This window comes from Nycticebus coucang, chromosome 3, assembly GCF_027406575.1.
Source record: "Nycticebus coucang isolate mNycCou1 chromosome 3, mNycCou1.pri, whole genome shotgun sequence".
NCBI lineage: Eukaryota > Metazoa > Chordata > Mammalia > Primates > Lorisidae > Nycticebus > Nycticebus coucang.
The window spans coordinates 58,276,016-58,348,104 of NC_069782.1; the positions used below are offsets into that span (position 1 = coordinate 58,276,016).

At 39.9% G+C, this 72,089-nt stretch overlaps 2 protein-coding genes and 2 pseudogenes across 2 annotated transcripts; all 4 read left to right on the forward strand.

Annotated features, from left to right (window-relative positions):
• Nucleotides 1–27,284: 27,284 nt before the first annotated feature.
• On the forward strand, nt 27,285–28,223 carry LOC128582084 (olfactory receptor 7G2-like). The gene has a single exon (XM_053585623.1). It carries the CDS (start codon nt 27,285–27,287, stop codon nt 28,221–28,223), a length of 939 nt encoding a protein of 312 aa, XP_053441598.1.
• Nucleotides 28,224–37,471: 9,248 nt separating this feature from the next.
• LOC128580953 (olfactory receptor 7G2-like) lies at nt 37,472–38,414 on the forward strand (annotated as a pseudogene).
• Nucleotides 38,415–46,117: 7,703 nt separating this feature from the next.
• Nucleotides 46,118–47,053, forward strand: LOC128580954 (olfactory receptor 7G2-like). Its single transcript, XM_053583424.1, has one exon. The coding sequence runs from the start codon at nt 46,118–46,120 to the stop codon at nt 47,051–47,053; it is 936 nt and encodes a 311-aa protein (XP_053439399.1).
• A 68-nt stretch (nt 47,054–47,121) lies between these two features.
• Nucleotides 47,122–59,801, forward strand: LOC128580955 (biogenesis of lysosome-related organelles complex 1 subunit 4-like; annotated as a pseudogene).
• The last annotated feature ends 12,288 nt before the right edge of the window (nt 59,802–72,089 follow it).

The following is a 72,089-nucleotide window of genomic DNA, read 5'->3' on the forward strand; positions in this document are numbered from 1 at the left end:
TGTTAGGGTGTGATTTTTGGTCTTCTGGGTATATGCCCAGTAGAGGGATTGCAGGATTGAATGGCAGATCTATTTTTAGATCTCTAAGTATTCTCCATATCTCTTTCCAAAAGGAATGCATTAATTTACATTCCCACCAGCAGTGCAAAAGTGGTCCCTTTTCTCCACATCCACGCCAACATCTCTGGTCTTGGGATTTTGTGATATAGGCTAGTCTCACTGGAGTTAGATGATATCTCAGAGTAGTTTTGATTTGCATTTCTCTGATGATTCAAGATGATGAGCATTTTTTCATATGTCTGAAGGCCGTGCGCCTGTCTTCTTCAGAGAAGTTTCTCTTCAAGTCCCTTGCCCAGCCCGTGATGGGATCCCTTGTTCTTTTCTTGCTAATGCGTTTGAGTTCTCTGTAGATTCTGGTTATTAAACCTTTGTCAGAGACATAACCTGCAAATATCTTCGTGCATTCTGAGGGCTGTTTGCTTGCTTTACTTACTGTGTTCTTGGCTGTGCAGAAGCTTTTTAGTTTGATCAAGTCTCAATAGCGTATTTTTGAAGCAGCTTCAATTGCCCGGGGGGTCCTTCTCATAAAAGACTCGCCCAACGCAATTTCTTCAAGGGTTTTCCCTGCAATCTCTTCTAGTATTTTTATAGTTTCATGTCTTAGGTTTAAATCTTTAATCCAGTGAGAGTTCTATCTTGGTTAATGATGAGAGATGTGGGTCCAGTTTCAGTCTTCTACAGGTTGCCAACCAGTTCACCCAGCACCATCTGTTAAATAGGGAATCTTTTCCCCACTGAATGTTTTTAATTGGCTTGTCAAAGATTAAATAACGGTAATTAGCTGGATTCATCTTTTGGTTGTCTATTCTGTCCCACACATCTACTTCTCTATTTTTGTGCCAGTACCATGCGGTTCTGATCACTATCGATTTGTAGTATAATATGAGGTCTGGTAGCGTGATTCCTCCTGCTTTGTTTTTATTTTTGAGTAATGTCTTGGATATTCGAGGTTTTTTCTGATTCCATATAAAATGAAGTATTATTTTTTTCAAGTTCTTTAAAGTATGACAGTGGAGCTTTAATGGGTATTGCATTGAAATTATATTTTGCTTTGGGTAGTATGGACATTTTAACAATGTTGATTCTTCCCAACCATGAGCATGGTATATTTTTCCATTTGTTAACATTCTCAGCTATTTCTTTTCTTAGAGTTTCATAGTTCTCTTTATATAGATCTTTCACGTCCTTTGTTAGATAAACTCCCAAGTATTTCCTCTTCTTTGGCTACTGTGAATGGGATAGAGTCCTTAATTGTTTTTTCAACTTGACTATTTTTGGTATATATAAAGGCTACCGATTTATGAATGTTGATTTTGTAACCTGAGACACTGCTGTGTTCCTTGATCACTTCTAAGAGTTTTGTAGTAGAGTCCCTAGTATTTTCCAGATATACAATCATATCATCTGCGAAGAGCGAAAGTTTGATCTCTTCTGACCCTATATGGATACCGTTGATCACCTTTTCTTCCCTAATTGCGGTGGCTAAAACTTCCATTACAATGATAAAGAGCAATGGAGACAATGGGCAGCCTTGTCTGGTTCCTGATCTGAGTGGAAATGATTCCAATTTAACTTCATTCAATATGATATTGGCTGTGGGTTTGCTGTAGATGGTCTCTATCAGTTTAAGAAATGTCCCTTCTATACCAATTTTCTTAAGTGTTCTGATCATGAAGGGATGTTGGATGTTATCAAAAGCTTTTTCTGCATCGATTGAGAGAATTATATGGTCTTTGTTTTTTAATTTGTTTATGTGGTGAATTACATTTATAGATTTACGTATATTGAACCAGCCTTGAGACCCTGAGATAAAACCAACTTGGTCATGATGTATGATTTGTTTGATATGTTGCTGGATTCTGTTTGTTAGGATCTTGTTGAATATTTTTGCATCTATATTCATTAGTGATATTGGTCTATAATTTTCTTTTCTTGTTGGGTCTTTTCCTGGTTTGGGGATCAGGGTGATGTTTGCTTCATAGAACGTGTTGGGTAGTCTTCCTTCTATTTCTACCTTTTGGAACAGGTTGAGTAATACAGGTACCAATTCCTCTTTAAAGGTTTGGTAGAATTCTGATGTAAAACCATCTGGTCCCGGGCTTTTCTTTTTGGGGAGTATGGTTGATGTTATTTCCGAACTTGATATGGGCCTGTTCAACATTTCCACTTGATTTTGGTTAAGTCTTGGAAGGTGACGTGCTTCCAAGTAATGGTCAATATCCTTCAGTTTTGGATTTCTGATGAGTCTGTTGTTATTTTGTCTGTTATTTCTGATTGATGAGATTAGAGATTTTACTCTTTTTTTCCTGATCAGGTTGGCCAAAGGTTTATCTATTTTGTTGACCTTTTCAAAAAAACCAGCATTTTGATTTATTGATCTGTTGTATTATTCTTTTGTTTTCAATTTCATTTAGTTCTGCTCTGATTTTGGATATTTCTTTTCTTCTACTGGATTTGGGGTTGGAGTGTTCTTTCATTTCCAGTCCCTTGAGTTGTCCCATTAAGTTGCTTACTTCCTCTCTTTCCATTCTCCTGAGGAAGGCTTGCAGTGCTATAAATTTCCCTGTTAGAACTGCCTTTGCGGTGTCCCAGAGGTTCTGATAGTTCGTGTCTTCATTATCATTTTGTTCCAGAAATTTGGCAATTTCCTTCTTGATCTCATCTCTGACCCAGCTATCATTCAGCATAAGGTTATTTAACTTCCATGTTTTTGTATGAGTATGCAGATTCCTGTTGTTACTCATCTCAAGTTTTATTCCATGATGGTCCGAGAAGATGCATGGAATAATTTCTATTCCTTTAAATTTACTGAGGTTAGACTTGTGGCCTAAGATATGATCGATTTTGGAGTAAGTTCCGTGGGCTGATGAGAAGTATGTGTATTCAGTTTTGTTGGGATGAAATGTTCTGTAGATGTCTGCTAAATCTAAATACTGGATGGTTAGATTTAAATCTAGAATTTCTTTACTCAGCTTTTTGTTTGAGGATTGATCCATCACTGCCAAAGGAGTGTTAAAATCTCTAACTATTATAGAGTTGGAGGAAATCAAGTTGCTCATGTCTATTAGAGTTTCTCTTATAAAGTGAGGTGCATTCTGGTTGGGTGCATAGATATTAATAATTGAAATCTCATCATATTGAGTCTTACCCTTAACAAATATGAAGTGACCATTTTTGTCCTTCCTTACTTTTGTTGGTTTAAAGCCTATTGTATCTGCAAATAAAATTGCAACTCCTGTTTTTTTCTGGTTACCATTTGCCTGAAATATGGATGACCATCCTTTCATCCTGAGTCTGTATTTGTCTTTTAAGTTAAGATGTGACTCTTGTATGCAACAAATGTTTGGCCTGAGTTTTTGTATCCAGTCAGCTAACCTATGTCTCTTTAGAGGGCAGTTTAAGCCATTCACATTAATGGAGAGTATTGATAAGTTTGGTGAAATTTGGGGTATTGAGTTTTTCGAAAGTCCATTGGGCATTTTTAATCCTTTTGCCATTGTGGAAATTGGAGTTTGATCAGAAGTTTCTGAGTGAGTTTACTTTTGTAGTAGAGGATTGGGTTGGTTATTATGGAGGATAGGTCTGAGAATATCCTGAAGAGCTGGTTTGGTTATGGCAAATTTCTTTAGCATATGTATGTCATTAAAGTATTTAATTTCTCCGTCATAAATGAAACTCAGTTTAGCTGGGTACAAGATCCGGGATTGAAAGTTATTTTGCTTGAGGAGATTAAATGTTGATGACCACCCTCCTCTGGCTTGAAAAGTTTCAGCAGAGAGATCTGCAGTCATTCTAATGTTCTTCCCTTTAAAGGTAATAGATTTCCTTCGCCTGGTCACTTTGAGAATTTTCTCCTTCATATTAACTTTAGTGAAGATAATTATGATATGCCTGGGGGATGTCTTATTGGGGTTGAGTCCTGCTGGGGTTCTGAAGCTATCTGCTATCTGAATTTCATGTTCTCTAGGCATGTCTGGAAAATTCTCTTTCATAATTTCATGCAGAAGGGCCTCTGTGCCCAGTGAGGCCACTTCATCTGTTTCGGGAATTCCTATGAGTCGGATATTTGCCTTCTTCAAGTTGTCCCAGAGCTCTCTGAGTGACTGATCCATTTTTGCTCTCAATTTCTCTTCCTCTTTGAGAGTTTGGGAGCGTTCAAAGGCTTTATCTTTGATGTCAGAGATCCTTTCTTCTGCTTGGTCCATTCTGTTGCTAAGGAATTCTACTGTATTTTTCATATCTTTGAGGGCTGCAAATTCTTGTTTCAGTGTGTCTAAGTCTTTGGTGGTTTTGTCTTTAAATTCATTAAATTCTTGAGACAGCTTTTGAATTTCTCCACGAATTCCTAATTCCATTTTGTTAATCTTGCTTGCCATCCAAATTCTGAATTCGATTTCTGACATCTCAGCCAGTTGTTTGTTAATGGGATCTTCAATTACATCTGCCATATCTTTCCTTGGGGGGGCTGATCTATTCTGGTTATTCATGTTACCAGAGTTTTTCCGCTGATTGCGCCCCATGATTGTTTTACTCCCTTTGATTTTCCTCTGGTGTTTTTTCAAGGACCCGTACAGTGCTGTGGCCTGAGAAACTGGGGCCCTGTTTGGTGTAGAGGGGCTAAGTGGTTCTGTCTTATTTTCAGCTGGTTTCTATGTGACCCTAGTGAAACAGTTATTCTGGGTTGAAGTCTCAGCTGTGGAGAAATACCAGCAATTAAGTCACCCCACCCACCACAGGCAACAAATGGAAAAGGAAAATCAAACCTTCCTACAACCACACACCCAGGGCACCACCTGGATAGTCCCCAGGTGAGTGGCTCAGTTCAGAAGGTCCAAATCAATTGTCTCAGTCAGCAGCTGCCTTGGGTGGGAGAGTTCAAGAGGTCCCTGGGGACTGGATCACAGGGGTCTGGTGACTCCTCTAAAATGGCTTGTTCTAGTGCTGCGTGGAGTCAGGAAGAGCCACCAGTAAATAGATCAGTCTGGGAAGATTGATGCCTCCTTCCCCACCTTGCAGCTCTGTCACACCCAGTCACTGCTAGCCCCACAGGGCTGTGACCCAGTCAGTTGTCTGCAGCAAGCAGATACTCCAGGGATTTGCACCTGCCTAAGTCACAGGGTAGTCTGTGTCTGCTCGACTAGGTCGCTGTTCTCTGTCTTCATCCAGCAGGGGGTGGTGTGTCCTGTCAACCTTGGGCACTTGATGGAGGCTGGTGGTGTTCACTCAGTTCCAGCCCCACCCTTAGTTTACGTTACTGGGTGAACAGAACAACCCTGTGGGAGTTTGTTTCTGACCTTGCCAGATTCCTCTGTGGAGGAGAGGCTGATTTGAGTTCCCAGAACCTGTGCCTCAGGCCCTGTCTTTAGTCCTGTGGGTTTGTATTTGCAGCACGATCAGTTGTTGGCAGTGGCCTCTTGGCCTCCTTTGTCTATAGGCTGGTGATCCCCTAAGGGCCAGGTGCGTCTTAGGCTCAGTAGAGAGGTCCTCTGGATCAGCCCCACCCTGGGAGTTTCCCGGCTCTGTGGGTGTGTTTTCTAGTCCCCGTGTTCCACCCAGGTTGGTACCGTCTCAGGAAAACCCTTTACTCACGGGGCCTGTGTTTCCGTCCCAGGTCTGTTCCATGGTGGTTGGAATCTGAGAAGATGCTTGGCCTCATCTGGTTGCCCAGGAAGACAGGAGGAGAGGCTATGGGATATCTGGGCGTGGGCCTTGTTATTGCTGAAGATGGCTGTTGCTTTGCACCTCGGGGCACCACCGCTCCAGTGTAATTCTCTCTCAGCCGACCGTGGTCTTTTCGCTCCTTTGCTACAGAGTCAGCATTGGCCAGCTGCAGTCCAGGTCCTGTCTACACCTCTCGAGAGTTCACCCAAGAATCTGGACTCCTGGGGGGGCAGGTCTCCTGATCACGGAGAGTGGAGGGGAGTGTTAGGAGCTCAGAGTTGCAGGTCGTAACACCAAGCTCCTGGTGGCTTGGGAGAGGTGGGCTACATGTCTGTCCTGTCTGCCATCATGCTCCGCCTCTGAAAGAGTTTTGAAAGAAGTGCACACCTGAGTTCTCACTGGCAATTAAAGGTTCCTTCCTCTGTGTTTTGGTGTAAGTGTCTGTCGGTTTTAATTTGCCATTTTTCTGCAATACTCATTTTCTTTTGAGTATTTTCAAAGAGCTTTCTTTTTTTTTTTTAAGTGATGGAACCAGTTTACATACATATTAAAATTCCTGGTGATTTATATCATAACCCATACATTTCTGTTTATACTGACAATATATTGGGTTTAAGATTATTTCATTAATTAACATATAAATCACTATTACATGATTGAGCATATTTTCACATATTTTGAGCCTTTTATTTTCCCTCTCTTAAGTATAAGTTTGTGGTATTTCCATTGAGCCGTTTATCTTTTTATTGAGGTATAATTATTTATACATTTATTTTTTTCTTCTGATTTATACATTCAAACATTTATGAGATACATGTGATATTTTAACACATGCATATGATGATCAAATCAGAGTAATTGGGGGATTATTCACTCAGATACATTCTTTACAAAATCAAGATATTAGTCTTCTTGTTAAACCAGGGAGCCCATCCACCTGTCACCCAAGCCAAGCAATGGAAAAGCAAATGAGAGATCAAAAGTTGCACTTTTGGAGGGAGACAAGATGGTGGACTGAAGCCAGCTTTCAACAGAGGCTCCTGTCCAGAAGGAGAGTTACGGACAGGAATTTAGTAAGTATCCTGGTGGACTTGAGCCACACCAAGATAGAAGGTTGAAGCATGCACATCAACACCGCTGAGGCAAGCTGTGATCACAAGGACGCAAACAAAAGCTGAGACTTCAAGCCAGAGTAGAAGTTGCAATAGGATTGAAGAGAAACCAGCTGAAAACAAGACAGAACCACTTAGCTCCACCACACAAGACAGGGCCCCAGGTTCTCAGGCCACAACACTGTACGGGCCCTTGATAAAGCCCCAGGGGAAAAATCAAAGGGAGTAAAATAAACATGGGGTGGACTCAGTGGAAAAACTCTGGTAACATGAATAACCAGAATAGATCAACCCTCCCAAGAAAAGATATGGCAGATGTGATTGAAGATCCCATTCATAAACAACTGGCTGAGATTTCAGAAATCGAATTCAGAATTTGGATTGCAGACAAGATTAATAAAATGGAATTAGGAATTCGAGGAGAAATTCAAAAGTTGTCTGAAGAATTTAACGAATTTAAAGACAAAACCACCAAAGACTTAGACACACTGAAGCAAGAATTTACAGCCCTCAAAGATACGAAAAATACAGTAGAATCCCTCAGCAACAGAATGGAGCAAGCAGAAGAAAGGATTTCTGACATTGAAGATAAAGTCTTCGAATGCTCCCAATCTCTCAAAGAGGAAGAGAAATGGAGAGCAAAAACGGATCACTCACTCAGAGACCTCTCAGATAATTTGGAAAAAAGCAATATATGAATTATTGGGATTTCTGAGAATGATGAAGTGGCCTCGAAGGGCACAGAGGCCCTTCTGCATGAAATTATGAAAGAAAATTTTCCAGACATGCCTAGAGAATCTGAAATTCAGATAGCAGACAGCTTCAGAACCCCAGCACGATTCAACCCCAATAAGTCATCCCCCAGACATATCATAATTAGCTTCACTAAAGTTAACATGAAAGAGAAGATTCTCAAAGCAGCCCGGCGAAAGAAAACTATAACGTACAAAGGTAAGAATATTAGAACAACTGCAGATCTCTCTGCTGAAACTTTTCAAGCCAGAAGAGGCTGGTCATCAACTTTTAATCTCCTAAAGCAAAAAAACTTTCAACCCAGGATCTTGTATCCAGCTAAACTGAGTTTCATCTATGATGGAGAAATTAAATACTTCAATGACATTCATATGTTGAAAAAATTTGCCATAAGTAAACCAGCTCTTCAGGATATTCTCAGACCTATCCTCCACAATGACCAACCCAATCCTATACTACAAAAGTAAACTCACTCAGAAACTTCTGATCAAACTCCAACTTCCACACTGGTGAAAGGATTAAAAATGTCCACTGGACCTTTGAAAAACTCGATACCCAAAATTCCACCAGACTTATCAATACTCTCCATCAATGTGAATGGCTTAAACTGTCCTCTAAAGAGGCATAGGTTAGCTGACTGGATACAAAAACTCAAGCCAGATATTTGTTGCATACAAGAGTCACGTCTTAACTTAAAAGACAAATACAGACTCAGGGTGAAAGGATGGTCATCCATATTTCAGGCAAATGGTAATCAGAAAAAAGCAGGTGTTGCGATTTTATTTGCAGATACAGTAGGCTTTAAACCATCAAAAGTAAGGAAGGACAAGAATGGTCACTTCATATTTGTTAAGGGTAATACTCAACATGATGAGATCTCAATTATTAATATCTATGCACCCAACCAGAATGCACCTCAATTTATAAGAGAAATTCTAACAGACATGAGTAACTTGATTTCCTCCAGCTCCATAATCGTCGGAGATTTCAACACTCCTTTGGCAGTGTTGGATCGATCCTCCAACAAGAAGCTGATCAAAGAAATCTTAGATTTAAACCTAACCATCCAATATTTAGATTTAGCAGACATCTACAGAACATTTCATCCCAACAAAACTGAATACACATACTTCTCATCAGCCCACGGAACTTACTCCAAAATTGACCACATTTTAGGTCACAAGTCTAACCTCAGTAAATTTAAAGGAATAGAAATTATTCCATGCATCTTCTTGGACCATCATGGAATAAAACTTGAATTGAGTAACAACAGGAATCTGCATACTCATACAAAAACATGGAAGTTAAATAACCTTATGCTGAATGATAGCTGGGTCAGAGATGAGATTAAGAAAGAAGTCGCCAATTTTTTGGAACAAAACGACAATGAAGACACAAACTCTCAGAACCTCTGGGACACTGCAAAGGCAATTCTAAGAAGGAAATTTATAGCAGTGCAAGCCTTCCTCAAGAGAACAGAAGGACAGGAAGTTAACAACTTAATGGGACATCTCAAGCAACTGGAAAAGGAAGAACATTCCAACCCCAAACCCAGTAGAAGAAAAGAAATAACCAAAATTAGAGCAGAATTAAATGAAATTGAAAACTAAAGAATAATACAACAGATCAATAAATCAAAAAGCTGGTTTTTTGAAAAGGTCAATAAAATAGATAAACCTCTGGCCAACCTAATCAGGAAAAAAAGAGTAAAATCTCTAATCTCATCAATCAGAAACAACAAAGATGAAATAACAACAGACTCATTAGAAATCCAAATAATCCTTAATGAATATTACAAGAAACTTTATTCTCAGAAATATGAAAATCTGAAGGAAATTGACTGATACTTGGAAGCACGCCACCTTCCAAGACTTAACCAGAATCAAGTGGAAATGTTGAACAGACCCATATCAAGTTCAGAAATAGCATCAACTATACAAAACCTCCCTAAAAAGAAAAGCCCGGGACCAGATGGTTTCACGTCAGAATTCTACCAAACCTTTAAAGAGGAATTAGTACCTATATTACTCAACCTGTTCCAAAATGTAGAAAAAGAAGGAAGACTACCCAACACATTCTATGAAGCAAACATCACCCTGATCCCTAAACCAGGAAAAGACCCAACAAGAAAAGAAAATTATACGCCAATATCACTAATGAATATAGATGCAAAAATATTCAACAAAATCCTAACAAACAGAATTCAGCAACACATCAAACAAATTATACATCATGACCAAGTCAGTTTTATCCCAGGGTCTCAAGGCTGGTTTAATATATGTAAATCTATAAATGTAATTCAGCACATAAACAAATTAAAAAACAAAGACCATATGATTCTCTCAATTGATGCAGAAAAAGCTTTTGATAATATCCAGCATCCCTTCATGATCAGAACACTCACGAAAATTGGTCTAGAAGGGACTTTTCTTAAACTGATAGAGGCCATCTACAGCAAACCCACAGCCAGTATCATATTGAATGGAGTTAAATTGGAATCATTTCCACTCAGATCAGGAACCAGACAAGGCTGCCCATTGTCTCCATTGCTTTTCAACATTGTAATGGAAGTTTTAGCCACTGCAATTAGGGAAGAAAAGGCGATCAACGGTATCCATATAGCGTCAGAAAAGATCAAACATTCGCTCTTCGCAGATGATATGATTGTGTATCTGGAAAACACTAGGGACTCTACTACAAAACTCCTAGAAGTGATCAAGGAATACAGCAGCGTCTCAGGTTACAAAATCAACATCCATAAATCGGTAGCCTTTATATACATCAACAACAGTCAAGTTGAAAAAGCTGTTAAGGACTCTATCCCATTCACAGTAGTGCCAAAGAAGATGAAAGATTTGGGAATTTACCTAACAAAAGACGTGAAAGATCTCTATAAAGAGAACTATGAAAATCTAAGAAAAGAAATAGCTGAAAATGTTAACAAATGGAAAAACATACCATGCTCATGGCTGGGAAGAATCAACATTATCAAAATGTCCATACTACCCAAAGCAATATATAATTTCAACGCACTCCCTATTAAAGTTCCACTGTCATATTTTAAAGATCTTGAAAAAACAATACTTCATTTTATATGGAATCAAAAAAAACCTCAAATAGCCAAGACATTACTCAGAAATAAAAACAAAACAGGAGGAATCACACTACCAGACCTCAGACTTTACTACAAATCGATAGTGATCAAAACAGCATGGTATTGGCACAAAAACAGAGAAGTAGATATCTGGAACAGAATAGAGAACCAAGAGATGAATCCAGCTACTTACCGCTATTTGAGCTTTGACAAGCCAATTAAAAACATTCAGTGGGGAAAAGATTCCCTATTTAACAAATGGTGCTTGGTGAACTGGCTGGCAACCTGCAGAAGACTGAAATTGGACCCACACCTTTCACCATTAACTAAGATAGACTCTCATTGGATTAAAGATTTAAACTTAAGACATGAAACTATAAAAATACTAGAGGAGAATGCAGGGAAAACCCTTGAAGAAATTGGTCTGGGTGAGTATTTCAAGGGGAGAACCCCCCGGGCAATTGAAGCAGCTTCAAAAATACACTACTGGGACTTGATCAAACTAAAAAGCTTCTGCACAGCTAAGAACACTGTAAGTAAAGCAAACAAACAGCCCTCAGAATGGGAGAAGATATTTGCAGGTATATCTCTGACAAAGGTTTAATAACCAGAATCCACAGAGAACTCAAACGCATCAGCAAGAAAAAAACAAGGGATCCCATCTCAGGCTGGGCAAGCGATTTGAAGAGAAACTTCTCTGAAGAAGACAGGTGCACGGCCTTCAGACACATGAAAAAATGCTCATCATCTTTAATCATCAGAGAAATGCAAATCAAAACTACTTTGAGATATCATCTAACTCCAGTGAGACTAGCCTATATCACAAAATCCCAAGACCAGAGATGTTGGCGTGGATGCGGAGAAAAGGGAACACTTCTGCACTGCTGGTGGGAATGCAAATTAATACATTCCTTTTGGAAAGATATATGGAGAACACTCAGAGATCTAAAAATAGATCTGCCATTCAATCCTCTAATCCCTCTGCTGGGCATATACCCAGAAGACCAAAAATCACAACATAACAAAGATATTTGTACCAGAATGTTTATTGCAGCCCAATTCATAATTGCTAAGTCATGGAAAAAGTCCAAGTGCCCATCGATCCACGAATGGATTAATAAATTGTCGTATATGTACACCATGGAATACTATGCAGTCTTAAAGAAAGATGGAGACTTTACCTCTTTCATATTTACATGGATGGAGCTGGAACATATTCTTCTTAGTAAAGTATCTCAAGAATGGAAGAAAAAGTACCCAATGTACTCAGCCCTACTATGAAACTAATTTGGGGCTCTCACATGAAAGCTATAACCCAGTTACAACCTAACAATAGGGGGAAGTGGGAAAGGAAGGGGGGTGGGTAGAGGGAGGGGGATCGGTGGGATCACACCTGTGGTGCATCTTACAGGGGTATTTGCGAAACTTGGTAAATGTAGAATGTAAATGTTTTGGCACAGTAACTGAGATAATGCCGGAAAGGCTATGTTAACCATTGTGATAAAAATGTGTCAAATGGTCTATGAAGCGAGTGTATGATGCCCCATGATCATATCAATGTATACAGTTATGATTTAATAAAAAAAAAAAAAAGTTGCACTTTTATTTACAGAAAAGCCAGGAGTCCTGGCCAGCGCCTGTTGCTCAGTGGTAGGGTGCCAGCCACATACACCAAGGCTGGCAGGTTCGAACCCAGCCCAGGACAGCTAAAACAATGACAATTACAAAAAAATAATACCCAGGCATTGTGGCAGGTGCCTCCCAGTTACTTGGGAGGCTGAGGCAAGAGAATCCCTTGAGCTCAAGAGTTAACGGCACTCTACCAAGGATGACATAGTGAGACTCTGTCTAGTTTTTAAAAAAAAGAAAGAAAAAGAAAAAAAAGAAAGCCAGCAGTTCTGCGGAGCAGTAAGCTTATCTCTTCAAAGAGCTGTTCTGCTCTCCTGTTTCTCTTTGTTGCTTTTATACTCTCACAGTGAAAGGATCAGCAGTGTTATTAGTAATCATAGTATACATTAAACAGATTCTCTCATAGGTTCCAAGGTTGCACAATATCTGCCTATCTTAAAGTGGTTATAGCTTTAAAGCATTTCTTCTTTAGATCAAATTTATAGTTAGTCACTACTTTACTAGTGCATCACTAAGTGCAGTTTGCACCCTGGGTCCTTGACTGGCACCATGGGTCCTTGGAGCATCCAGTCTCTTAACTTTACCCATGATAGAAGGCTTTGGACATGAGTAAACAATTCCAGATGGCAGCACATGGGCTCATGGGGCCCTCAGGGCCTGTCCAGCAGCAGACTGTGTGTGAGGGTTATTTAGGATAATAGTGGCCATCATCAGTCTCAGAAATGTGCATTGAAAATATATTCTTTAGTGTGACTTTTTTTGGATATCCTTTATAATTTTTTTTTCATGAACACATGTGCTTGGTTTTTATGTAATTTAATTTGTCAATGTTACATGTATTTTAAAGCCCTGCTGTTTGGTGCATGTATGTTTGTAATTGTTTTGTCATCTTGATAAATTGATTTTTTATCAATATACATGCCTTTCTTTGTCTATTTCAGTGATGTTGAACTAATGTCTATTTTATGACATCAGTATAATCACCACACCAGTCTTTCAGTTACTGTTGACATGAAATATCTCTTTTTATGCTCTCACTTTCAATTTTTTTCTCTTACAACAGCTTTATTGAGATATAATCCACACACTATAAATTTCATCTATTTAAACTGTACAGTTTAGTGCATTTTAGTATATTCCAAGGTGTGCAGCAATCTCCACTACCTAATTCCAGAATATTTTTCTCCCACGAAAAGCAACCCCATGCCTGTTAGCAGTCACTCCCATTTTCTTCTTTTATCCCCTAACAAGCACTAATTTACTTTCTAACTCCCTGTTTTTGCTGATTCTGATCATTTCTTTTTTTAAATTTTATTTTTTAATTAAGTCTTTTGTACATAGATCATAAATACATTTATGCCCCTTTTAAGAACACAAATGTCCTAATGCTATAAATGGGTAAATGAGATGAAAACTATGCTGATTAGTATGATTTAAGCACTCCAATCTGTACAAATAATCTCACTTTCAATTTATTTTGTTTGAATTTAAAATGAGTCTCTTATAGATAAATATAGTTGGATTTTTATTAAATGCTGCCATTCCCTTCATTTTGATTGGAGAGTGTAATCCATTATTCTTTAAATAACTTACTGATAAGAAGAGACTTCTGAAAATTTTTCTCTTTTTTTTGTATGTTTTACAACTTCCCCCCCATTTTCTTCACTACTGCCTTATTTTGTGTCTAGCTGATTTTTTATAGTAAACTATTTTGATTTGCTTCTCCTTTCTTTTATTGTATATGTTAGAATATTTTCTTTGTGGGCACCTTATGAAATACATTTAACATTCTCAATTTATAATGGTGTAAATCAAATTGATACCACAACTTCAATTGAATGAAATAAATCTGCTCTAAAACAATTTGCTCTAATGAAACCTGCTCTCATGAAATTTCCTCTCCCTATATGTTAACCCAAATAAATATTTATGTATTGTTATCTAATAAAATAGATTTGTAATGTTTTTATGTGTCTTTTAAATCTCGTAGAACATAAAAAAGTTAGAGTTATAACTTAAAAATACCATGACACTGCCTTTTATATTGTTCATGTATTTATTTTGTCAGAAATAATAATTTTAGATACAGCAGTGACTTATTGTCTGATACCCTTTCTTTTTAATTTTATTATTATTTTTTAATTTCAGAATATTATGGGATACAAACATTTTGGTTACATGAATTGCTTTCATACAGCGAGTCAAAGTTGTAAGTGTGACCGTCACCCAGGTAGTTTGCATTTACCCTTCCTCTCCTTCCCAGGCACACCTGCTTGAATTCCATCGCGTTTTGCCAACATATGTGCACATGGATGCTGATTAATTAGTTCCAATATAATAGTGAGTACATGTGGTATTTTTTTTTTCTGTTCCTGCTATACTTCACTTAGAAGAATGGTCTCCAATTATATCTATATTGTTACAAAAGGTATTAGTTCACTATTTTTTATGGCTGGGTAATACTCTGTTGAATGCATACACCACAGTTTATTAATCTAGCATGTATTGATGGGTACTTGGATTGGTTCTGCAACTTTGTTATTGTGAATTGTGGTGCTACTGTCTTTTTTTTTTTTTTTTGAGACAGAGTCTCATTCTGTCTCCCTGAGTACAGTGCCATGGCACCATCAGGGTTCACAGCAGTCTCAAACTCCTGGGCTAAGGGATCCTCTTGCCTCAGTCTCCCATGCAGCTGGGACTACAGGAACCTGCCACAGTGCCCATCTATTTTTAGAGAAGGGTCTTTCTCTTACTTAGGCTGATCTCAAAATGCTTGGCTCAAGCAATCCTCCCGCCTCAGTATCCCAGAGTGCTGGTATTACAGGCATGAGCCATTGAGCCTGGCCTCAAGTGTCTTTTTTTATTATTAAATCATAAAGAGGTAGATCATGTATACATTAATACATTTATGAGGTACAATGTGCTGATTTCATATACAATTTGAAATGCTTACATCATACCGATTAATAGATCCCTCACCTCATTTACTTAATTATTGTGTTAAGACATTTATGCTCTATACTTAATAGATACAACATGTACCCTTGCAATATGCACCATAGGTGTGATCTCACCATTCACCTTCCATCCATCTTACCTCCCCCCTCCTCTCTCATGCCCCCCTTCATCCTGGACCATAGTTGTGATCTATTCTTCATATGACAGTGTGAGTGATTGTAAATTAGTTTCATAATAGTACTGCATACATTGGATACTATTTCCTCCATTCTTGAGATACTTTACTAAGTAGGATATGTTCCAGCTCCATCCATATAAACATAAAAGAGGTAAAGTCTCCATCTTTTTAAAGGCTGCATTATATTCCATGGTGTACATATACCACAATTTATTAATCCATTCATGGGTCATGGGCACTTGGGCTTCTTCCATAACTTGGCTATTATGAGTTGAGCTGTAATGAACAATTTGGTGCAAATATCTTTGTTATAAAGTGATTTTTGGGCTTTTGGATATACTCCTAGTAAACCAATTACAGGATCAAACAGCAGGTCTACTTTTAGATCCCTGAGTTTTCTCCATATTTCTTTTTAAAAGGGACTTATTAGCTTGTATTCCCACCAGCAGTACAGAAGTGTTCCCTTTTCTCCATATCCACACCAACATCTGTACTTTGGGGATTTTGTGAGCCACTCTTACTGGAGTTAAATGATGTCTTAAAGTGGTTTTGATTTGAGTTTCTCTGATGATTAAAAATGATGAGCATTTTTTCATGTGTCTGTAGGCCATGCACCTATCTTCTTCAGAGAAGCTTCTGTTTAAATCCCTTGCCCACAATGAAATGGGATTACTTGTTCTTTTCTTATTAATAAGTTTGAATTTTCTGTGGATTCTGGTTATCAAATCATTGTCAGAAAAGTAACCTGAAAATATCCTCTCTTATTCTGCGGGCTGTCTGCTTGCTTTACTTACTGTGTTCTTGGCTGTGCAGAAGCTTTTGAGTTTGATCAGATCCCAGTAATGTATTTTTGGTGTTGCTTCAATTCCCCAGGAGTCTGTTAACAAATGGAAAAACATACCATGCTCACGGCTGGGAAAAATCAACATTGTTAAAATGTCCATATTATCCAAAGCAATTTACAAATTTAATGCAATCCCTATCAAAGCACCACTGTCATACTTTAAAGATCTGGAAAAAATAGTACTTCGTTTTATCTGGAACTAGAAAAAAACCTCGAATAGACAAGACATTACTCAGAAATAAAAACAAAGGAGGAATCACGCTACCAGACTTCAATCTATACTATAAATCTATAGTGATCAAAACAGCATGGTACTCTACCCTCAAAAATAGAGAGGTAGATGTATGGAATACAATTGAGAACCAAGAGATGAACCCAGACACTTATCCTCATTTGATTTTTGATAAGCCCATCAAAAATATAAATTGGGGGAAAGATTCCCTATTTAACAAATAGTGGTGGGTGAACTGGCTGGTGACTTGTAGAAGACTCAAACTGGACCCACACCTTTCACCATTAACAAAAATTGACTCTCACTGGATAAAAGATTTAAACTTAAGACACGAAACTATACAGATTCTTTGAGAGATTGCAGGGAAAACACTTGAAGAAATTGGCCTGGGAGAATACTTTATAAGTGTCTTATTTTTTAATGTTTTTTTTCCTTTAGTAAATACCCAATAGTGTAATTGCTGGATTAATGGTAGATCTATATTTAGTTATTTGAGGTATCTCTATACTACTTTTCATAGAGGTTGTACAAGTTTTTAGTCCCATCTGGAGTACTCCCTTTACCACTTCTTGTAGATAAGGTATAGTGATAAAAAAAAATTCCCTCAACTTATGTTTATCTTGGAAATTTTTATTTAACTCTTAGGTATGCTTTTTGCTTTTTTGAGACACAGTCTCACTCCATTGCCCAGGCTAGACTCCCATGGTGTCAGCCTAGTTCACAGCAACTTCAAACTCCTGGGTTCAAGCAATCTTCCTGCCTCAGCCTCCTGAGTAGCAAGGACTTCAAGCACCCACCAGCTGGCTCGTTTTTTCTATTTTTAGTAAAGACAGGGTCTAATTCCTGCTCAGGCTGGTCTGGAACTCCTGAGCGCAAAGTCTCCTCCCACCTAGGCCTCCCAGAGGGCTAGAACTGCAGGTATAAGCCAATGCACCTAGCCAACCTTCAGTTTGTCTGAAGGACAATTTTGGCAAATATGAATTTCCTGGTTGAGAATTTTTTCTTTCAGTGCTTTAAATTTGGCATCACACCAACTTTTGACCTCTGTGATGCTGATAAGAATTAGGCTGTTGGTTTCACTGATGATCCCTTGTAGGGATAAGTCCCTTCTCTCTTGGAGCTTTCAAGATTCTCTTTGTCTTTAGCATTTTGATGATAATTTATCTTGGCGTCCCACTGAGTTTATTCTACTTGAACTTCTTTTAGCTCTTGGTTTTGTATTTATGTATTTAATTCTATTTGGAAAGTCTTAGGCATTATTTCTTCATATATTCTCTTTTATCATTTTGTATTATGTTTTCTTGCTAGAACTATTGTTCCACTTGGTGTCTTGCAGGTTTCTTGTGTTTTGCTTATTGTTCTTCATTTTTTTCCTGCTCTGCAAAGTCAATGATATACTGTAATAAATCTGTAAGTCAGTTACTGAACGTTTCCTGGGTTTTGTTTTATAAATTTTTGAACATGATAATAGTCTACTTGTTTAGGGACTTTCCCAAATTGTATTTGTAAAGACTGTATTTCTTATGATGGGGCTCAGAAAATAGTACCCAGAGCAAAGCCTCAGAAGCAAAAGTTTTCCTCTAACCTTCTCCTGCCCTCCTGCCTCTCAGTCCCAGTCTCCTCTGAGGCTAGCCATAGAAACTAGAATCCCTTCTCTCAAAGTGGGTCATGAAAGCTAGAACTCATTTTCCCAAAAGCCAGCCATGAAACCTATAACGGTTCTATGTAAAAACTGGCCATAGACTTACCTTGTTTGACTGTAGGTCATCAGACCTGCATTCCAGAGGGGGCCCGACCCCTAACCCAGGAGGAAGGATGCTTCTCAGAGTGGTCAAAGAGAATGGCGACCCAGCCTTGCTGGGTTTCCTAACTCAGTCTATAACCATCAGGTCATACCATTTTTGTCTGATCATATTTCTACATTGTTGTCCATACTTTGTTGAAACCAAGCATAAAAATGGACAATTTCTTTGGTGTCTTTGGGTTTTCATTCTGAAGGCTTCCCTGTATACTCAGTAAAAAATAATTGTATACTTTTTCTCCTTTTAATCAATCTACCTCACTTTGATGATTTTTTTTTAATTTCACTGTTCAACACAATTTATTTCAGATGAAAATGTGTTTCAGCAGAGCTGGGAGCATTCAATTAAAGAGATTAAAGGCAGAAAAGTTGTTCCAGCAAAAGTAGTTAAATGTTTGTTTCTTCTGCAGCTGTGCTTTCTCTGCTTCACCACAATCAGAATTTCCTCACCATCTGTTCTTTCTAGCTGTGGTAACTGGATAGAAGCTATTTTCTTTCCTACAGAATTTTTAATTCCAAAATATTAAGAGGACACAAAGGTTTTTGTCACATAGATAGCTTCTATGATGCTTAATTCAGGGTTACTAGTGTGCCCATCGCCAGAAATATTCATTGTACCTGCTAGGTCAGTTTTTACCCCTCTCGTGCCCCCTCCCCCTTTTTGATTTCCAGTGGCTTTTACTTCTGTCTATGCTCATGTGTATCCATCGATTAGTTTCACATATTAGAGAGTACATATGGTGTTTATTTATCTGCTCCTAAGAAATCCGACTTAGGATAACGGTCTCCAGTTCCATCCAAATTGTTGCAAAAGACATTAATTCATTCCTTCTTGTGGCTAAGTAGTACCTGTGGTATACATATCTCACATTTTGTTAATCCACTTATGAATTGATGGGCACTTAGGTCAATTCCACATCTTTGCGATTGTGAGATATAATTACTTATTTTCCTTTGCATAGATAACCAGTGGTGGGATTGCTGGATTGAATGTAAATCTACACTGAGTTCATTGAGGAATCTTCATACTGTTTTCCACAGAGGTTGTACTAATTTGCAGTCCCACCAACAGGGTTTAAGCATTCCTTTCTCTCTACATTCATGGCAGAATCTATTGTTTCTTAACTTTTTAATAGCCATTCTGACAGGTTTTCACTTACATTTCTCTGATGATTAGTGACATTCGGCATTTTTTTGTTTCTTGGCCATTTCTCTGTCTTCTTTTGAAAAGCTTTAGAAGTTCATGTCTTTTGCTCACTTTTTAATGGGGTTGTTTGTTTTTTTCCTGCTGATTTGTGTGAGTTTTTTGTAGAGTCTGGCTGTTCATTAACCCTTTACTGTTGTATAGTGAATGTTCCCTCCCACTCCATAGGTTATCTATTTGCTCTGTTGATTATTTCTGTTCTGTGCAGATACTTTTAAATTTAATCAAGTCCTATTTATTTATGTTTGTCATTGTAGTAATTGCCTTTGGAGTCTTAGTCATAAATTCTTTGCCTAAGCCAATGTCTAGAAGAGTCTGTCCAACATTTTTCTATAGATTTTTTTATACTTGTTTCCAACATTTTTTCTAGAATATTTATGGTTTCGTGCCCCACATTTAAGTCCTTTATCCATCTTGAATCTATTTATTTATTTATTTATCTATTTATATATTTTTGAGACAGGTCTCAAGCTATCGCCCTGGCATCACAGCTCACAGCAACCTCCAACTCTTGGGCTTAAGTGATTCTCTTGTTTCAGCCTCCCAAGTAGTTGGGATTACAGGCACCCACCACAACACCTGGCTATTTTTTGGTTGTAATTGTCATTGTTTGGCAGGCCTTGGCTGGATTTGAACCTGCCTGCTCTGGTGGCTGGTGCCTTAGCTGCTGAGCTACAGGTGCTGAGCCTTGAATTTATTTTTATAAGTGGTAAGAGACAGGGGTCGTGTTTCATTCTTTTGCATGTGGCTGTCCAATCTTCCCAGCACCATTTATTGAATAGGGATTTTCCCCCCAATGCATGCTGTTGTCTGCTTTGTCAAATATCGATTCTGTTGTAGGTAGATGGTTTGATATCTGAGTTCTCCGTTTTGTTCTATTGGTGTGTGTCTCTATTTTTGTGACAATATCATGCTATTCTGGTTACTATAGCCTGGAAGTATAGTTTGAAGTCTGGTAATGTGATGCCTCCAGATTTGTTCCTTTTTCTTAGGATTGTTTTGGCTTATTGAGGCTCTTATTTGGTTCCAAACAAAGCACAGTATTATCCTTTCTAGGTCTGTGAAATAAGATATTGATTTTTCTATGGAGATTATATTGAATATGTGAATCACTTTGGGCAATATGGACATTTTAACAGTTTTAATTCTAGTGATCTGTGAACGTGATATGTTTGTGAGCTCTGCAATTTCTTTCCTCAGTGATTTGTAGTTCTCCTTTTGCAGATGTTTCACCTCCTTAGCTAGAGACATTTGTAAGTATTTTTCACTTTCTTTGTAGCTGTTGTGAATGATATCGCATCTTTGACTTTCAGCTTCACTGTTACTGGTATATAGAAATGGTACTGATTTATGTACATTCATTTTATAACTTTAGACTTTGCTGAATTTATTCATCAATTCCAGGAGTCTTTTAGTATAGTCTTTGGAATTTTCTGCATAGAATATCATATTGACAGAGAAAAGCAATAGTTTAAACTCCTCTTTCCTAATTTTTTTTGAGACGGAATCTTGCTCTATCACCCAGGCAGAGTGCAATGCCATGATCTTACCTCACTGAAATCTCAAACTCCTGGGCTCTAGTGATCCTTCTGCCTCAGCCTCCTGAGTGGCTGGGTCTGCAGGCATTTGCCACCACACCTGGCTATTTTTTTCTATTTTTGGTTGAGACAGAGTCTCACTCTTGTTCAGGGTGGCCTCAAACTCCTGAGTTCAAGTGACTCTCCTACCTCAGCCTCCCAGAGTGCTAGGATTACAGGTGTGAGCTACTGCACCTGACTGTGAATTAACACCCTAATTAAAAATAATGAACTATAATTTCAGTTCACATCTCCTAATGTGAAGAAAAATGTATATTGAAACTATTGTGAAAAAATTGGGAAAGGTGTTTATTAAACTCTAAACATGGAATAATGGTCCTGTCTATATTTTTGGCAGTCAGCATTGATCAAAGATAATATATTAGAATCTTCCCTGGAAAATATAAAGACCAAAAATTATGGTTCATCAAACATTCAATGACTCTTAAGAAGAGACACCCCAAATGTCTGACATTTTATAATACCTTAGCTAATGTTTATAATTACAGTTAACTTTTGGACAATGGAGGGTTTAGGGGTGCTAACCTCCTGCACAATTGAAAATCTTTATTGAACTTTTGACTCTCCAGAAACTTAACTGCTAATACCATCAGCATCCAGACACTTCTGAATAAGGCAAACTACTGCTTGAGCAAAAGTAATATAGAGATTACATCTCTTAAAATGTGTATACATTGCTCTATCCAGCTTTGGTATGTCCAGTATATATTATTTCAGACCTCATATAGGAATCGGCTTCCTGATACCATCAGATAGAGAAGCTTTTGTGTGTAACTAAAAGGGACACTGGTGTTTATGAGATAAGTGGTCTGTGAGCAAGATCCACAAAGTGGAGACCAGCAGGAACAAGGGAGAAAATTAAATGATGTATTCCTGGTCTCTGGGGGCAGAGAATCAGCCACCCTGAATTCCTCCCTTATATATAGTACTGGTCTTTAAGGATGTGCACCCCTGGGAGAAGAATGATGGCAAATAGCTGGCTTAATGAGGAGCTTTGTATATAGAGCCCTGAGGGATATAAAGGCTGCCATGAGTCAGCCTGTGACTACCTCCCTCAAAAGCCCTTGCCCACTCAGTGAGCCACAGCAGAGCCTTCTGCCAGGGATGATCCCCCTTGACCAGAACTGCATTGATTCATTTAGCCTGTGTGTGAATAATCACCCCCCAAATAATCTCATTCTGCTGGATTCATACTCCCTACTTCCTGAGGAGAGACTGTTCATCTTCAATACCCAGGTGAGATGTTGAGCATCATCCCTCTTGAAGCCAACTCACTAACCTGGTTCTTTAGCTAATGCTTTGGAAATGAGGGCAGGTGTTTTACTAGAATTTTATCCTGGGGAAGCAGGGAAGAGAATACATGCATAGGATGATTACAAACAAGTCTCCCATGAGCCTCCTGCCTATCTCTTTTTCTTTCTTTTTTTTTTTTTTTGTTTTCTTTTCTTTTCTTTTATTTTCTTTTTTAGAGACAGGTTTCACTCTGTCACCCAGGCTGGAGTGCAGCAGCAGCATCATGGCTGACTACAGCATTGATCTCTTGGGCTCCTGCCTCACCTTCTGAGTGGGACCACAGGTGTATGGTGTCACCACATCTGGATAATTCTTTAGATTTTTTTTTTTTTTTGAGATGGGATCTTGCTATGTTTCTCAGGCTGGTCTCTAACTCCCTCTCAAAGTGCTGGGATGACAGGCAGTGGGAACCACTGTATATGTCTCGTATATTTGAACGAATAATCACCCCCAAATAAACTCATTCTGCTGGATTCATACTCCCTACAATGACAGTGTCCATTTTCTGCTAAGCAGAAATCTGCCCCTTCTCAAACATGGTGACAGTTTTAAAATATTCTGATATTTACTTGAATTTTCCTTGTGGTGGTGGTGGTGAGAAATAGGTTTGATCAGTTTATTTGTTTGCTCAGGCTGCATAACAAAATAACACAGATTTAAATGTATTGCTTCACAGTTCTATAGGCTGGAAGTCCAAAGGTCAAGGTGCCTGCAGGTTTGGTTTCTTTCGAGGGCTCTCTTCCTAAACTGTAGATGGCTATCCCTCCCTGTGTCTTCAGAGGTCATCTTTCTCTATGTGTGTCCGTGTACTCATCTCCTCTTCTCGTAAAGAACCGTCATATTGGATTAAGAACTCTAATGAGTACATTTTACCTTAATTATCTTTTCAAAGAACTATCTCCAAGTACAGTCACATTCTGAGGTATTGGGAGGTTAGAATTTATTTCAACATATGAATACAGGGGAACATACTTCAGTGCATAACAATCAGCTCCTCCTGTAGTCTTCTTTCTGGCTCTTGATATATCGTTGTACAAGAGCTTTTGTGTTATCCCTGTAGCTGGGAAGAAAGGGAAGACCCAGAAATGCTCAGCAGCCTTCCTTTCTAGACTCCCTGCTTCTTTGTCTAAAACTACCAACTATTTTAAATAAAAACAGCAAAGATGATGTGATTAATCAAAACAATGGCAACACATAGCCACCCCTTACTCAGCCCAGGAGTTTTAAATGTTGCTGGCAGAGCACAGTGGTATGCACCTATTGTCTCAGCTACTCAGGAGGCTTGAGACAGGAGAATCATTTTAACCCAGGAGTTTGAAGCTGGGTTAGGCTAGGCTAATGAAGTGAGCTAGGCTAATGCCACTGCACTCCCACCTGGGTGACACAGTGAGATCTTGTATCTAAAAACAAAATTACAATGTGCTATATCTGTTTCAGGTTCTTTTTATAAAGTAATAAAATAATATTACTCTTCTCTTGCCAAAAGCATCCCATCTTAAATATTACAACATCCCCATGTTTTATATTGTATATGGATTCATCTATCATCTATCTATCTATCTTTCTATCTATCTATCTGTCTATCTGTATATATATGTTAAAAAGCAGTAACCATAATACCTCTCATGTAGAAATAAAGTGTGTTAGGTTGGGTGTAGTGGTGCACGCCTTCAATCCTAGCACTCTGGGAAGCTCAGGCAGGTGGACTAATTGAGCTCAGGAGTTTGAGACCAGCCTAAGCAACAGTCAGACCCCATCTCTACTAAAAATAAAAAAATTAGCCAAGTGGTGGGGGGGGTGCCTGTAGCCTCAGCTACTCAGGAGGCTGAGCCCAAGAGTTTGAGGTTCCTGTGAGCTATAACGCCATGGCCTGTACCCAGGATGACAGAGTGAGACCCTATCTCAAAAATAAATAAATAAATAGCATTGTGCCAAATACCAGGAATCCTCTGGTATTTAAGATTAATGAAGGGGACTAAATATACCAAGATTAACCACATAATAAATTACCTAATAATACCTGTGTCAATGGCATATACAGTAGAGTTCTGTTTATGTAAAGTTTTTAAAGTGCAATTATTAATTGGAAGAATGATGCCATATATAATGAAATGTGCGCATATCTAAGTTAGTCTACTGGTTCTTTTGGGGAAGAAAAAGATCAAGATTGTTCATGTACATGATGGGTTTCAAATATACCTATATTATTATTGCAATAGAAATATCTAAAGCAAAGACAGTGAATTGTGCAAATTTTATACTGTCAACTGATGGAAAAACAGCCCTTCATTAATTCTTTGTACTATCCGAATAATCCACATGTGATAATCTGTGATAAAAATTAAAATCTGTGTAGGTTCAAAAAATACTTAAAATGTCCTTGTGCTGTATAATTTTTGTGATACAAAAGTTCTCCCCTTTTAGGTGTTCATTACTGTTGTGATTTATATATCTAATTAATTATTATTTAGTCCACTTTAATTGCTATGTATTTCATTGTATATCCATCCCAAAGTCAAACCACGACCAAGATTCCCAGCCGATGTTTTAGTATATAAACTCTTCCTGATATTTGCATGTATCATGCTAGGGATATTGTTTCTTTCTTCTTTCCTCAACTTACTCAAGGCATCACTTCCTTCTGAGGAGTAAAAAGTGCCACATGCAGGTGGCATCTGTGGTTCAGTGGGTAGGGCGCCGGCCCCATATACCAAGGGTGGAGGGTTCAAACCCAACCCCGGCTAAATAGATAGCCGGGCGTTGTGGCGGGCGCCTGTAGTCCCAGCTGCTCAGGAGGCTGAGGCAAGAGAATCGTTTCTTGGAGCTGGAGGTTTCTGTGAGCTGTGTGACACCAGCACTCTACCCAGGGCGATAAAGTGAGACTCCATCTCTACAAAAGAAAAAAAACTGCCACATGCAATTACTCATGACAGGAAAATAGAAGGCACAAAAGAAAATGTCAGTCTGCAGATCCAGTATGACAAGCACTGTAACAGTTACATTTTTTCACTTCTCATCATGAAATATTACCAAGTCTTTTTTTCTGTTTTTATTATAAGCATAGTTGACAAATAAAAAGTATACATATTTAAGGTATACAGTATGATGGTTGGATATATATATACACTGAAGTGTACACTGTAAAGTGATTATCACAATCAGGCTAATTAATTAACACGACTGTCATGAGGTTTCCCTTATACACCCAGAACTCTCATATGGTTGAAGATTTTTTTCCCCACTCACAAAGCAAGAGCTGGATCTTGTATTAAAGTCCGAGTGTGTGAGTCTAATCTCACATGGGATGATAAAGGCTGTCATAGCTACTTCTGTGCTCCCCTAGAGGGGAAGACCTTTGCTCTGCAGAAACACTCCTGCCTGGATGCCTGATTAACTGATAAGTAACTTGTAAGTCTGCATTGCCTTCTCAGTCTGTCTTCTGAGGACCAACAAATCATTTTTATTTTTATCTCCTTCCTTAGGAGTCAATGCATTTCATTCTTACTCTTAGGCAACTACTTAAAAAAATGATACAGCACCCATCACCTTAAAGGAAGGACCCCTTTGGGATGAGACAGTGAATCTCACAGGCACAGAATTAATTTCTGGGCACACAGAATTAATTAAGGCTGAGCACACGGGCTCACTTGTATTCCCAGCACTTTGGGAGGCAGAGGTGGGAGGATAACTTGAGGCCAGGCACTTGAGACCAGCCTGGGCAACATAGAGAGACCGTGACTCTACGAAAATTAAAAAAATTAACCAGGTGTGGTTGGAGCATACCTGTAGTCCCAGCTACTTGGAAGGCTGAGGCAGGAAGATCAGGAGTTCAAGGCCACAGGGGGCTATGGTTATGCCACTGCACTCCAGCCTGTGTGACAAATTAGAGACACTGTCTCTAAATATAAACTAATAATAATAATAATAATAATTGCTAAAGGAGATGACTTGAATTTCCATGAAGGAGTCTTATGAACTTGGCCTTTAAAGGCCACATGTTTTAACCTTTGCTCAGGTCCACCCAGATGGAGACCATGCACCTGCTATAACCAAATTCATGGGTTAGTAGGTGGACAGACTTGGGGCTTTGTTCAGGAAGAAAATATTAAAATTATAAAAGGAAATTATGAGATCTAAGTGATCATTCAGAAATACTAATTCTGTACTATTTAGAGAGACATTAACAACAATAGTCAAGAGGGTCAATTCAGCAGTGAAATGATTGGAGCTCAGGCCCAGTCTCTGCCCATCACTAACCGTGTATTTCAAGTCTGTGATGTAACCTCACTCAGCCTAAGTGTCCATAAAAAGGAGGGATGTGAACTAACATGCCTGACAAGGCCTTGGGATGATTCTGAGGCAATTCAAAGTTTAGGAGCCATTGCTCCAGAAGACAAACTTCATAACTTCATTCTTGTCTCTTTGCTCACGGGAGGGCATAGAATCAATATTTCTGATTGAAAAGCTATGACTTATACTTTGTATTATTCTTAGCATTTAGAATGTTTGAAACAGAGTTTAATAAAAATCTTGTTTCTGGGCAGTGCTTGTAGCTCAAGAAGTGGGACGCCAGCCCCATATACCAGGGGTGTCTGGCTCGAGCCTGGCCCCTGGCCAAAACTGCAAAAAAAAAAAAAGACAAAAATCTTGTTTCAGTAAAAGGAATGGCAGAAAGAGCAGAATGCACCAGAAATGTCTAGAGAGCTTGTGAAAGAACAGACTATTGGTTCTCATCCCCATGTTTGTCAGCAAGAAGTCTAGAGTAGGGACCAAAAATGTGCACTTCTAACATGTTTCCAAGTGACATTGCTGGTTAATCCATTTTAGTATCTTTCACTGCATCTTTTCCTTCAGATTCATTAACAACATGGAACCCAGAAACCAAACAGCTGTTTCAGAATTTTTCCTCCTGGGACTGACAGAGGACCCAGAGCTGCAGCCCCTTCTCTTCATCCTGTTCCTATTCATGTACCTGGTCACGGTGCTCGGAAACCTGCTCATCCTCCTGGCCGTCCGCTCTGACTCCCACCTGCACACCCCCATGTACTTCTTCCTCTCCAGCCTGTCCTTGTCTGACATCTGCTTAAGCACAACCACGATCCCAAAGATGCTGGTGAACATCCAAGCTGAGGACTGGAGCATCACTTATGTGGGCTGCGTCACCCAGGTCTGCTCTGTCTTGATTTTTGCTGGCTTGGAAAGTTGTCTCCTTGCAGCGATGGCCTATGACCACTACGTGGCCATCTGTCACCCCTTAAAGTACACAGTTATCATGAGTGCCCGCCTCTGCAGCCTGATGACTCTGCTCTCTCTGTGTGCCAGCATCACGAACGCCCTGCTGCTCAGCCTCCCCATGTTACAGCTGTCTTTCTGCACAGACCTGCAGATACCCCTCTTCTTCTGCGAACTTGCTCAGGTCCTCAAACTCGCCTGCTCTGACACCTTCATCAATAACATCCTAATATATTTTGCAGCTTGTGTATTTGGAGGTGTTCCTCTCTCTGGGATCATTTTATCTTATATTCAGATAGTCTCCTCTGTTTTGAGAACAGCGTCAGTGGAAGGAAAGTATAAAGCTTTTTCCACTTGTGGGTCTCACCTCTCAGTTGTGTTCTTGTTCTATGCAACAGGTTTGGGGGTGTATATTAGTTCTGCATTCACTGACTCACCCGGGAAGACTGCAGTGGCTTCAGTGATGTATTCTGTGGTCCCTCCAATGGTAAACCCCTTTATCTATAGTCTGAGGAACAAAGACATAAAAGGAACCTTGAGGAAACTCACAAGGAGGATACCTGCTCTCCTGTGATGTGACATTTGCTTTGGACAGCGTACCCAATGAGGCAGAATGTCTGACACTTCCATCACCAAATTCTACAGTGTCTAGATGGCATAAAGGCTAAGTATATTTCTACTTTGGTTTGAAAACTGACTTGCTTTTTTGTCTGGATCTGTGATGATTGACGCATGATTTCAATTCTCTGCACTCAATGTCTTTGCTTGAATCAGAGTCTGCACCTGAGTGATTTTTTTAATAGATAAGTCTCAGGAAAAGAAAAGTTGCAGAGGGTGGATAGCTCAGGAAAAGGATCTAAATGATGCTATTGTATATGAAGACAAGCTTCTACCTTATTACATAATTAGGGTCATCTCAGTTGCACCCCAGCAAAGGTCTGCAGTGGAGCAATGAAGCTAAACACTTATTTATTTATATATTTATTTATTTATAGACAGGGTCTCACTCTGTTGCCCCAGGATCGAGTGCTGTAGCATCATAGCTCACAGCAATCTCAAACTCCTGGGCTAAAGCAATCCTTCTTGCCTCAGCCTCTTGAGTAGCCAGGACTATAGGCGCCTGCCACAGTGCCCGGTTAGTTATTCTTTTCTTTTCTATTTTTAGTAGACAGATGGGGTCTTGCTCTTGCTCAAATTGGTTTTGAACTCTTGAGCTCAAGAAATCCACCCACCTCAGCCTCCCACAGTGCTAGCAAGCCACTATGCTTGCTAAACTTCTTACCAAAGTTAGCAATTAGGGGGGTCAATCACTGATAAACCATATTCTTGAGCATCTGCCCTACTCAGCTTTATCGTGTAAAAATTAACACAATTGTATTATCTAGGTGACTTAAGATGATTGTGAGATACTTGAACTTCATCACTGAGGACATCTGAGATTTCAATAAATAAAAAAAAGAACCCTAACCCTTTTTGTTGTTGTTTTGTTTTGTTTTTAATTACTGCTACTATCATTGCTGAGAAATTCTAAGTCATATACTTATATCAGGAAATAAAGAAAGTTATCTTCCATCAAAAGGACTTCTGAGGTAGAGAATGCACAACGGTAGGAAGAAGGCTTTATTATTAACGGTAGGAAGAAGGCTTTATTCAGTCCTCATGAGACGGCCTCACCCTGATACTGTTTCCTTTAGGGTCACCAGCTGTTGGTAGCAGATGCAAAGTTCATACCCAGAGGTGATTCACAGAAGCAAAAAACTGAGTGCCCTTCCCTGGGTCAGTTGGTAATATTTTTCTAGGGAGTCAGGCAGAAGACACCTGTGTCATGTATTGAGTTGTGGCTGCCAGTGATACGTCCACATCCTAATGTTCTCACCCATGAATATTAACTTACATGACAAGAGGGTGAATGTTACTTATTTGGGAAAAGGGTCTTTGCAGAGGAGTTTTGAATTATCTAGGTGGGCCCTAAATATAATCAGACTTTTTCTTTTTTTTTTGAGATAGTCTTATCTTGTCGCCCTCAGTAGAGTGCTGTGGCATCACAGCTCACAGTAACCTCAAACTCTTGAGCTCAATTGATTCTCCTGTCTCAGCTTCCCAAGTAGCTGGGACTACAGGCACCAGCCACAGTGCCTGACTATTTTTAGAGACGGGGTCTCACTCTGGCTCAGGCTGATCTCAAACCTCTGAGCTCAGGGCAATCCACCTGCCTCGGCCTCCCAGAGTGCTAGGATTACAGGTGTGAGCCACCGCACCCAGCCTAATCACACTTTTTCTTACAAGATAGAGGTGGAAAAGACACAGAGAGAAGGAGGAGATGATATCACCATGGAGACAGACATTTCATGGACATGGTCAATACTTGATTGACAGTATTGTACATTTCTGCCCTGAAAACCTGTCATTTTCATAGGACATTAAGGCATTTTTATATCCCTAAACAGTTTAATGAATATATTTTATTCTCTTTGACCTGGTTAGAGTTGAAACTTCATGAATGCATTCTGTGTCTTCGTTGTTATCATATTCTCATAATTTATCTGTTGATGGCTATTATGGATAATGCTTCAGTAAACATGAGAGTGCAGATACCTCTTTAAAAGACACTGATTTCATTTTCTTTGAATATCCAGAAATGATATTGCTAGATAATATGGTAGTTCTATTTTTAATTTTATGAGAAACTTCTGTATTGTTTTTCATAATTTAGTTCCCACCAACAGGATACAAGGATTTCCCTTTTTCAGCATCTTATGGAACAATGGTTACTAGAGGCTGGAAGTTTAGGTGGACATCATAGGAAGATGTTAATCAAATAATACAAATTTTCGGTTATAAGATAGATTCTGGTGATCTCAGTACAGCATATGTGGTGGTGGATATGTTAATAATTTTTATGGTTCATTGTCCCTAACTATCAGAGAAATGCAAATCTAACTGCCTCGAGACATCACCCAGTGAGAATAGCCCACATCACAAAATCCCAAAGTTGCAGATGCTGGTGAGGGTGTGGAGATTGTTGGTGGGAATGAACAAAATATGGAGAATTCTCAAAGAGCTCAAATAAACCTTTCATTTGATCCCACAATTCCATTAATAGGTATTTACCCAAAAGAAAAATAAATCACTTTATTATAAGGACATATGCACTACATTGTTTATCACAGCTCAATTCACAATTGCCAAGATGTGGACTCAACCCAAGTGCCTGTCAACCCATGAATAAACTGTGGTATATGTACACCGTGGATGGCTAGTCAGCCATAAAAAGATGGAGACTTTACATCTTTTGTATTAACCTGGATGGAATTGGAGAACATTCTACTTAGTAAAGTATCCCAAGAATGGAAAATCAAGTATCCAATGTACTGAATACTCACATGAAACCAGAAGATGAACCACTACACACCCACATAAGAGAAAAAAAACAATTAAACTCAAGTAGGTGAAAAGGGTGGAAGGAAAGGAGAGAGAGGAGGAGGGCAGGACTGGTGTGCTCTCACCTACCAGGCACACCTCCTGGGTGAGAGGCACAGCTACAGCTTGGACTCTACCGAACAAATGCAAACAGTGTGACCTAATATTATCTGAAATAAAAAATAATTAGTATGTATGGCTCAGTGCCTGTAGCTCAGCAGCTAGGGTGCCAGCCACATACACAGGAGCTGGTTCAAATCCAGCCCAGGCATGCCAAACAACAATGACAACTACATCCAAAAAACATCTGGGCATTGTGGCAGGCGCCTGTAGTCTCAGCTACTCGGGAGGCTGAGGCAAGAGAATCACTTAAGCCCAAGAGTTAGAGGTTGCTGTGTGCTGTGATGCTGCAGCACTCTACCCAAGGCGACAGCTTGAGACTCTGTCTTGAAGAAAATAATAATAATTAGTATGGTAATCATTATACAATGTATATTTGTCTCAAATCACATTGTAAAGCTTGAATATATACAATCTTTTTTCATCAATTAAATATTTTCTTAAAAACAAAACCAAAATTAAAAAATATCCATATCAGCTTGGCATTTCAGGAATAATATTCCCTGGTCCTAAGTGTGGGCCCCATTTTGATGCTATCACTTGCTAGATACTGTTTATAGGTCAGAGAACTGCAGACCTTGAAAACCAGGAAAGTCTTTGTGGCTTTATTAAGGTGACATTTTCGAAAGGCAAGTGACGGAATCTGATTGACCCTCCAGGATGCCGAACCCTGTCCCAGTCATAGGTCTCCTCATGTGGTGATGCAAGGTCAGCTCTGAAGTCTGACCTCAAACTCCTGCACTCCACTGCACAAACCAGAGCCCCAGGCCTCAATGCATCCCTGAATCCATGACTTAGGTTACTTTGCTTTTATCATCTTAGGTTATCAGCTCTCGTGTTCTTGTACCTTTATCAGTAACATCCTGGTATTCTTCGTGATTAGCTTATTGAGAGGTGTTCCTCTATGTGAGATTATTTTCTCTCGCATCCAAATGGTCTCCTCTGGCTCGGCGCCCATAACACAGTGGTTTTGGTGCCAGGCACATACACTGAGGGTGGCAGGTTCGAACCCGGCCCAGGCCAGCTAAACAATGACAACTGCAACAGAAAAAAATTGCCGGACGTTGTGGCAAGCACCTGTAGTCCCAGCTATGTGGGCGTCTGAGGCAAGAGAATCGCTTAAGCCCAAGAGTTGGAGGTTGCTGTGAGCTGTGACATCACAGCACTCTACCCAGGGTGACATAGTGAGACCCTGTCTCAAAATAAATAAATAAACAAACTGTCTCTTCCATCATTCTCGGAATGATGTCTGCTGATGGGAGGTAGGAAGGCTTCTCCCCTATGGGTCACTTCTCTCGATTCTTTCTTTCTCTGCAGCTATTCATTCCTCCAAGAAGAGAGTCCTAGCATCAGTGATGTTCACGCTCCCATGGTCAGCCCCTTTTCCACAGAAGGAAGAGCAAAGACATGATTGGAGCTTTGAATAATCTCGTTTCTAGAATACCATCTTTCCAGTAGTGTCTCAGCTGCTTTGGGCTTAAGCTGTGACTGTTCATAGCAGCACAATTCACAAATGCAAGGAGAAGTAAACAACACAAGTGCCCCATCAATGCATGGATGGGTTAACTCAGCTATAAAAAGATAATGACCTAATACCTTTTGCAACAACGTGGATGAAATTGGAAACAATTCTCTTAAGTGAAGTACTGCTAGAATAGAAAAACAAGCACCATATATATGCAATACTAAATTGGAACTAGTCTATCAACACCTAGGTGTTCATAGGGAAGCAAAACTCAATGAAATTTGGGTTGGGGGGAAGAAGGGGAAGGGGAAATCCCACCTGACAGGTACTTTGCAAGGGAACCTTGCACACTTTCTGGGTGAGGCACACACCTATAACCTTACCCTAAAATTTACAAAATCTAACTATGTAACCAAAATATATGTACCCTGTAATATATTGAAATAACTTTCTTGAAGAAAAAATACATATGTATGTATGTGTGTATGGAAGCTATTGTGATGAAAGTCTCAAGAGGGATGAACAAGTCTGTCTGTATCAATCACAGAGTCAACTACAGATTATAGATTAGAATCTACTGTATCAAATGCACAGAGCGAAGACTAAGGTTTAGGAAACATTCAGTGACTCTTAGAAGGATGTCTGAGTGTTTGCATTTTCACACTGCCTTACCTGGATTTATAGGTGTATTTTGATAACCACATATATTAACATAAACTGTGTTTCCATGCCTAAAACTAGAATCAGACTTCAGAGATAGTATTGCTTATATCTAAAAAAGGAAGCCTGGATTCTAATTAGAGAAGGTTGGTACAGCCACCTGAGGCGAGTATGTGACATCAACAAAGCAAGACCCAATGGAGAGAAAGGCATGAGAATCATGGCTTTGCAGAGTAGGGGAATCAGCTGTCCTGAATTCTGCCCTTCTAGAGTCTCGGTCTATAAGGATTTATAGAGCCCTGGGATCTTAATTCCAATAAAATAATTTATCTAATGAGGAGCTATGGATATTGGTCCCCTGGGGATACAGGGACAACAGCCTGTCTTTGACCACCTCACTCAGCAGCTCTTCTGAGTCAAAATCAACACCCGATCAGCAGCTTTTCTGTTCTCTGAGATGATCTCCACCTTGCCTTCATGAGGATAGATATTCTCTCCCCACTCAACCTCCAGGACAGCTGTCAGGCATCGCTCCACAACCCAAAGTCCCTCAGACAGTGCTCTGGAAATGAGGGAAAGTTTTTACTGTGGTTTTATCCAAGTGAAGCTGTGAGGAAAATTTGTGCATGGGATTGTCTGAACCAAGCCCCCTTGGAGCTCCTACCTGACTGTCATCATCATGACTTTTTATTTATTTATCTTTTGTATCTTTGTAAAATGACAGGTGCAGCTCTGATCTTTCTGGTCTTCTGTTCTGTTTATATAATGCAAAGAGCTGTTTTCCACTTGAGTATAAATCATCCCTTCACAAACAGGATGACTGCTGAACAATTCTCTGACACTTACTTGCTTCCTGGTGGTGATGGAAGGGCCGGTGTCTGTCACTTTCATCTCATAATCTTCCCAGACGTCTTTCCCACAGAAGAGCACTGGTGCGACCTCTGTGGCTCTCGCTGGGGGAGGAAGTGTAAACTCAGACAGACTCAGCAGGCTACTTCTCTTGACCACCTGTTATTTTTCATAAAGCTACCAAATATGGTTAATTAAAAGAAGAGAACAGATATCATAATAATAAAATAACATGACACCATGCATCCATTCACAGAATTAACAAATATTAATGTTCTTTTATATTAGCTTCATGTCTTTTTTAAGTTAAAAAATGTACATTGCACACTTTCTGAGTGAAAGGCACACTTAAATCACTTGACTTAAAATATACAAAAGCAAACTAAGTAACCAAAACCTGTGCACCCCTACAATATTCTGAAATAATAAAAAAATATATATTCATACAGAAGACACCCTTTTCCTGTTTCCCTCTGTGCCTCTCCTTCCCTTCCTACGGGTGAGACCCATATGACGGTAATCTCCATGGATACTGTCCATGTATCCTGAAGTACATGTAAGACGAGAATAACACCCTATAGTACCAGCTACAAAGTGGAGGAATAAATCATGAGGTAACAATGCAATGCTTACTGTCTGGTAGCTAAAATTATGGAAGCAAGCCTACATGTATCAACATTAGTAAAAATGTAGCCAATTATAAAGTAGCATGCACAGTGGGAGATTCTGCCTCTATACAGCTTTTAAAAAATGAAAAATTAAGGTGGCGCCTGTGGCTCAGTGCATAGGGCACTGGCTCCACGTACTGAGGGTGGCGGGTTCAAACCCAGCCCCGGCTGAACTGCAACCAAAAAATAGCTGGGCATTGTGGCGTGCGCCTGTAGTCCCAGCTGCTTGGGAGGCTGAGGCAGGAGAATCGCGGAAGCCCAAGAGCTAGAGGTTGCTGTGAGTCCTGTGACATCATGACACTCTACTGAGGGCGGTAAAGTGAGACTCTGTCTCTACAAAAAAAAAAATAAAAATAAAAGTTAAACAATGCAATTATTCTTGGAGGAAGAATGCCAAATATAATACATATGTATGGGAATGATGTATATCATCTTAGTGTAGTGGTGCCCTTGAGGAAGAAAAAGAATCTTTCTTTTTCTTGTGAAAAATATTTTACAAACATAGGGGGGGATGTGAGGGATTTCAGATGTACCTTGTTATTTACTGCAATAAAAAGACTTAAAGTGAGGATGATGAAATGTGTAAATTTGATGATGTTGACTGGTGGGTACCCAGCCTTTTATTGATATTCACTATACTTTTTGTTATTATTGAACTTAAATAAAAATACATATGTAAGTTTTAAAAATATTTTAAATAGTCTCATGATGTAGACTTTATGTCATGTAGATTTTTTTCTCTTATAGGTTTTCATTGCTTGAATTGATTCCTCATCTAAATTATTTTATTATTTAATTCCTTGAGCTGCCATATGTCCATGCCAAGGGAATACTGATATCACTGACATTTCTTTCCTTTTCCCTGTATATGAACAAAATTCTCAGATATATGCAGTATACCCATTTCTGAAACTTGCAATTATCATGCAAAGGACATTGTCACTCTATTTTCTGTTTCTTCAACTTCCCTACTAATCACTTCTCTGTATGAGGGAAACACACCCGGTGCTTATGGCAGAAAAAAAATCCTCATTGGAAATGTCACTGTGAGGGTCCCAGGCACTGAACACTGTCCTGCAATTTTCATCTATTCATTTCCCATTATTAGACCATCTGCCTAAGACATTTTTGTTGTGTGTTTTGGTTTTTTTTTTTTTGAGACAGGGTAGAGTGCTATGGCATCACAGCTCACAGCAACCAACTCCTGGGCTTAAGCGATTCTCTTGCCTCAGCCTCCCAAGTAGCTGGGACTACAGGCGCCCACCACAACACCCGGCTATTTCTTGTTGAAGTTGTCATTGTTGTTTAGCTGGCCCCGGCCGGGCTCAAACCAACCACCCTCAGTTTACATGGGTGCACCATAACCTCTGTGCTATGGGCGCCGAGCCCATCTGCATAAGACTTCACCATAGTTCTATTTATACATATTAGGACACTGGGCTATTCATACAGGGGAAGAATTTCCCCACACACAAGGCACATTCTGGAGGCTGGATTAAATTCAGAGCAGATAGTCTAAGTATTATACCACTGCTTGACACTCTAATGGCAAATTCTGTGTCCCCAGGGAGAGACAAACCGTGCTCTACAGGAACATTGCTGTGACAGCATCAGCTGTCATCTTTAGGTCTGCATCTTCCAATGACCAATAAATTCTTGCTATTTTCACTTTTTAGGGGCCTAAGTATTTAATTCTTTCTCTCATTCAGCTGCCTTTTAAGGAAAAAATCATATGCCATCTATCACTTTAGGAGAACATCACTAAAATGAAATGCAGTTCAAACCTCATTCTGAACTTTCAGTTTTTTGCTGAAAGGCATGGAATAATTCTGAAAGAATGAAGTCATTCATGTCTTCTTTATTGCATTCCCAGCACTCACCACAATGAGTGAAATATGCACAATAAAATTTTGAATGGATTACATGAGTACAGGGAAGAGGAGAAGGCAGAGAAGGGTGGAGGGAGGAATATGCAGAAGATTTGAATAGTCTCTGGGATTCACGACCCAGATGAAGGAGTTTTCTCCAGAGCAGCAGGAGAGCCTCTTAAAACAGATTGCTGGTCATCATCCCAGATCACATCACCACTAACTTTGTGGTGGTACTCAAGAATTTGTATTTTGTCTCTCTCACCTTTTCTCCTCCACAAGAGGGACCCTCTTCCAACTCTCTTTGGAAGTGCTCTAAACTTTCTCTTTATTTTTCCTAAATAAAATTTCTCTACCCTGAAAAAATATTCTTTTTTCTTTTATTTAGACAGGGTCTCTCTTCTGTCTCCCAGGCTAGAGTGCAGTGATGTCATCACTGCTTACAGCAACCTCAAACTCTTGGGCTAAGCGATCCTCAGCCTTATGTTTAGCTGGGACTATGGGCACCTGCCATAGCACACAGATAATTTTTGTTGTTCTTTTTTTTGTAGAGACAAGGTTTCACGCTGGCCTCAGATTTGGCCTCAGGCAGTCCTTCCACCTCAGCATCCCAGAGTAACAGGATTACAGGGGTGAGCCACCATGCCCAGCCTGTATTTCGAACTAGGTCCTGGTCTGTATTTCTACATGCTGCTGCTGTTACTGCTGCTGGTGCAGAGTCCATACATTTTATTTTCTTATCACCAACATTTCAGATCAGATCAACAACAATATGGAAGTCAGAAACCAAACAAGAGTTTCAGAATTCTTTCTCCTGGGACTGACAGAGGACCCAGAACTGCAGCTTATTCTCTTCAGCCTGTTCCTGTCCATGTACCTGGTCACAGCTTGGGAACCTGCTCATCCTCCTGGCCATCTGCTCTGACTCCCACCTGCACACCTCCATGTACTTCTTCCTCTCCAACCTGTCCCTTACCGACCTCTGCTTGAGGACAACCACAATCCCAAAGATGCTGGTGAACGTCCAGACACACAGCAAATCCATCAGCTATGCAGGCTGCCTGGCTCAGATCTGCTCTGTCCTGGTGTTTGCAGTCTTGGAAAACTTTCTCCTCAGAGCCATGGCGTATGACCATTATGTGGCCATCTGTCTCCCCCTTAGATACGCGGACGTCATGAACCCCCAGCTGTGTGGTCTGCTGGTGCTGATATCTCTGCTGATCAGCATCCTGGATGCTCTGGTCCACAGCCTGATGGTCTTACGGCTGTCCTTTTGCACAGACCTGGAAATCCACCACTTCTTCTGTGAACTTCCTCAGGTTTTCGAGCTCACCTGTTCTGACACCCTCAGCAATAACATCCTGCTCTATTTGGCGGCCAGCCTGATAGTTGGTGCTCCTCTCTCTGGGATCATTTTCTCTTATACTCAAATTGTCCCCTCTGTTTGGAAAATGCCATCAGCGGGGGGAAAGTATAAAGCCTTTTCCACCAGTGGGTCTCACCTCTTAGTTGTTTTCTTGTTCTATGGGACAGGTTTGGGGGTGTATATCAGTTCTGCAGTTACTGAATCTCCCAGGAAGACTGCAGTGGCTTCGATGATGTACACTATGGTCCCCCCAATGATGAACTCCTTTATCTACAGCCTGAGGAACAAGGACATGAAGGGATCCCTGAAGAAACTCGTTGGTATTAACAAGATAACTTCTCTTCTGTGATTGTCTCATATGCCGTGAACTGAAATTTCAGAAAGAGTTGAAGTGACAGGAGCCCTCTTGAGACAGAATGTCTGACTATTTTCTCACCGAGCTCTAGTATGATAAAAATGTGTCAAACGGTCTATGAACCAAGTGTATGGTGCCCCATGATCATACTAATGTACACAGCTATGATTTAATAAAAAAATAATAATAATAAAAAGACTAGAGTATAAATGTCTTAATGCAACAATTAAGTAAGGGAGACCATGATAACCAATTTCATGTAAGCATTCTGAATTGTATATAAAATCAGCATGTTGTACCCATAAGTGCATTAATGTACATAGTTATGATTTAATAAAAAAATAAAATATAAAAAAAATGACTAGAGAATGTATTGGTCAGATGTTTTAACTTGAAGATGAAATGTGACTGTTTTTTTTTTTTTTCCTTTGTGACAGAGTCTCACTCTGTTGCCCTGGGTAGAGTGTTGTGGCATCATAGCTCACAGCAACCTAAACTCCTGGACTCAAGCAATTCTCTTGCCTCAGCCTCCTGAGTAGCTGGGACTATAGGTGCCCACCACAATGTCCGGCTAATTTTTCTGTTTTTAGTAGAGACAAGGGTGTTGCTCTTGCTCAGGCTGGTTTCAAACTCTGAGCTCAGGAGATCCACATGCCTTAGCCTCCCAGAGTGCTAGGATTATAAGCTTGAGCCACTGCACCTGGCCTGCTTTTTTTTTTTCCATACTCCTGTTTTAAAACAATCTTCCCACCTCAGTCTATATTTCCTAATTTTCTTAATTGACTCACAATAATTGTACATATTTGAGAGGTGCACAGTGATGTTTTCACACATATAAAGTCTAGTGATCAGAACAGGGCCATTAGCATACCCACACTTATCCTTTCTTTGTGTTGGTAATGTTCAGTACCCTCCTTGTGCCTATTTGAAATTATACAATGTATTATTGTCAACTGCAGTCATCCTACGGCACTGTAGAACATTACTCTCACTTCTGACCGAGAGGTCTAGTGTATCTATCTAGCCTGACTTGGTTGTCATATGAGAGCAGGTAGCTAAAATGAAAATTTGTTGTCATAACCAAAGAAGCCTGAAATCTTCATTGGTTATGTCCTCAAAGGTGCATTGCATTAAAGTTTGACTTCTGCCCTGATTGTCTTGTAACTTACTGCAACAACATTGATAACCAAGAGCCGTAATTTTAACCTATGCCCCATAATGTAAAAAAAGGCATATTAAAGCTACTACTGTGAAATTGGAAAAGATTGATTCTAAAATCCTAAAAAAAAGGAATAAAATGTCTTTGTACTTTATGACAAAAGTACAATTGATTTTTGTCATTACCTTTCATCCTGAAGCTTTGCTATATACTACTTTTTAGAGGCTTGTTTGCAAATTCCATCAGATTTTCTACATATATAATTAATTATTTAATCTGGGAATAAAAATATTAATACCTTTTTACTTTCCAATCTGGATACCTTACGTTTCTTTTTTACACCTTAATATAGTAGCCAGAACCTCCAGTACAAATGATAAATAGAAGTGATGAGAGTTACTCTTAATTTGTTCTTGGGGTTGGGGGGAAACGTCAGTCTTTTCCCATATGACTGATGTTGGTTGAACGATTTTCACAGGTAAGCTTTAGCAGGTTGAGAAAGTTTCCTCCTATTTCTGGTTCACTAAGTTGTTTTGATTCTTTTTGCTTTTGGTTTATTTAAATTAGGAATAGATATTGGATCTCTAAGAACATCATAAATATGAAATACTTAAGGATAGATTTGAAAAGGATGTAAAGGACCTGAACCCTGGCCAGCTGCCAATCACTGCTGTGGAGCATTAAAGAAAGTGTAAAAATGCGGAGAAATACAGTGTGTATGTGGATTTGAGAACTCAGTAACATGAAAATGTGAACTTTTTCTAATTTGATGTATAGATCAATGCAATTCCAGTCAAAATCCCAGCAGTCTATTTTTGTAGAAAGTTACAAGTGGAAAAGGAAATACATCAGAAGCTGGGCTTTTTGTGTTTGTTTGGGTACAGTGCTGTCACCCTAGGTAGAGTGCTGTGATGTCATCACTCACAGCAACCTCAAACTCATGGTCTCAAGAGCTCCTCCTGCCTCAGCCTCCTGAGTAGCTGAGACTGACTACAGGTTTCCACACAACGCCCAGCTAGTTTTAGTAGAGACTTGCTCAGGCTGGTCTCCAACTCCTAAGCTCAATTGATCTTCCCACCTCAGCCTCCCAGAGTGCTGGGATTACAGGTGTGAGCCACCATGCCCAGCCAGAAGCTGTTTTATGACTGAAAATAAACAAATGAATGAATACATAAATAAATAAGAAAAAGAAATTCAAAGGACCTGGAAAGAGAAGAACAAAGAACAAAGTAGAGAATACCTGCCACCCAAGTCTGACTAAATTAAGGCAATGCTGTGCTCATGTCAGTACAAATAGATCAACGATCTCACACACAAACAGATGACTGTTGGGGGTTTTTGTTTTTGTTTTTGTTTTTACAAACCATCCAAAGATACTTCAGAAGAGAAAGGATAGTCTTTCAACAAATTATATTAGAACAATTGGATATTCATATGGTAAAAAAAAGAAAGAACAAAGTTTTATGCTTACTGCCATGTATAAAAATTAGCTCAAATGGACTTAAGTATAAAAACTAAAACTATAAATCTAAAAGAAAACATAGACAAAAACCTTTGCGATCTCAGATTAGGAGATTTCTTAGTTACAAACAAAAAATATAATCCATGAAAGAACAAATTCAAGGTCAGTACTGGTGGCTCACACTTGTAATCCCAGCACTTTGGGTGGCTTACACGGGAGAACCACTTGAGGCCGGAAGTTCCAGACCAACCTGACAATATAGTGAGACCCCTATCTGTACCAAAAGTTAAAACAATTCACTGGGTGGTGGTGTGTGCCTGTAGTCCCAGATACTCAGAAGGCTGAGGCGTAAAGATGATGTGAGCCTAGGAGTTAGAGGCTGTAGTGAGTTATGTTGAACCCACTATACTCCAACCTGGGGGACAGAGGGAGACCCTGTATCAAAATTTAAAACAAAAGAACAAACTGAAAAACTTAATGTTATCAAACTTGAAAACTTTTATTTTCTAAGAACATTGTTAAGAGAACAAAATCTCAAACCATAGAACTGTAGAAAACATCTGTAAATTGCATATTTGATTTTAAAAAAGACTATAATAATAAATCAATAATGAAAAACACAAAATTTGCAAATATTTTAACAGGTACTTCACCATAGAAGACATACATATGGCAAATAAACACATGAAAATATGCTCAACCACATTAGTCATTAGTGAAATGCAAGTTAAAACCACAATGAACATGACTATGCACTTTTAGAAAGGTTATAATTAAAAAGACTAACAATACCACATGTTACCAAGGATGTGGAGGGACTAGAATTCTCATACAGTGCTGGAGAGGACATCTAGTGGCATGACCAGGTTTAGAAAACAGCCATTTCCGAATCAGTTAATCACACACTGACCTTACCAATCATGCATTTCACTTCTCAGCATTCGCCCAGGAGAAATGAAAACACCTGCTTATACAAAAGATATGTTCACAAATATTCACAGCTATTGTTTATAATAGCCCCAAACTGAAAACTGTCCATCAGCAGATGAATGGATGTGCAAGTTACAGAACATCCAAACAATGGGATACTACTCAGCAAAAAAAACTAATAAACTGTTGAAGCTCAAAACAAGTGTGCTGAAGGAAAGAGCCCGGGTAGAAAGGAACGTTGGCAGATGATCATACTTTCATTATCAATTTTGGTGATGATTTCTGAGAGAGGGAGAGATGTCAAATATACAGTTTACTGTATGTCAGTTATACCTCAAAAAAGCCATTAACAACAAAAAATGCCATTTTATGTTTGATTACTCAGAATATATTAGTAATGTTGAGTATAATCAATGTTTCATGAGCAGGGCATGGAACCAGCCCTTAGTGTTTGGATTTTTAGCACACATTCATTGTATCGTCACATGTATTTATACAGGGTGTAGATATGTAATTATGAGCTAAATGTGGTGTCAGTCTTGTTATATTATTGCTCTAACAGGGCTGCCTTTAAATATACCAAAAGGGAAGACTAGACTACAACGACAGAAGGGAGATGCGTTGAGATATGCAAAGTGCTTGAAATGGGTGTAAGCCAAGGAGTGCTCAGGGAGGAGGCTGGCATCCACCTGGCCTCTTAGGATGAGAGGTGCAGCCAAAGAAAATTACATCTCCCAGGCTTGCTCCTTAAGGATTTGTGCAGCCCTGTAATCACATCAGAGTAAAGGGGTTTGAGTAATGAGGAACTTTGTTGAAGTCCCGAGGGTCTCATGGACTACAAATAGTCTGCCTGTGACCACATCGTATCCAGACCGGTACACAGCACCACTGAGCCCAGGCCTGAGGATCATCATTTCCACAAGGAGCTGTGTGCTTTGCTGACCTTCTGTGCTCCCTGAGTACAGAGCTTCCTTCATCTCCTTCACATCCAAGGAAGAACCCAATGTCATTCTCTGGTGTTGACCCTCAGGTAATTTGAAGTCTCCTTGTTTATGTTTTGCAAATAGTGACAGGTCTTTGTCTGTTGGTTCATTTCAGACAGCCGTGAGGTGAGGCCACATATAACATGAACAAAACCAGGTTACCCGTGAGGTGTCTGCCTAATTATTAACTTCCTTACATGTTTCATTGGCACCAGAACCTGCACAGCTTTTATTCTGCTAATCTGCTCTGAGCCTAAACTCTGGGGACCTTTTCCGTCCTCAACAACAATCAACTCTCGCTCAATTTTGAAGGATTTTCTAGAATTCTCTAGTCTTGTCTTTATTTGGCAAGGAGCAAATGTGGGTGGTTAGCTTCTTCCAACCTTTCTGTGTCTTCCTCATGCTGGTCCTTTGCAGAGAGGGCTTTGACTGACACTGTTCTCTGTTTATAAGGATTTTCAGAAAGAGGAGGTGGAGAACCAGGTAGATTCCAAGACTACACTCCAATCTACTTTTTTTCTTCATTGATCCATGAAAAATTTAAAATTTCAAAAGGCAGAACAGCACAACTAACAGCTAAGCTTGTATCTGTGCTTCCAGAATTAGCAAATGTTGATATTATGCCTTCAGAGTTCTTTCCTAAAAGTAACAAAATAGCTTGCGTAAATACAGTACACACTTGGGTTTCCTGCCTTTTTAACAGTTTTTAATTTGATTATTCTCCATAGGTTATTTTGTCTTACACATTACACATTTACGTGCATGTTTGTGCACATAATAAAAGTGCTCCTCAGTTGGAGAAAGGATAAATAGTGATAAAAGAAGGTAATGGAATAAGGTGAGGTAAAGTGAAGGAACCAGAGAAAAATGCACCAAGACTAAAAAGTGGTTAAACGTATTTTTTAAAAAATAACTGGAAAATGCTATGTACAGTATATAAAGTCTTAATGTGCAAAACAAGAAGATGGTTTATTTTAATTTAATTTTATTTTATTTTATTTTGTAGAGACAGAGTTTTACTTTATTGCCCTCAGTAGAGTGCTGTGGCGTCACACAGCTCACAGCAACCTCCAACTCCTGGGCTTAGGCGATTCTCCTGCCTCAGCCTCTCGAGTAGCTGGGACTATAGACGCCCGCCACAATGCCTGGCTATTTTTTTGTTGCAGTTTGGCTGGGGCTGGGTTTGAACCCGCCACCCTCGGTATATGGGGCTGGCGCCCTGCTCACTGAGCCACAGGCGCCGCCCTATTTTAATTTTATTTTTAAGACAGGGTCTCATTTTGTTGCTCCCAGTAGAGTACTGTGGTGTCAACAGCTCACAGTGATCTCAAACTCTTGGGCTCAAGTCATTCTCTTGCCTCAGACTCCCAAGTAGCTGGGACTACAGATGCCCACCACAACACCAGCTATTTTTTTTTTTTTTTTAAAGAGACGAGGTCTCACTCTGGTTCAGGCTGGTCTCGAACTCCTTAGTTCAGGCATTCTACCTGCCTGGGCCTCCCAGAGTACTATGATTACAGGTGTGAGTCACCATGCCCGGCCTTACCTGTGGTATTTTAAAACTTACTTAAATTTTATCATGCTATGATGTCTTCTTAGGCAAGTTACTTTTTAAAGTTTGTTTTTTATTTATTGTTTTTGGTTGACATGTAATAATTGAATACAATAATGGGATACAGAGTGATATTTTGGTACATGAATATATTATTATGTAATCATCAAATCAGGGTAATTAACATATACATCACTTCAAACATTTTTATTTGCATTGGAAACACTCAAAATCCTCTCTTCTAGCTATTTGAAAATATGTAATTGGGGCAGCGCCTGTGGCTCAAAGGAGTGGGACACCGGGCCCATATGCCAGAGGTGGCAGGCTCAAGCCAACCCCCAGCCAAAAACTGCAAAAAAGAAAAAGAAAATATATAATGAATTTTGTTACCCTGCAGTCTCCCTGTAGTGTATAAGATACTAGAATTTATTTTCCTATCTAGTGGTAAAGGCAAATTACCTTTAGGTTTTTATTATTTGTGTTGCCGTATCTAGGTTTAATTTATTTATTTTAGCTACTAGACATTTCATTACACGTCTATGAGAAATTAACATTAATAACACTGATAGTCACTGGGGTGTTCACTCTTCCTGCTTCACTACATATGCAAGGTTCTCGGCAGGAATTTCAGGACAGCTGGTCTTTCCTAAAACTTGAAGTTATTGAACTAAGGATATTCTTTCTTTTATCTTCCGACATCTTGCCCTTCTCTAAGGCCATCACTTCCCTTCTATAACAAACCATGCCAGGTATTTTAGTCATGACCATGGCAAATATTAAGAGTCTCACATACAACAAGCACTGTGCTTAACGATGTCTGCTCATTACTCACCTTGTAACATTCTCATAAGGTTTTATGATAGTTCCCTATGACACAAATAAGGAGACTGATGCTTCTCACAGAGTTGAAAAAACATTTTTTTTTTTTTGATAGACAGAGTCTCATTTTGTCACCCTCAATACAGTGCCATGGCATCACAACTCACAGCAACCTCCAGCTCTTGGGTTTAGGCGATTCTCTTGCCTCAGCCTTCCGAATAGTTGGGACTACAGGTGCCCACCACAACGCCTGGCTATTTTTTTGTTGCAGTTTGGCCGGGACTGGGTTTGAACCCGCCACCCTTGGTATACGGGGCTGGCGCCCTACTCACTGAGCCACAGGCACTGCCCTGAAAAAAACATTTCTCATCTATTAAAAAGTAAGCACTGTAGCCAGAATCAAACTCAGGCATGTGTCTGGGTTGAAATCTGGATTGACACTGTTATTCTGATTTAGATTTAATATTGTTTGGTTTTCCTGTTGGCTTAAGGCTTTGGAGAACTCTCAAGGAAAAAAGCCATATACTGTTTCCTACATTTTCCTCTTAGTTGATATGATGTGGGAAAACAGTAGATATTCAGTAAACAAAATTTGGGTAATGGAGTTGTATATGCAAAAAAAGCAGAAAGGAAACTGGTTGAGGAAGGAAGAGAGAGAGACAGGAGGGAAGAGGGAATGATGAGTAATACTGACTTCTCAATATAGAGAGGGAAACTTTTCTAAGGTAGGGGGTCTGTGTACATCTGTTATCTGTTCCATCACCTGTATTTCCCCCATCAGATTTTTCAACAATGGAATCAGAAAACCACACAGAAGTATCAGAATTTATCCTCTTGGGCTTCTCAGAAGATCCCAAACTGCAGCCCCTTCTCTTTAGGCTGTTCCTGCCCATGTACCTGGTCACGGTGCTCGGGAACCTGCTCATCCTCCTGGCCATCTGCTCTGACTCCCACCTCCACACCCCCATGTACTTCTTCCTCTCCAACCTGTCCTTCATTGACATCTGTTTCAGCAGCACCACAGTCCCTAATATGCTTGTGAACATCCAGACACACAGCAAAGCCATCACCTATACGGGCTGCCTCACCCAGGTCTGCTTCACCCTGGCTTTTGCCGGATTGGAGAACTTTCTCCTCGCAGCGATGGCATGGGACCACTATGCAGCCATCTGCCACCCACTGAGGTACGTGCACATCATGAGTCCCCGGCGGTGTGGTCTGCTGGTGTTGGTCTCCCTGCTCCTTAGTGCTCTGGACACCCTTCTCCATAGCCTGATGGTCTTACAGCTGTCCTTCTGCATGCACCTGGAAATCCCCCACTTCTTTTGTGAACTTGCCCAAGTCATCAAGCTCACCTGCTCTGATGCCCTCATCAACAACATCCTGGTGTACCTGGTGACTAGCGTGTTAGGTGGTATTCCTCTCCTTGGCATTATTTTCTCTTATGTTCAAATCATCTCCTCCATTCTGAGGATGCCATCAGCTGGGGGAAAGCATAAAGCTTTTTTCACCTGTGGATCTCACCTCTCGGTGGTCTTACTGTTCTATGGAACAGCTTTTGGGGTGTACATTAGCTCTGTAGTTACTGATTCTTCCAGAAAGACTGCAGTAGCCTTGGTGATGTATACAGTGATCCCCCCAATGATGAACCCCTTTATCTACAGCCTGAGGAATAGGGACATGAAGGAAGCCCTGAGGAAACTCATTGAAAGAACATCCTTTTTGTGATTGTGTTACCTGCCTTGAACTTCAGCTTCTAGACTGAGAGAAAATACAGAAACACTGAAAGAACCAAAATGGTGGACCCTTCTGCCACCAAGTTATTCCCAAAGGTGGGAAACCACAGTGACTAAGGGCAATTCAACTTCAGCTTCAAAATGGACTTTGGTCCTCTCTAGCATTGGGTTTTTTGACAATTTATGTGGAACCTAGGGCCTTGATTTTATTTTTTGGTGGCAGTGTGTTTAAAAGCTGAACCTGAGAAAGGGATTGTCACTGTAGTGATTTGGGGAAGAATGTTTTTAGGACAACATCAGTGACAACAGGAGGACAGGAGAGGAACGGAGATCAGGGAAGATTTCACTGTGGTTAGAGGGCCTGCCTCAGCCTCTACAAATAGATCAAGAGACTAAACAGAGATACCAGAAACAAGATCCAGTACATATGGGAATTTAATAGCATGTATACGATCAAGTTAGTGTCTCAATAATCCAAGTAAAAAAAGATTTACATGGCATTGGTATGCACCTGGAAGAAAACTAAATTAGACTTCTTTTTTGTTTGTTTTTATTTCAGATTAATATGAGAGTATAAATGATTGGGTTACATTGTTTGCATTTCTAAGGTAAAGTCCAAGTTGTATCTGAGTCGCTGGGGGTGAGCCATATATACCCTTACATTACTCCCATTAGGTGAGAGTTTACGAATCCCCCTGCCTCCTCCCCTTCCTCCTCTCCTTTCTCCCCTCTCCCCTATATTTAAATATTCTTGTGTTTTTCTCTTATATGGGTGTATAGTTGTTTTTCTAGTGGTTTCATATTAGTATTGAGGATATTAGATACTTGCGTTTCCACTTCTGTGACTTTTTTTATTAAATCATAAACACGTAGATCATGTATATATTAATGCATTTATGGTACAGTGTGCTATTTCATATAGAATTAGGAAAGCTTACATCACACTGGTTAATATATACCTCATCTCCTTTGATTAATTATTGTTTTAAGATATTTATACTCCATACTAATAGATTGGACATGTACCCTTGTATTATGCACTATAGGTGTGATCCCACCATTCACCCTCCCTGGATCTGACCTTCCCCCTCCTGTTCCATCCCCTCCTTCCTCCTTCATGCTGGGCCATAGTTGTGATCTATTCTTCATATGAAAGTGTGAGTAATTGTAAATTGGTTTTATAATAGTACTGAGTACATTGGATATTTTTTCTTCCATTCTTGAGATACTTTACTAAGTAGGATATGTTCCAGTGTTATCCATATGAACGTAAAGTCTCCACCTTTTTTTTTCTTGTTTTTTTTTTTTTTTTTTTTTTTTCTTGTTGGGGATTCATTGAGGGTACAATAAGCCAGGTTACACTGATTGCAATTGTTAGGTAAAGTCCCTCTTGCAATCATGTCTTGCCCCCATAAAGAGTGACACACACCAAGGCCCCACCCACCTCCCTCCTTCCCTCTTTCTGTTTCCCCCCAAATAACCATAATTGTCATTAATTGTCCTCATATCAAAATTGAGTACATAGGATTCATGCTTCTCCATTCTTGTGATGCTTTACTAAGAATAATGTCTTCCACGTCCATCCAGGTTAATACAAAGGATGTAAAGTCTCCATTTTTTTTAATGGCTGAATAGTATTCCATGGTATACATATACCACAGCTTGTTAATCCATTCCTGGGTTGGTGGGCATTTAGGCTGTTTCCACATTTTGGCGATTGTAAATTCAGCTGCAATAAACAGTCTAGTACAAGTGTCCTTATGATAAAAGGATTTCTTTCCTTCTGGGTAGATGCCCAGTAATGGCATTGCAGGATCAAATGGGAGGTCTAGCTTGAGTGCGTTGAGGTTTCTCCATACTTCCTTCCAGAAAGGTTGTACTAGTTTGCAGTCCCACCAGCAGTGTAAAAGTGTTCCGTTCTCTCCACATCCACCCCAGCATCTGCAGTTTTGAGATTTTGTGATGTGGGCCATTCTCACTGGGGTTAGATGATATCTCAGGGTTGTTTTGATTTGCATTTCTCTAATATATAGAGATGATGAACATTTTTTCATGTGTTTGTTAGCCATTCGTCTGTCATCTTTAGAGAAAGTTCTATTCATGTCTCTTGCCCATTGATATAAGGGATTGTTGGCTTTTTTCATGTGGATGAATTTGAGTTCTCTATAGATCCTAGTTATCAAGCTTTTGTCTGATTGAAAATATGCAAATATCCTTTCCCATTGTGTAGGTTGTCTCTTTGCTTTGGTTATTGTCTCCTTAGCTGTACAGAAGCTTTTCAGTTTAATGAAGTCCCATTTGTTTATTTTTGTTGTTGTTGCAATTGCCATGGCAGTCTTCTTCATGAAGTCTTTCCCCAGGCCAATATCTTCCAGTGTTTTTCCTAGGCTTTCTTGGAGGATTTTTATTGTTTCATGCCTTAAGTTTAAGTCCTTTATCCATCTTGAATCAATTTTTGTGAGTGGGGAAAGGTGTGGGTCCAGTTTCAGTCTTTTACATGTAGACATCCAGTTCTCCCAACACCATTTATTGAATAGGGAGTCTTTCCCCCAAGGTATGCTCTTGTTTGGTTTATCAAAGATTAGGTGGTTGTAAAATGTTAGTTTCATTTCTTGGTTTTCAATTCGATTCCAAGTGTCTATGTCTCTGTTTTTGTGCAGGTACCATGCTGTCTTGAGCACTATCGCTTTGTAGTACAGACTAAAATCTGGTATGCTGATGCCCCCAGCTTTATTTTTGTTATAGAGAACTGCCTTAGCTATACGGGGGTTTATCCAGTTCCATACACAACACAGAATCATTTTTTCCAAATCTTGAAAGTACGATGTTGGTATTTTGATAGGAATGGCCTTGAATAGGTAGATTGCTTTGGGAAGTATAAACATTTTAACAATGTTGATTCTTCCCATCCATGAGCATGGTATGTTCTTCCATTTGTTAATATCCTCTGCTATTTCCTTTCTGAGGATTTCATAGTTTTCTTTATAGAGGTCCTTCACCTCCTTCGTTAGGTATATTCCTAGGTATTTCATTTTCTTTGAGACTATGGTGAAGGCAGTTGTGTCCTTAATTAGCTTCTCATCTTGACTGTTATTGGTGTACACAAAGGCTACTGACTAGTGGACATTGATTTTATATCCTGAAACATTACTGTATTTTTTGATGACTTCTAGGAGTCTTGTGGTTGAGTCTTTAGGGTTCTCTAAGTATAAGATCATGTCATCCGCAAAGAGGGAGAGTTTGACCTCCTCTGCTCCCATTTGGATTCCCTTTATTTCCTTGTCTTGCCTAATTGTATTGGCTAGAACTTCCAGCACTACGTTGAATAGTAAAGGTGACAGAGGACAACCTTGTCTGGTTCCAGTTGTAAGAGAAAAAGCTTTCAGTTTTACTCCATTCAGTAAAATATTGGCTGTGGGTTTGTCATAGATAGCTTCAATCAGTTTTAGAAATGTGCCACCTATGCCTATACTCTTCAGTGTTCTAATTAGAAAAGGATGCTGGATTTTATCAAATGCTTTTTCTGCATCTATTGAGAGGATCATGTGATCTTTATTTTTGCCTCTCTTAATATGGTGGATAACGTTTATAGACTTGCGTATGTTCAACCAGCCTTGCATCCCTGGGATGAAGCCTACTTGATCATGATGAATGACTTTTTTGATGATAAGCTGTAATCTATTGGCTAGGATTTTCTTGAGAATTTTTGCGTCTATGTTCATGGCTGAGATTGGTCTGAAATTCTCCTTTTTGTTTGGGTCTTTTCCTGGTTTTGGTATCAGGGTGATGTTTGCTTCATAGAATGTGTTGGGGAAGATTCCTTCTTCCTCAATTTTTTGGAATAATTTCGCAGTACAGGAATAAGCTCTTCCTTGAAGGTTTGATAGAATTCTGGAGTGAAGCCATCTGGACCAGGGCATTTTTTGGTTGGAAGCTTTTTTATTGTTTCTTTGATCTCAGTGCTTGAAATTGGTCTGTTCAGAAGCTCTATTTCTTCCTGGCTGAGTCTAGGGAGAGGGTGTGATTCCAAATATTGATCCATTTCTTTCACATTGTCAAATTTCTGGGCATAGAGTTTCTGGTAGTATTCAGAGATGATCTCTTGTATCTCTGTGGGATCAGTTGTTATTTCCCCTTTATCGTTTCTGATTGAGGTTACTAGAGATTTTACTTTTCTATTCCTCGTTAGTCTGGCCAATGGTTTATCTATTTTATTTATTTTTTCAAAAAAACCAACTCCTTGTTTCATTAATTTTCTGAATGATTCTTTTGTTTTCAATTTCATTGATCTCTGATTTGATTTTGGATATTTCTTTTCTTCTACTGAGTTTAGGCTTAGATTGTTCTTCTTTTTCCAATTCCATAAGATCTCTTGTGAGATTGTTGATGTGCTCTCTTTCTGTTTTTCGAATGTAGGCATCTAAAGCGATGAATTTTCCTCTCAAAACTGCTTTTGCAGTATCCCACAGGTTTTGGTAGCTTGTGTCTTCATTGTTGTTATGCTCAAGGAAGTTAATGATTTCCTGTTTTATTTCTTCCTGCACCCATCTGTTATTCAACAGAAGATTGTTTAATTTCCATGCCTTTGGGTGGGGTCGAGCATTTTTGTTAGAGTTGAGTTCCACCTTTAGTGCCTTATGGTCTGAGAAGATACAAGGTAAAATTTCAATTCTTTTGATTCTGTTGATATTTGTTTTGTGTCCCAGGATATGATCAATTTTGGAGAATGTTCCATGGGGTGATGAGAAGAATGTATATTCTTTATCTCTGGGATGGAGTGTTCTATATGAGTCTATCAAGCACAGTTGTTCTAGGGTCTCATTTAAATCTCTTATATCTTTGTTTAATTTCTGTTTAGACGATCTGTCCAGCTCTGTAAGAGGAGTGTTAAAGTCCCCTGTAATTATGGTATTATCGGGTATCATATTGCTCAGACTAAGGTCTGTTTGAAGAATCTGGGAGCATTTAAATTGGGTGCATAGATATTTAGAATTGAAATGTCTTCTTGTTGTATTTTTCCCTTGACCAATATAAAGTGACCATCTTTGTCTTTTTTGACTTTAGTTGCTTCAAATCCACATGTATCTGAAAATAAGATTGCAACTCCTCTTTTCTTCTGAATTCCATTTGCCTGAAAAATTGTCTTCCAACCCTTGACTCGGAGCTTTAATTTGTCTTTTGAAGCCAGGTGTGTTTCTTGCAGACAGCAAATGGATGGCTTCTGTTTTTTAATCCAGTCAACCAATCTATGTCTCTTCAGTGGGGAATTCAAGCCATTAACATTTATTGAGATAATTGATAAGTGTGGTAGTATTCTATTCGTCTTATTTGGTGAGAGTCCATTGCTTAGTTTTATCTTTTGCATCAGTGTGGAGGTTTGGTTCTGTCCTTTAATTTCTGAGTTCTTACTTTGCTGCTGATCCATTGTGGTGGTCAGTGTGCAAAACAGGTTGAAGTATTTCCTGTAGAGCTGGTCTTGTTGTGGCGAATTTCCTCAATGTTTGTATATCCGTAAATGATTTGATTTCTCCATCAATTTTGAAGCTTAGCTTAGCAGGGTACAGAATTCTGGGCTGGAAATTGTTCTGTTTAAGTAGATTAAAGGTAGATGACCATTGTCTTCTTGCTTGGAAAGTTTCATTAGAGAAGTCTGTGGTCACTCTGATGGATTTGCCCCTGTAGGTCAACTGGCGCTTACTCCTGGCAGCTTGCAGAATCTTTTCTTTTGTCTTGACTTTGGACAGGTTCATCACGATGTGTCTTGGAGAAGCTCAGTTAGAGTTGAGGCGACCTGGGGTCCGATAGCCCTCTGAAAGCAGTGTGTCAGAATCTTTGGTGATATTTGGGAAATTTTCTTTTATATATACTATATACTATATAATATATATAGTATATATATACTATATATTATATAATATATACTATATTCTCTGGTATGGTTTCCATTCCTCTGGGGCATTCTTCTTCCCCTTCTGGAATTCCTATAACTCGTATGTTGGAACGCTTCATAAAGTCCCGTAATTCTGACAGTGAATGTTCTGCTTTCTCTCTCTTCTTTTCTGCCTCTTTTACTATCTGAGTTATCTCAAAAACTTTGTCTTCTACCTCTGAAATTCTTTCTTCTGCATGGTCTAACCTGTTGCTGATACTTTCCGTTGCATCTTTAAGTTCCCTGATTGACTGTTTCATTTCCTTCAGCTCTGCTATATCCTTTTTATATTGTTCATATCATTCATCTCTGATTTGATTATGTTTTTGGATTTCCTTTTGGTTATTTTCCACTTTATTAGCAGTTTCCTTCATTGTTTCCATCATTTCTTTCATTGTTTTCAACATGTGTATTCTAAATTCCCTTTCTGTCATTCCTAACATTTCTGTATAGGTGGAATCCTCTGCAGTAGCTACCTCATGGTCCCTTTGCGGGGTTGTTCTGGACTGGTTCTTCATGTTGCCTGGAGTTTTCTGCTGATTCTTCCTCATGGGTGATTTCTTTTATCTGTTTCCTTGCCCTAATTTTCCTTTCACTTCCTCTTGCTCTTTAAGTTCTCGTGCCTGTGGGTTAAGGGTTACAGGACCAGAAGGGTGAGAAGGTTTAAGAGCAAAAAAGGGATGAAAGAAAGGAGGACCGAGTGATAAGGAAAAAAAAAGAAAAATAGAGAAAGGAGAGGGGGTGGGTAAAAGGAATATTGACAAAAAGAAGAGAGGCACAGAAAGAGGGAGACAGAGCAATATAGGTGTACAGTAGGGTACTTTGATACAACCTTAAAAAAAAACCACCTTCTGGGGGTGCCCATTTGGGTGGTTCCCTTGAGGTCAGCAGCTCTTTGCTAACCTGATCAGACACAGTACCCCGCCTCCACCAAGTAGAGAGGAAAGACAAAAATGCTATAAATCAAACCAAAACAAGCAAACAGAAAACTTTATGGGGTAAAATTGGCTGGAAAAACCAAATAATAGCAGTAAAAACACTAACAAAAATGAAGTTCTAATTATTGAAATAGGCAGCAATGGGAAATTATAATTAAACTAGAAAAATTGAGAAAGAAAAAGGATCTGTATGGAAAAGGTTGAACTTAAAAAACAAAACAACAATCCACAACATGAAAATAAACAAAAAAAACAACCAAACCAAAAAAAAAAAAAAAAAAAAAACACAACCAAAAACAAAGCAGTATGTATATGTTATTGAATATTGTCTGGGCAATACGTGGTCTTCTGGGGTATGAGATGTTAATCACAGTTCTGATATCTCCATCTTTTTTTAAGGCTGCATAATATTTCGTGGTATACATATACCATAATTTATTAATCCATTCATGGGTCTATGGGCACTTGGGCTTCTTCCATGACTTGGCTATTATGAACTGAGTTGCAATGAACAATCTGGTGCAAATATCTTTGTTGTAAAGTGATTTTTGGTCTTTTGTATGTACACCTAGTAGAGGAATTGCAGGATCAAATGGCAGGTCTACTTTTAGATCCGAGTATTCTCCACACTTTTTTCCAATAGCTTGCATTCCCACCAGCAATGCAGAAGTTTTCCCTTTTCTCCACATCCACACCAACATCTGCAGTTTTGGAGTTTTGTGATGTGGGCTACTCTTACTGGAGTTAAATGGTATCTCAGAGTAGTTTTGGTTCACATTTCTCTAATGATTAAAGATGATGAGCATTTTTTCATGTGTCTGTAGACCATGCGCCTGTCTTCTTCAGAGAAGCTTCTGTTCATGTCTTTTGCCCACAGTGAAATGGGATCACTTGTTTTTTTTTTAGTAATAAGTTTGAGTTCTCTGTGGATTATGGTTATTAGACCTTTGTCAGAAATATAACTTGAAAAAATCCTCTCCCATTATGAGGACTGTCTATTTGCTTTTCTTAGCATGTTCTTAGCAGTGCAGAAGCTTTTTAATTTGATCAGATCCCAGTAATGTATTTTTGATGTTGCCCCAGCCACTCTGCTCCTCTGGTATCCCTGCAACATGAGATCTAGCTCCCTCTGGCAGTCCACAGAACTGGGGCGGTGTCTCTCCAAAATTTGACCCTGGTGGGATAAACACTGCCTTTCTGCACTATTACTGGGTTCACAGTTACAGTGTAGCTGCACTACCTCAGACCATGCAATGCCCAGTCTTAACAAAGAACTGCGAACATTCTGGTCTCTGCAGGGGTTGGGCTTCTAGACTTCCAAGCCAGGGGGAAGAGTGGACTGGGAGTTCAAAGTGGCAGGGAAAATATTTATAAAACCTTCATATCAGACAAGAGAAGGCCCAGGCTCACAGCAGAGACTCTCTGGAGAAGGAGTCCCAGCTTCCAGCAACTCACTCCTGTGGGTTGAGAGAGGAGGACCTCAGTTCACTGCTTACGAGTAGAGACCTCACAGCAAGCAAGCAAGCAACTCTCTTGGGGGAGGGGATGGACACACATCCTCTTTAGGGTGGGTTCTCTATCTGAAATTTGTTTCCTTGGAGATGCATCTTGCCTCAGCAGAGAAGACATGCATTTATCAATCTCTTCTCTCAGCTCGACTCCACTCTTCAGCTTTGTTGGGTTCTTTTGGGCCATTACCTCTCCCTCTGGATGGGACCTTCTGTTGAAAGCTGGCTTCAGTTGGTTATCATCCCCCTCTCCCCTTTGCTCTTGTTGAATGTAAAAATCAGAGTTAGGGAAAATAGCCAACCCAAGGTTTTAGCAGAACACAAAGCACATGGAAACAAAACAAACAAACAAACAAATGAAACAATCAGACACACAAACACACAAACAGTCACACAAACAATTAAAAATAAAAACGAAAACAGAAAAAAACTCAAATAGCCTGATGTAAGCAATCTCAGCAACCATAAGAGGAAGGGTAGGGCTTAGCGCCCATCACCCAGTGGCCAGGGCTCCAACCCAGCCCAGGGCCCACTAAACAACAATGACAACCACAACTAAAAAAACAGCCGGGTATGGTGGTGGGTGCCTGCAGCCCCAGCCACCTGGGAGGCTGAGGCAAAAGACCGCTCAGCCCAAGAGAGTTAGAGGTTGCCATGAGCTGCGATGCCACAGCACTTCACCGAGGGCAACATAGTGACACTCTGTCTAAAAAGAAATTTAACAATAACTCCTACAAAAAAGAAAAAAGGAAAAAAAAAGCAAAAAGGATAAGCAAAGATAAAAAAAGGCAACAAAATTTTATATATATATACATATGACTATATATGCCATAGGCATCAACATTAGTGGGAATATATTTATGTTGTAATATACTTTCTGGACACCCACCAGGTGGCGCCATGAGTGGTTCCCTGGCTTATACCTGTCTCCTGGCTTAAATTGTTCTTGGTGGTGCCTGATTACTCACTTAGCATCTAGACCCTGCCCAACTGCTGATTCCACCAATCTCAAAAAATCTTCACAAGCAGGTTTCTCAAATTCTCCCTGCAACAGTTCCCATGAAGCGCAGGATATCCTGGGCCAGTTCCAAGTGTAGGACGATTGTCTGTGGGTGAGATTCAAATCGCTGAACTTGGCCTGCGCGGAAAGGTGCCTGGAACACCAGACAGCACCCCACTCTGGCGTCCTAATTCCGCTCAGGCATCCACACTTCACCAATCTTTCCACACAATACCTAGTTTCCCCACAAACTGGGAACTGCCATCATCCATGGTGGGGCTTGTTGCTGCCACTGCTGCCTGCAGCCGCTGCAACCTGGGGGCAGAGCCTTTCCTGGCAGTCTCTGCAGCTCTGGATTACACTCCAACTCCAGCAACCCATCACCTCACTGCATACTCCAAACTGCCACTTTACACCAATATTCCATGCCGGGAATGATCTAGCCCGCTCATTCTCACCTGTTGTTTCAGGAGAGCTAAATGTCCCGCTGGCCATCATGCTCCGCTCCAGAGTTTACTAAGAAGTATATGCTTCAACTCCATCCAGGTTAATACAAAAGATGCAAAGTCTCCATCCCTTTCTTATGGCTGAAAAGCACTCCATGGTATACATATACCATAGTTTATTAATCCATTGATTGGGTGATGGGCACTGGGTTGCTTACATGTCTTGGCGATTGTGAATTGAGCTGTGATAAACAATCTAGTGCATATGTCCTTGTAATAAAGTGATTTTGGGGGGGGGTGGGTAAGTACCTATTAATGGAATTGTTCCCACAATTCCCACAATAGAAAGTTTGTTTTCATCTCTTTAAGGATTCTCTATATTCCTCTCCTAAGAGCTGAATTAGTTTGCAATCCCACCAGCAGTGTAAAAGTGTTCCCTTCTCCTCATATCCACACCAGAATTTTCAGCTTTGGGATTTTGTGATGCGGGCATTCTCCATGGGGTCAGGTAATATCTCAGTGGTTTTGATTTGAATTTCTCTGATGATTAGGGATGACGAGCATTTTTTCATGTTTTTTGGCCATTCATCTGTCTTCCTCAGAGAATTTTCTGTTCATGTCTCTTGCCTACTTATAAATACAGTTGTTTTCCCTTTTCTTGTTAATTAACTTGAGTTCTTGTAAATTCTAGTTATTAGTCCTTTGTCAGATTCATAGCATGAAAATATCTTTTCCCATTCTGAAGTTTGTTTGCTTTAGTTGTACCGGTAGCTATGCAAAAGCTTTTTACCTTAATTATGTAAATTAGACCTCTTCTTAACAGCATGTACAAAAGTCAATTCCCAATAAGTTAAGACTTGAATAAAAATACTATAATCCAAATTTAGATTATAAATAAAATGGAATTTAAACAAAATTTAAGAATTTGGCAGCACCCATAGCTCAGTGGGTAGGGCACCAGCCACATACACCCAGCCTGGCAGGTTCGAACCTGGCACAGGCCAGCTAAACAGCAATTACAACTATGACAAAAAAAAATAGCCAGTGTTGTGGAGGGCACCTGTAGTCCCAGCTGCTTGGAAGGCTGAGGCAAGAGAATCGCTTAAGTCCAAGAGTTTGAGGTTGCTGTGAGCTGTGACGCCACAGCACTCTACTCAGGGTGACAGTTTGAGACTCTGTCTCAAAATAAAAAAAAAATAAAAAGAATTTATGTGAATAACTTTTGGGTTGTGGAGACTTTTTCACTACTGTGTAAGTTTAAAGATGGATATATTTAACTAATGTAAATTTAACTAATTTAATATGTTTAGTATTTGGAAAATACAAACAAATATAATGTGACAAAGCAAAGTTTGGGAAGATTATTTTCACTACAATAACCAATAGAAGTTAGTATCTATGATATGCAGATAGCTCCACAAATTGATAAGTAAATGTCAACCAAACATAAAAATAACTGAAGGATATAAACATGTAATTCACTTGGAAGAAATCTGAATGCCCAATAAATATGTGAAAACTAAAAAGGAGAGTGCAAACTAAAATAATTTTCAGAATATATAAAGAATATATAAAGCTTATATAAGCCTGGACAATAGAACAAGAGCCCATTTCTAAAATCACCTGTGGCTGCCATAGGAAATCACAATAAACTTGGTGACTTAAGACAATTCCTTGCCTTTTCCAGCTTCTGGTGGCTCCTGGTTTTCTTTAGTTTGTGGCTACAAAGCTCCAATTTCTGCATGTGCTTTTCCATGACCTTTCCTATTCTCTGATCCAGGGCACAAGTCACTGGGTGTAATCCAGGATGAGCTCCTCTCCCGGTTCTTAACTTAATTGCATCTGTAAAGACCCTTTTTCTCCCCAAAGTCAAGTTCACCATTCCAGAAGTCAGGATATGGACATACATTTGGGGTGCTGCTATTCAACTCACACCACCCTATAGAAAAATAGACCAAAAAGCAATAGACTGTTCACACAAAAGGAAATACAAATGGACAACAAACATGAAAAGGAAGTCAGCCACGGTAATCAGCAAACCGAGGTAAAACAACCATAGAGATTCTATTTGAAGATTCTATTCTAAGTCCGCCAGAAGTTAGACTCTTAGCACTAACTGCTGGAAAATATAACTCTAAAATATTACCGCAAAGAATTTTTATAGTTGTTTTGGAAAACAATCTGGCAGTATCCATTAAAATAAAAAATACAGGGGCTGCGCACCTGGAGAGGCCGCGGGCCGTGGAGGGTGGCTCCGGTGGGCAGCAGCTCCAGGCGCAGGTGGAGGAGGCGGAGGCACCGAGCACCGCCTGGAGCGGAGAAGCGGCCCTGTGTCCAAAGCCACGGCTGTGCCTCCCGACCGGTGTCCCAGAGCCATGGCCGCACCTCGCAACAGGTGTCCCAGAGCGACGGCTGCGCCTCCCTACAGTGGGAGGACAGCGCTCCGGGCCAGGACCTGCAGTTGCTGTGCCCTGCAGCTTCAGGCTATGCCTCCTGCCTGCTGCCCAGGCCCGAGGTCCAGCCTCTGGACGCCAGCTTGGAGGACCTGCTCACCAGAGTGGACAAGCTCGTGGGCATGCTGGACATGATGCACAGCAACTCGTAGCACGTCGTCAGTGAGGGGACCTTGCATTTACGCGAAGGCCGCCGAGATGAGGCAGATCTACAGCAGGATCCACAAGCTGGAGGCCTTGGTGAGGATGATGGGCAACAGCGTGGCCAGGATGAGGAGCAAGTCGCAGAGGCCAAGCTAAGCTGGGGGCTTTCCCCAGAGCCTTCAAGACTCCTGCACACCATGAACATGCAGTCATCCCCCTCGAGGATGCAGCAAACCGGCTATGAACCCCCATCCTATTTCGGACTGAAAACAAAGACTATGTCCCTTGTTGCAGCAAAAGACTTCAGCTCTGGGTGGTCTGACCACTCCTGCAAGAGGACCCCAGCTGAGATGAGACTCTTACCTCCAGCACAAAGTTAATTAAAACTCTATGTTTGATGTCGGATGTACAGAATTTTTTAGGCTTCCTTTCTGCACATTCTCCATATAGAATATAGGTTTTCTATGTCTTCCAATTTTTTTTAAATACAGCCAGGGTCTCCTTCTGTTGCCGAGGCTGGCCTCGAACTTCTAGGCTCAAGCGATCCTCTGGAATTAGCCTCCCAAGTAACTGAGACTACTGATTACTGATGTACCCTACCCAGCCTATCTCTCAGTTCTAACCTGAAAGTTGCTTGGTGAAGGGGTGGGGAAGCAAAATGAATGAACTTATCTGTGCACTGTGGCAGAACTGTTATTTTTATGGATTTTACTACTCAACTAACAATATTAACCTTTTAGAGATTTATATGTTTGTAGATAAGGGCTATCCAGAAAGTGTCCAGCCATGTATGTCTCTGTTACTTGTTATTCAAATTTAAATCCTAATAGTGATTTGTTCTTCTGTAACCTACTTTTAGCATAGATGGCACATTACTGAGCATTATATTAAACTTTGTGTAGCATGGCTTGTAACTGAAGGAAATGATACCATTTGTGAGAAAATATATTGGGTTTTTGCACCTAATTCTCAAGTTGTATTTGAAAGCATGACCTCACAGTCTTAGTTTGTCCACAGCAAAGATGTCTATATATATAGTTGCCAATTTTTGGTAAAATAAAAACATAAAAAATACATGTAAGCTTGGACACTGTTATGAACTGGATATTTGTGTCTCTGCCAAAAGTCACGTGTTGAAGCCCTAACCTCCAACATGATGGTGTTTGGAGACCGGGCCTTCAGGAGGTAAGATGAAGTCAGAAAACTGGGACCCAAAAGATGAGATTAGTGTCCTGAGAAGAAGAATAAGAGAACAGAGCTCCTTTCCCTTCTACCAAGTGAGGACACAGTGAGAAGATGGTGTCTACAAGTCAGGAATGGGGCTCTCACCAGGGAATTGAGTGAGATAGCATCTTCTTCCTTATTTTTTTTTTTTTGAGACAGAGTCTCACTCTAATGCCCTCAGGAGAGTGCTGTGGCATCATAGCTCACAGTAATCTCCAACTGTTCTGCTTAAGCAATCCTCTTGCCTCAGCCTTGCCAGTAGCTGGGACTACAGGCACTTTCCATGATGCCCAGCTAGTTGTCCTATTTTTAGTAGAGACAGAGTCTCACACTTGCTCAGGCTGGTCTGGATCTCCTGAGTTCAAGCAATGCCCCTGCCTCAGCCTCCCAGAGAGCTAGGATTATAGGTGTGAGCTTCCACACCTGGCCTAACATCTTAATGTTGGACTTCCCAGCCCCCAGAACTGTCAGAAATAAACCGAGTTTGTGGCATTTTGTTAGAGCAGCAAGAGCTGAATAATACAGACACAAAAAGCCTAACCTTGACAACACTATGCTCTGGGACCATACTCATGTATACAAAGGTAGTTATTAGAGCACTGCTTGTTGGGGTAGGGACAGGGAGAATGAATACAACCAAATGTATGCCCTTTGGGCAATGAGAAAATGATTGTAAAAAACACTTTGAATATTATTTGGCCAAGAAACAGAACCAAGGAGCTCTCCAGCATCGTGCTGTCAAATGCTTTCCACTTGGCTCTACCCTCCTTCCTGCCCTCTCCCCCACTGCTCCACCTTAAATTTCATATTTACCCTCCACAAGCTGTCACTTAACCTCCCTCAGGCTCAGTTTTTTCATCTGTGAAATAAAGATAATGAAACCTATTTCATAGGATTATATTAAATAAAAGTTCCATGAAAGTGTGTGTGTGTGTGATGTATGTGTTTGTCCTAATTCAGAACAATCTCAGGAAATACCTGTCCTGTCTTCTCCAAAGAAAACATGACTCTAAGTGATATCCTCATGTTAATTCCTGTGAAAATCCCAACCACCACCACTATATCTCACCTGCATTACATTAATATATCCAGTCCTCTGTGCTTAAAACCTATGTTCATTGATAAACTTTTTTATTTTCACCTAACAAGTAAACATTTCTATTAGGATTAGAAGGCACTGGTTATCTAATTTCAGTAATCCTGGATTCCAAAGGTGATAACTTCCAGTATGCTGGCATGTGTTACAAAAATACACTCAACTTTACTCATTACAGAAATGCAAATGAATGCTACACTGAGAGTACTATCTTCCATCCACTGTATTTGCAAAAATCCAAAGTGTTGAAATATACTTTTTGGCAATATGTGGGAAAAGAACTAATCTTGATTATTCCTGGAGAGAAAGAAAAGTGGCACTGTCCTAATAGAATATCTAGCAAACTTATATATGGCCAAGAAATCCTAATTTTAAGAATTTATCCAAAAAATACACGGACAAAGACATTTAAAAAGACATGCATGCCTACATGATGGAGTGTTATCCCGATGTGAAGAGCACTCAACACACTGCTACAGAATGTTAAGTGAAAAGAAAAGTACATGACAGGAACTTCTGGTTTCTAGTTCTGTGTGTAATTAGCTTGGAAGTCTCCACTCAGTCCTAATAACAAATTAAAAGTTGGGCAAGCTAGTTGGGCACTGTGGCTCATTCATGTAAACCTAGCACCCTGGGAGGCTGAGGTAAAAGGATTGCTTGAGGCTAGCTGTTTGAGACCAGCCTGAGCAAGACTAAGACCCCATCTCTACTAAAAATGGAAAAATTATCCAGGTGTTGTGGCAGGTGCCTGTAGTTCCAGTACTGGTGAGGCTGATGCAGGAGAATCACTTGAGCCCGGGGGTTTGAGGTTGCTGTGAGCCATGATGATGCCACTGCATTCCAGTCTGCACAACAGAATGAGACCATGTCTCAAAAACAAACAAAAAAAGTTGACCAAACTGAAAAAATCAACAACCCATCTTAGATCAATGAGAGAAGTGAGGCCACAGGGAAAACTGCTTTCCCCCAGATTGGAGAGATAGCAGAGCAGCATACTGGAACAGAAACGTTCACAAGAATCTCAGGGCAGGAAAATCTAAACTATTATCAACCAATTGCAGGATGCTAGGTATGGACAAGTCTGAAAGTTTAAAAATTCCAGGAGGATCAATCATAGACATACTCCCAAGTCCCATGCTTTTGTGAGTTTTACCTCCAAGAATTTGACCAGTTCTCAAGTAAATGTTGGAGAAAAATCCCCTCATACTTCCAGCAGGGAGAGAGGAAAAGAATCATTTTGAAACACGCCAGAATACTCCATTTTCTTTAAAAAGCTGTGCCCTCAGAAGAAACTAGTTAACCAGAGCCTAAACTGCTGGGGTTTTATCAGAGCCTTGAATGATCTGGGGGAATGGAAATACCCAACTTCAGCACACTTTTACCATCTTGTCCTGCATAAAAGAGGAAAGGAAACCCCTAGAAACACTTATAAGGTTCACAGTCCAGGGACTTAGGCTCACTAAAACACTGAAATCTAATCATAGGGATATAGAATGCTTCACCCCCACACACTCCCTTTTACACCACAGTACTGAAGACCTATTTACAACAGTTCCTTATAGCCAGTACATCACATTCAGCTATCAAGAAAAGGTTATAAGGCAAACTGAAAAGCCAAAAACAAACAAACAAACCCAACATAACAGTTTGAAGAGACGGAGACGGAGCAAGCATCACAACCAAACATGCCAAGATGTTGAAATCAGTGGACTGGGAAATTAAAACAATTATGATTGCATTAGTGACTCTGGACATTTAAAAAATAAAAAATAAGAAAATAAAAAAGCTGTGATTAACATGCTAACAGCAATAATGGACAAAGTAGACAGCATGCAAGAACAGGTGGGCAGCGTAAGCAGAGACATGGCAAAGACCACACGGCAAGACCACACCTATGGAGCATATTGCAAGGGTACAAGTCAAATCTATCAAATGTAGAACATAAATGTCTTAACACAATAATCAAGTAAATGAGGCAAAAGCTATATTAATTAGTTTGATGTAAGCACATCAAATTGTATTAAAAAATCAACACATTGTACCCCACATATACATAAATATATTCATGATCTATGTGTATATGACTTAATAACAAAATAAATAAATAAATAAAGACAGCAAAAAGAATTGCAAGAGATCAAAAACGCTGTAACCAAAATAAAGAATTCCTTTGATGGGCTTATTAAGAAACTGGGCATTACTGAAGGAAGAATCTCTGAGCTTGAGGATTTGTAAACATAAACCCTCAAAACTGAAAAACAAATAGAAGGATGGCTGAGAAAAACTGAACAGAATATCCAAGAACTTTTGGACAATTCTAAAAGGTGTACAGATACAAAATGACAACAGCAAAAGGAGAAAGTGATGAAGGAACAGGAAGAAACACTGGTGAGTGGTGATTTCTCCAAACTAATGTCAGACACTGAACCACAGATCCAGGAAGCTCAGAGACCTAAGCACATCATTTTCAAACTGCAGAAAATTCTGAAAGATAAAATGTCCTGAAAGAAGGCAAAGGAATAATAAAACATAGAAAAAATGCCAAGAAGCATAGAATACATATTCTTCTCAAGCTTGCATAAATCCTTCCCAAAATGGACCACGTCCTGGGCCATAATACACAATTTGACAAGTTTATTTACTTATTTATTTCATATTAATATGAGGGTACAATGATGAGGTTACATTGTTTGTATTTGTTACGTAAAGTCAAAGTTGTAGTTGGCCCTTCACTGAGGGGGTGTACCGTATACCCTTACATGGCAGAAGGTGCAAGCTTACCCATCCCCCTCCGTACTTCCCTCTCCCCTTTCCCTCCTACTTCTCCCCCCACTTAAATTTAATTGTTTTACTTTCATGTGGGGGTGTAGTTGTTTATATATTGGTTTCATATTAGTATTGCATACATTGGATACTTGCTTTTCCATTCTTGTGAAACTTTACTAAGAAGAATGTTCTTCAACTCCATCCAGGTAAATATTAAAGATATAAAGTCTCCATCTTTTTATGGCTGAATAGTATTCCATAACGATTTATTAATCCATTTATGAATTAATGGGCACTTGGGTTGATTCCACCTCTTAGCAATTGTGAATTGAGCTACAATGTTCTTTCATACCACAGTGAAATTAAACTAGAACTCAATAACAGCAAAATAGCTAGCAAATTCCAAAATGCTTGGAGACTAAGCAACACATTTCTTTTCTTTCTGTTTTTCTTTTTCTTTCTTTCCTTTTTTTTTTTTTTTTTTGAGACAGAGTCTCACTTTGTCACCCTCAGTAGAGTGCCATGGCATCACAGCTCACAGCAACCTCCAACTCTTGGGCTTAAGCAATTCTCTTGCTTCAGCCTCCCCAGTAGCTGGGACTACAGGCTCCTGCCACAACACCTGGCCATTTTTTAGTTGCAGTAGTCATTGTTGTTTAGCTGGCCTGACAGAGTTCAAACCTGCCAGCCTCAGTGGATGTGGCTGGTGCCATAACCACTATGCTACAGGTGCTGAGTCAGCAACACCTGTCCAAACAACACATTGATCAAAGAATAAATCTGAAGAGAAATTTTAAAACATTATGAACTGAACATAAATGAAATTCATCAAAATGTTTTGGGTGCAGCAAAAGCAGTAGTTGGAGGGAAATGAATAGCATTGAGTGCATATGTATATTAATAAAGAAGAAAGTTCTAAAATCAATCTCTAAGCTTCTACCTTAAGAAACTACAAAAAGGGCCAGGTGCAGTGGATCACGCCTGTAATCCCAGCACTCTGGGAGGCCAAGACAGGTGGATTGCCTGAACTCACAGGTTTGAGACCAACCTGAGCCAGAGTGAGACCTCATCTCTAAAAATAGCTGGACATCATGGTAGGTGTCTATAGTCCCAGCTACTTGGGAAGATGAGGTAAGAGGATCACTTGAGCCCAAGATTTGAGGTTGCTGTGAGTTATGACACCATGGCACTCTACCAAGGACAAAAAAGTGAGACTCTGTCTCAAAAAAAGAAAAAAAAAAAGAAACTACAAAAATAAGAGCAAATCTAAAATAAGCATAAGAAAATAAATTATAAAAATTAGAGCTGAAATCAATGAAATTATAAATAAGAAATCAAGGGAGAAAATTAATAAAATGAAAAGTTTATTCTTTGAGAAAAAACAATATAATAAGTCTCTGAGTAGGAAAAAATACATATTTATTATCTGAAATTAAAAGAGAGGACATCACTACAGACTCCATGAACATTAAAAGAATAACAAAGGAAAACCATGAAAAGCTTTATGCCCACAAATTTGATAACCTAGATGAAATGAACCAATTTCTTGAAAGATATGATCTGCCCAAACCTACATAATAAGAAACATACAATCTGAATAGGCTGATATCTATTAAAGAAATTAAATTAATAATTAATCCCCTTCCAAAACAGAAAGCACCAGGTCCTGATGAGTTCGTTGATGAATTATAGCAAACATTTAAAGAAGAAATTACACCAATTCTCTACAATTCTTTCAGAAGATAGAAATACTTCCTAACACATTCTATGAGGTCAGCAATCCCTTAACAACAAACCCAGACAAAGACATTACAGAAAAACTACAGATAACTATCTCTCATAAACATAGACGAAAATATTCTCAACAAAATACTAGCAAATTCAATCCAAAAATATATAAAATGAACAGAATATAATATACCAAAGCCAAGTGGGATTTATCCCAAGTATTCAAGGCTGCTCAACATTCAAAAATCAATTAATGTAATTAATCACATTGGAGGGCTAAAGAAGAAGAGTCACGATTGTATCAATAGATAAAAAGGGCATTTGATAAAATCCAACACCCTTTCATGGAAAGAAACTTTAAATAAATAAAAGATAGAGGGGGAGGGAGACAAGATGGTGGACTGAAGCCAGCTTTCAACAGAGGCTCCCGTCCAGAAAGAGAGTTAAGGGACAGGAATTTAGTAAGTATCCTGGTGGACTTGAGCCTCACCAAGAGAGAAGGTTGAAGAACGCACATCAACACCGCTGAGGCAAGCTGTGATCACAAGGACGCAAACAAAAGGTACAAAATCCACCACCAAGCGGACGGGAGTCCCCCTCCCCCATGAGACCGGCTCAAGAGCCCCACAATTAAACAAGTGGGCAGAAATTAAAGGCCCTCCCACTACACTCCACGGGAGAGACCTTCTAAAAACTGGACCTACCTCCCCTACTGGGGTGCCGTGGCGTTCTCCTGCCAGGCATAAAACTGAATAAAACTTTGGGAATCCTTCGCCGGCAACCCTCCCAGCGCTCCCCTCCCACCCACTGAGGTCTGGAGGCCTGTCCCTCAGGAGTTCTGATCCTTGGGTGGTTTCTCAAGGGGAGTGGACAGTCCCCGAGTTGCAACTGGTCAGCATTGACTCTGAGGCGCGCCGAGTGAGGAGAGGGCACCGGGCTGAGGGGGAGTCACGCCTCGCGGCACTTCCCTGCGGTGCAGTGCAGCAACCCTCCCCGGGCAACATTACGGGGCACAAGACTGAATAAGACTCTAGCTTCCCCGTTGAGAGCTGAGAGCCCCTACTCTCACTCGGGGTCTGAGGGCCTATCCCCCAGGAGTTCGGATCCTTGGGTGATTTCTCGAGGGGAGTGCACAGTGCCTGAGCTGCATCAGGTCAGCGCTGACTCTGGGACACGTGAGCGAGGAGAGGGCACTCTGCTGAGGGGAAATCAAGCCTTGGCGGCACTTCCCTGCAGTGCAGTGCAGGAGCCCTCCCCGGGCCGTATTGTTGCCTAAAACTGAATGAAACTCTAGCTTCCCCCCCCCACTCCCAATCGGGGTCTGGGGGCCTATCCCCCAAGAGTTCTGATTCTTGGGGGATCTCTTGAGGGGTGTGGACCCAGCACAAACTGTGGCCGCTCAGTGCTGACTCTGGGACACGAGACAGAGGAGAAAAGGGTCGCCTGAGTGCCCACACCAGAGCAGCAGTTCCCTGGAGGTAGATCAACAGCCATTTTTTCTTTAACAGCAGAACGCTCCCTTCTGGATATTCTGAGGCCACACCCCCTGTCTCCCTGGGCAACCAGAGGAGGCCACCGGTGAGCGGGGGATTTCCTGACACTGCTCACAAACCCGGGAAGCTTCCAGGGTGGGGCCGACCCAGAGAGGTGATCAGACGCAAACCTCCAACAGCAAAGACGTTTGAACTCAAAACAGCCCGTCTTCTGTAGGCGATTTCAACAGGAACAGAGACAGAACCCCGCAAAGTTGTCTGTTCTGTTAGCAGCGTCCATCAGGGACAGGGCTAAGCCTGAGTGAACACCTCCTTCCCATGACCTGCATCAAACACTCAAAGATGTCAGGCCCCATCTCCTCCTGCTAGATAGCAGCAGTCTGCGGGGGCCTGGCAGACTTCCTTGCGATTCAGGCAGGTGCAAACCCCTGGAGTGTCTGTTCACTGCAGGCAACTGGGTTAGCCATCTGCAGAGATACCAGTGACTGGGTCTGACGGAGGGGCAAAGTGGGGAAGGAGACGTCAACCTTCCTAGACTGCTCTGTTTGCTGGGTGGCTCCTTCTGACTCCATGCTGCACTGGGGTGAGCCGTGTCAGAGGAGTCACCAGGCCCCTGTGATCCAGTTCCCAGAGACCTCTTGAACTCTCCGACCCGAGACAGGAGCCGATTGAGACAGTTGATTTGGACCTTTTGAACTGGGCTAATAGACTGAGGACTTTTCAGGCGGTGCCCTGGGTGTGCGGTTGTAGGAAGGTTTGATTCTCCTTTTCCATCTGGGACCAGAGGTGGGCAGGCGGGGTGACTTAATTGCTGATTTTTCCACACAGCTGAGACTTCAAGCCAGAGTAGAAGTTGCAATAGGATCGAACAGAAACCAGCTGAAAACAAGACAGAACCACTTTGCTCCACCACACCAGACAGGGCCCCAGCTTCTCAGGCCACAACACTGTATGGGCCCTCGATAAAACCCCAGGGGAAAAACCAAAGGGAGTAAAATAACCATGGGGTGGAATCAGCGGAAAAACTCTGGTAACATGAATAACCAGAATAGATCAACTCCCCCAAGAAAAGATACGGCAGATGTGATTGAAGATCCCATTCATAAACAACTGGCTGAGATGTCAGAAATCGAATTCAGAATTTGGATTGCAGACAAGATTAATAAAATGGAATTAGGAATTCGAGGAGAAATTCAAAAATTGTCTCAAGAATTTAACGAATTTAAAGACAAAACCACCAAAGACTTAGACACACTGAAACAAGAATTTGTAGCCCTCAAAGATATGAAAAATACAGTAGAATCCCTCAGCAACAGAATGGAGCAAGCAGAAGAAAGGATTTCTGACACTGAAGATAAAGTCTTCGAATGCTCCCAATCTCTCAAAGAGGAGGAGAAATGGAGAGCAAAAACGGATCACTCACTCAGAGAACTCTCAGATAATTCGAAAAAAAGCAACATAAGAATTATAGGGATTTCTGAGAATGATGAAGTGGCCTCCAGGGGCACAGAGGCCCTTCTGCATGAAATTATGAAAGAAAATTTCAAGACATGCCTAGAGAATCTGAAATTCAGAGAGCAGACAGCTTCAGAACCCCAGCACGATTCAACCCCAATAAGTCATCCCCCAGACATATCATAATTAGCTTCACTAAAGTTAACATGAAAGAGAAGATTCTCAAAGCAGCCCGGCGAAAGAAAACTATAACGTACAAAGGTAAGAATATTAGAACAACTGCAGATCTCTCTGCTGAAACTTTTCAAGCCAGAAGAGGCTGGTCATCAACTTTTAATCTCCTAAAGCAAAAAAACTTTCAACCCAGGATCTTGTATCCAGCTAAACTGAGTTTCATCTATGATGGAGAAATTAAATACTTCAATGACATTCATATGTTGAAAAAATTTGCCATAAGTAAACCAGCTCTTCAGGATATTCTCAGACCTATCCTCCACAATGACCAACCCAATCCTATACCACAAAAGTAAACTCACTCAGAAACTTCGGATCAAACTCCAACTTCCACACTGGCGAAAGGATTAAAAATGTCCACTGGACCTTTGAAAAACTCGATACCCAAAATTCCACCAGACTTATCAATACTCTCCATCAATGTGAATGGCTTAAACTGTCCTCTAAAGAGGCATAGGTTAGCTGACTGGATACAAAAACTCAAGCCAGATATTTGTTGCATACAAGAGTCACATCTCAACTTAAAAGACAAATACAGACTCAGGGTGAAAGGATGGTCATCCATATTTCAGGCAAATGGTAATCAGAAAAAAGCAGGTATTGCAATTTTATTTGCAGATACAGTAGGCTTTAAACCATCAAAAGTAAGGAAGGACAAGAATGGTCACTTCATATTTGTTAAGGGTAATACTCAATATGATGAGATCTCAATTATTAATATCTATGCACCCAACCAGAATGCACCTCAATTTATAAGAGAAACTCTAACAGACATGAGTAACTTGATTTCCTCCAGCTCCATAATCGTCGGAGATTTCAACACTCCCTTGGCAGTGTTGGATTGATCCTCCAGAAAGAAGCTGAGCAAAGAAATCTTAGATTTAAACCTAACCATCCAATATTTAGATTTAGCAGACATCTACAGAACATTTCATCCCAACAAAACTGAATACACATACTTCTCATCAGTCCACGGAACTTACTCCAAAATTGACCACATTTTAGGTCACAAGTCTAACCTCAGTAAATTTAAAGGAATAGAAATTATTCCATGAATCTTCTCGGACCATCATGGAATAAAACTTGAATTGAGTAACAACAGGAATCTGCATACCCATACAAAAACATGGAAGTTAAATAACCTTATGCTGAATGATAGCTGGGTCAGAGATGAGATTAAGAAAGAAATCGCCAATTTTTTGGAACAAAATGACAATGAAGACACAAACTATCAGAACCTCTGGGACACCACAAAGGCAGTTCTAAGAGGGAAATTTATAGCACTGCAAGCCTTCCTCAAGAGAACGGAAAGAGAGGAAGTTAACAACTTAATGGGACATCTCATGCAACTGGAAAAGGAAGAACATTCCAACCCCAAACCCAGTAGAAGAAAAGAAATAACCAAAATTAGAGCAGAATTGAATGAAATTGAAAATAAAAGAATAATACAACAGATCAATAAATCAAAAAGCTGGTTTTTTGAAAAGGTCAATAAAATAGATAAACCTCTGGCCAACCTAATCAGGAAAAAAAGAGTAAAATCTCTAATCTCATCAATCAGAAACAACAAAGACGAAATAACCACAGACTCATCGAAATCCAAAAAATCCTTAATGAATATTACAAGAAACTTTATTCTCAGAAATATGAAAATCTGAAGGAAATAGACCAATACTTGGAAGCACGCCACCTTCCAAGACTTAACCAGAATCAAGTGGAAATGTTGAACAGACCCATATCAAGTTCAGAAATAGCATCAACTATACAAAACCTCCCTAAAAAGAAAAGCCCGGGACCAGATGGTTTCACGTCAGAATTCTACCAAACCTTTAAAGAGGAATTAGTACCTATATTACTCAACCTGTTCCAAAATGTAGAAAAAGAAGGAAGACTACCCAACACGTTCTATGAAGCAAACATCACCCTGATCCCCAAACCAGGAAAAGACCCAAAAGAAAAGAAAATTATAGACCAATATCACTAATGAATATAGATGCAAAAATATTCAACAAGATCCTAACAAACAGAATCCAGCAACACATCAAACAAATTATACATCATGACCAAGTTGGTTTTATCCCAGAGTCTCAAGGCCGGTTCAATATACATAAATCTATAAATGTAATTCAGCACATAAACAAATTAAAAAACAAAGATCACATGATTCTCTCAATTGATGCAGAAAAAGCTTTCGATAATATCCAGCATCCCTTCATGATCAGAACACTCAAGAAAATTGGTCTAGAAGGGACTTTTCTTAAACTGATAGAGGCTATCTACAGCAAACCCACAGCCAATATCATATTGAATGGAGTTAAATTGGAATCATTTCCACTCAGATCAGGAACCAGACAAGGCTGCCCATTGTCTCCATTGCTTTTCAACATTGTAATGGAAGTTTTAGCCACCGCAATTAGGGAAGAAAAGGCGATCAAGGGTATCCATATAGGGTCAGAAGAGATCAAACTTTCACTCTTCGCAGATGATATGATTGTGTATCTGGAAAACACTAGGGACTCTACTACAAAACTCCTAGAAGTGATCAAGGAATACAGCAGCGTCTCAGGTTACAAAATCAACATTCATAAATCGGTAGCCTTTATATACACCGACA

Bases quoted from the DNA above. Each gene is read 5' to 3' on its own strand.
- LOC128582084 (XM_053585623.1), top strand. From the start codon at position 27,285: ATGGAACCCAGAAACCAAACAGCTGTTTCAGAATTTTTCCTCCTGGGA.
- LOC128580954 (XM_053583424.1), top strand. From the start codon at position 46,118: ATGGAATCAGAAAACCACACAGAAGTATCAGAATTTATCCTCTTGGGC.